We start from the raw sequence: 72,089 nt of genomic DNA, 5'->3' as shown, positions 1-72,089 counted from the left end.
GATCCTACAAGAAAGATTTTCAGTATGATTTTTTTTGTAATAGAGCATAACCATAAGCATAACCAAATCATAAAGGCAACATCATCATCACATATCAACTAATATAATCATTTGAATACAATGCTGAAAGGAAAATACATATATCAAAATCAAAGCTTTAGAAGACAATTGTACGCTCCAAGCTCAACGTTGCTACAACCTAATGCCACTTGCACGCATCTATCATGCATAAGCGTATAGAAAGCTTAGAGGGTAGTGAAAGTGTGTGTAAGGTAAGTGTCAAGTATACAATAAAGCCCATAAATCATACATCATCGAAATAAGCGGAAATACTGACAAGATCATGAATCATCAGAGTAAGTGGAAATATACTGGTAAGTCCATGAGTACTATCAGCCGTACCAAGGCTATGCGATGTAAAACATATTAAGACAATAACAGATGCTGAGGATGCAATGTAATATGCGAATCTTGACGAGCTAAGAATACCATTAACCTCATCTAGGCCATATAAGTGCAAAACATAGTAACCCAAAATGCTAAGTACTGCGGATGCAATGTAATATGCGGTGCGAATGAAATGACCATGCTGGAATGTGAAGTCGGGATGATAGTACGAAGTATCACAGGCTATGAGGTCCATCACAAGGGACTTCTATCCAAACTAGTCCCATACCTAAATTTGGATAGTCAGACACAATGTGGTAAATTCCTGATCTCAGGTTAGTCACGCGCCCAACCGAAATCCTGGCCATACGATGGTACATGTAACAAATAGTTACGTACCACCAGCCCGAGTGGATAGTGAATGAACGAATGAATGGATATACAATTCCTTCTTAATAAGTCCACATCAGTATGGTTGCTCTCTGGAGAAATCACTGGGGTTTATTACACTCGACACCGACTGCCTCCTCCTTAGCTGCACAGCCCAATGAGTGGAATAGACCTCACTATCGGCCTGACTAGTAGTCTGTCAATACCTACCCGACTCGTCAATAGCGGACCCATTTACGAGCTGGTCATACTCAGTCGAGCTTATAGCCCCCTCACTCGGGCGAATAAGGCCACACCCCCTCCCAACCGACCACGACATAGTGGGAGACACGGCCTACTGGTATTCAGCACTCAAGCACTCATGTTCCACTCGGTCTAGACGTTGGGGCACCTCCTGGCCTCAATGATTCTAGGATTTTCACCCAAGGACATCCTAAGTGCCCACAGTGCTAGAACCAAGTATTTTCGGTGTCCCATTTAGCCCTCCACGATGTACCTGTAGAGGCCACAACCCTGATGTCGTTAGGGCATACAATGATCAAGTCACACAATGCGAAATGCATGAGTCACACCGTCAGTCATATAGCAATCTCGCGCGTACCATGCGCTCATGTGGGTAACTCCTATCAATGAGTCTCATAAGTAATCTGCCCAATGGCATATGCCATGATCAGTCACTACTCATATCAAGCATACATATGATGCGTATGGCATGAGGCATGGAGTTATACTAAGCATGCTATAAAGTGATGAACTATCCTCACAACGAAGATAGGCCTAGACAGTCTACACGTAACAAGTATGGGCCTATCAGCGAGCCCTAGGGAGATTATAATGCGGACATTTAACCAACATTATTCTTATAATGTGGACGTCAAACCAACATTACTCCCAAGGCCATAACTGTCATTACATAACCCATGGTGGAATCACACAATGCAATAGACCTTGTATACATCCCATTGGGCCTCGACCCATGGGCCTTAAATACATCAAATGGGCCTCATCATATGGTCCTCATACACATCAAGGTGGGCCTTAATAACGGGCCTTGAATATATCACAATGGGCCTCAACCCACGGGCCTTTATACATCACAATGGGCCTCAACCCATGGGCCCCAAATACATCAAATGGGCCTCATCATATGGTCCTCATACACATCAAGGGGGCCTAAGTAATGGGCCTTGAATACATCAAATGGGCCTCAACCCATGGGCCCCAAATATATCACAATGGGCCTCAACCCACGGGCCCTAATACATCACAATGAGTCATATCAACGGGCCGAATCAAATGACTTCCATGTATATCAATCAGGCCCACCCTTATGTATTTTTGAGATCCAACCTATTCATAAGTTAACATAGAGGTAGATGAAGTGAAAGCAAAACATACGCTTAATTGGAAGCTAATGTGGCTCCTAAGAAGTTTGAACGGTAGATGTCACTGTCTCCACTATTTTCAATGGTGGGGTCCACTTAAACCTTAGAGCTGACTCTATCTCAGTCTCAAGCCCTAAAATGTACTTTCAAAATGGTTGGACGGCTTAGATCCAACACATGCATCATGGTGGGTCCCATAGGGATAGACGGCATGGACAAAGCATACCCCATGGTGGGTCTCCTGCCGTCTAACAGCCCAGCCAAAGTGGCTGGACGGCATAGATAAAACACATACATCATAGGGGGTTCCACTGTCCACCTGGACGATGTGAATAAAACACATACATCAATTTGGGTCCCACATGGGGCCCACCATAACGCTTATTTGACATCCAACCGTTGATAAGGTCACACAGACATGGATGAAAGGGAAAAACAAATTTCATGTTAATCCAAAACTTCTGAGACACCCAAAAGGGTTCCTGTCATGCCTCAAACTCAGAAATCAGGCTCACAAAATTCCCAATCACCGAATCCGGTGCTGACAGCCTTTGTAGAACCCCATTCTCGGCTCCCAGCACCCATTCGTCAGGTTTCGATCCTGGGGTGCTACGAGGAGGATTTTCAATATCAGTTTGATTCGTAATAAGCATAACCAAAGGCATAACCCACAAACAATAACAAAAAACTCCATCACATTTCCACTATGATAAAAAACTTTACAAGTACAATGAGCATAAAGGGAAATACAATGATAATGGACAAAAAGCTCCAAGATGATCTGCTATGCGCTCCTGCCTCAGCGCTGCTGCAGTCCAACGTCACCTGCACGCAACGATCGTACATAAGCTTATGAAAAGCTTAGAGGGTGGTGTAAGTGTGTGCGTAAGGTAGTAATACAATTATGCAGTATCAGAGTAATGCGGAATATGCTGATGAATCCATGAATGCTATTAGCCGTACCAAGGCCATGCGGTATAAGGCATGAATGATGTCGGCCATACAAGGTCATGTGGTGCAAGGCATGAATGATGTTGGTCATACCAAGGCCATGTGGTGCGAAATGCAACTCAAGCATGCGAATCCTCATCTAAGTCTACATATTAATACAGCTCAACTCTGGAATATAACCGGGGTCTAGTACACACCAAACCAGATTATCACCCCATCACGTGCAATAAGGCAAGTGGAAGAGACCTCACTATCCACCTGCCAATATCGGGCTCGGCTCGTCGATAGCAAACCCATTCCTCAAGCTAGTCAAACTTAGCCTAGCTTTGCCCCCTCCTCTCAGGCAGGTAAGGTTGCACCCCCTTCTAACCGACCATAACACAGTGGAAAGCGTGGCCTTTTGGAATCGGCACTCGGCGCTCATGCACCCACTCGGTCTAGATGTTGGAGTAACCTCCTGGTACCATAAGGGTTTAGGGACTTTCACCCAGGGATATTTATAGCACCCCATGAAGAACAAGATTTTCAGTATCCAATCCTACCAACCACGATACGCCTGTGGAGGCTACGACCCTGATGTCGCTAGGGCATACAGTATCCATGTCACACAATGTAAAATGCATGAATCACACTATCCAGTCATGCAACAAATCCTGCGCGTATCGTGCACACATGTAGGGCAACACCGCCTATCCGAGAGCCCATAAACAATCTCCCTGAAGACATATGCTATAATCAGTCACTTCTCATATCAAGCATACATATGATGCGTATGAACATGAATCATGGAACTATTCTAAACATATTATAAGGTGATGAATTCTTGTTCGAAACGAAGATGGGCCTAGACGGCCTACACACTATAAGTATGGGCCTAACAATGGGCCCTCGGGAGAGTTACAATGCAGACATTTAACCATCATTGCTCTACAATGTGGACGTCAAACCATCATTGTTCACAAGGCATGACTGCCAAAAACATCATCACATACATCGTTGTAGGATCTCACATCGAATGGTCCTCATATATATCGCATTCGGCCCACACAAAGGCCTAACATAGATTTCATTGGCCTCATATACATTAAATGGGTTGATCGAATGGGCCGGTCAAATGGGCTGAATCAAATGGGCCGACCAATTGGGCCGATTTAAATGGGCCAAGTCAAATGGAACGATCAAATGGGCCAAGTCAAATGGGCCGATCGATGGGCCTCATGTATATCAAATCGGGCTGCACCAATGGGCCTAACCTTCATTAAGTAGGTCGCGCCATCTACACCATTCATCTATTCCTAGGGATCATTTTAGAGTATTAAAAATATATTTAAATCACATGGACTGCACTCCAATTAACAGTGGTGATAATGATTCCCACCATTAGAATTCTCAAGGCCCACCATATCTTTTATTTTCTGTCTAATCTGTTCATGAGGTCACACAGACCTGAATTAGGATAAAAAAATAAATTTCAAATTGATCCAGAACTGTTGTGACCCCAAGAAGGGTTTCAATGGTGGACGTTCACTCAACATTGTTTTCTGCAGTGTGGTCCACTTGATATTAGATCTATCTCATTTTGGTCTCAAGCCTTAAAGTGACTCGCCCTTTGGATGGATGGTTTGGATGTAACACATACATAAGCATGGGCCCACCGTCAGAATGGATGGACGGCTTGTGTAAACACATACAACATGTGGGACCTGCACTTGCTGACGTTAAGAGAACCATCATGTAGCTGCTTCACGTGCAACTTGCTGCCTCCTTTGTAAAGCAGAGGTGGGTCCCACGTAGGGCCCACCCTTATATACATATATAAAGTATATAATATAATATATTTAATATATTATAATATCTGCTACCAGTGCAGCTTTTTAGCAATTAAAAAGAAGACATGAGTAGGTCCCACGTAGGGCCCACCCTCATCACATATATAAAAATACTATATTATATCATATTATATATATATATATATATATATATATATATTATAATATAATATATTAATATTATATCTAACACAAAATCAATGTCCAGGCCCTGGATGGCCTAGACTTACACGTTCATCATGGTAGCCCACACGTGGGGTGGGCCCCACCATCGAAAGATGGTGGACAGCTGGATAAAAGACATACACTGGTGTGGCCCACCGGAATGGATGGATGACGTGGGTGGGTCCCATGGACCCCACCGTCAGCACACACCCATGTCAGTACACATACTCCGTCTTAGCCACCTCCACAGGAATCGATACCAAGACCTCAAGTGTTGAATGGAGGCATCTTTCACTTGGTCTGCCACCTTAGCTATGGAGCTGGGTGGGTCCCAGCGTTGAAACGAGGTATCTCTCACTTATTCTACCACAAGAGCTATGGATCTGGGTGTGTCAGGGAGGGCCCCACACGGACGTGGGTCCCACCATCCAGGGGTGGTGGACGGCTAGGATATAACACATGCACTATGGTGTGGCCCAACTAAGTGGATGGATGATGTGGGTGGGTCTCATGGACCCCACCGTCCGTTCACACCACTGTTAGCCACCATACCAGGGAACGGTACCAAGACCTCAGCGTTGACAGGAAGTATCTTTCACTCAGTCTGCCAGTTGAGCTAGGGCCTGGACCCCACGTCATATCACACTTCACTGAGAGCCACACCTCACTGCTAGCCACATCAAGGTGGGCCCCCTATGGACGGTTGGGATGGCATATAAACATCATGGTGTGTCCCACATGGTGGGGTCCACCGGTAGATGGCATGGATGATATACACACATTATAGGTGGGCCATAGTCATAGAAAGAGAGAGAGAGAGAGAGAGAGAGACATCGTGAAGATGGAGGGGCCCCGCCACTATGGGCCCCTCTTTGATACAAAGCCTACATCAAGGTGGGTCCCACCATAAGTGGGCCCTTACATCACACAAAGATAAAGAAATGGAGATCCAAGATCACCACCATTCCTTCTTGCTCTCTAGGCTTCCTTTGCTCCTTAGCTTTGATTCCAATGGAGGAGATGGAGTTTGGATGGTTAAGATGAGAGATTAGAGGGTAGGAAGTGGGCCACACACAAAGCTCTCTTAGAGGTTTGGGAACATGCTTGGACGTGGGATTTTTTTTCTTTGGGTTGCTTGGAATGTGGTTTGAGAATGAGAGAGAGAGTGTTGTAAAGAGAGAGAGAGAGAGAGATGTGGTACAGTGATGGATTGGAGAGAGAGGGATGGGTGTGTAAGAGCCTTTTTTACTTTGAGGTTGCTTGGTGTAAGAAAAGTATAGGCTTGTGTAAGAAATTTTTGACTTTGGGGTTGCTTGGGAATGGGCAAAAGGTGATGTGTATTTGACATGTACTTGACATGATGGGATTGATTGATTGATTGATTAATGTGTCAAGCCGTAGAGATTCTCTCGTGATTCGCACGCGTGGCGTTTTCCTTGCACCGAACGTTAGCCCACATCTCCTGGCCAGAGTATCAGATCAGCGCGTGAGATGCAGCATCGAAAGCGCAGCAACGGCGCGATCACAAGGGTACAAGTCTCGGTTTGAGTTGATTCAGATTGACGGCATGTGACGCAGGGTCGCGTGCAAATGTCGGTTAAGGGTCGAAGGTTGCCGAAATTTGACCGGGAAGACCGCATAAGTCTACGGAACGGTACGGTCTAAGATACAGGTCTTACAGCTATCCCCTCTAAATAAAAAATTTATCCTCAAAATTTACATAATCATCGCAGCTAGACATAACTCACGAGGAAGAAAAAATATAACATCATCATATAAAATCAGAGATAACATACAAAATACAATACATAATCAATCATCAAAGAGATGGGGTAGCGCTCTCGAATCTTAGCCTCGCGCTCCCAAGAAGCCTCCTCAACAGAATGGTGACCCCACTGAACCTTCACCAATGGAATGACCTTGGTCCGGAGGACTTGCTCCTTCCAATCAAGGATACGGACTGGCTGCTCAATATAGGAAACATCCTCCCAAACCTCTAATGGCTGCCAATCAATAGCACGAACGATGTCTGACCCACACTTCCTCAACATAGAGACATGAAAAATGTTGTGGACACCAGACAACTGAGATGGCAAGGCAAGCCGACAGGCCACGGCGCCAATGCGCCCAGTGATCTCAAAAGGTCCTATGAATCCCGGGGCAAACTTGCCCTTCGCTCCAAATCGGACTATACCCTTCATGGGCGAGACCTTGAGATACACATGATCCCCTACATTAAACTCCAAGGGACGATGCCGATGATTAGCAAAACTCTTCTGCCGGCTCTGAGTAGTGCGCATCCTCTGCTTGATGATATCGATAGCCTCTGACGTCTCCAGCATAAGCTCGGGACCTAGGAGACGGTGTTCTCCAACCTCGATCCAATAACTCGGTGATCTGCATGGTCTACCATATAGTGCCTCAAAAGGAACCATGCCGATGGTCGTCTGATAGCTGTTGTTGTATGCGAACTCAGTTAATCGTAGATGCCCATCCCGGCTACCCTCGAAATCAATCGCGCAAGCCCGAAGCATATCCTCAAGGATCTGATTAACCCTCTCGATCTGGCCATCGGTCTGCGGATGGTACACGGTGCTGAGCTACAAATTAGTCCCCATCGCTCTCTGAAAGCTCCCCCAAAACTGAGACGTGAACCTCGGGTCTCGATCAGAAACGATCGAGACTGGAATGTCATGTAGTCTCACAATCTCCTCGATAAATAACCTCGCAAGCCGGTCCAAAGGCAAAGTTGCACGAATCGGAAGAAAAAGTGTCGACTTCGTCAGACGATCAACGACGACCCAAATGGAATCATGACTGCACTGAGTCCTCGGCAAGCCCATAATGAAATCTGTCGACACGTGCTCCCACTTCCACATCGGGACACTCAACGGCTGCAATAGACCAGAGGGTCTCTGATGATCGGCCTTAACACGCTGGCACGTGTCGCACTTGGCCACAAAAATGGCGATCTGACGCTTCATCCCTGCCCAAAAATACTGTCGCCTCATGTCACGATACATTTTCGTCGAGCCAGGGTAGATAAAAAATCGCGATCGATGTGCCTCGGTCATAAAATCTCTGTGCAACTCAGGAATATCCGGGACACATAACCGGCCTCTAAAGTGAAGTCCAACGTCTAAACCAATCTGCCAATCTGCCTGACTCTCAGATGTCACCTCAGCCATATAAATCTACAACGACTCATCAACTTGCTGAGCCTCGATCACCCTTGCGACAAGAGAGGGTTGAATCGATATGCTTGATAACTGCATGATAGAAGACTGCAGATCGAACTCAAAATCATACTCTGTTATATCCTTAAGCATCCTCCACTCCCAGATCATCATATGCGCCACTAGGCCTCGTGGCTGACGGCTGAAGGCATTTGTCACCACGTTCGCCTTGCCCGGGTGGTACTAAAGATCGAAGTCATAGTCTTTCAGGAGCTTCATCCAGCACCTCTGCCTCATGTTCAACTCAGACTGTGAGAAGAGGTACTTCAAGCTCTTATGGTCAAAGAAGAGCTCGAACCTAACCCCATAGAGATAGTGCCTCCACACCTTCAGTGCGAAGATAACTGCAACCAGCTCCAAATCATGCGTGGGGTAGTTCAGTTCATGGACCTTGAGCTCACGAGACGTGAAGGCTACCGGTCTTCTGTGTTACATCAGGACAGCACCCAAACCAATAAGCGAGGCATCAGTAAATACAATAAATCCATCACTCCCAGAGGGAAAAGTGAGGATAGGAGCGGACGTCAGACGGTCCTTCAACTCCATAAATGCTCACTCGCATGCGTCGCTCCAAATAAACTCTGCGCCCTTCCGAGTCAACCTAGTCAGTGGGGCTGCAATACTAGAGAAGCCCTTAATGAAACGCCGGTAATAACCCGCCAAACCAAGGAAACTACGGATCTCAGACACGTTCGTGGGCTGGCCCCAATGACGCACTGCCTCAACCTTCGAGGGGTCCACTGCAACGCCCTCCCTCGTCATCACGTGACCGAGGAACTTCACCTCCTCTTGCCAAAACTCGCGCTTCTCCAGCTTCACATACAATTGGTGTGCGCGGAGGATCTACAATCTAACCTCCATATGCTGCTCATGCTCCTCATGGGTCCTCGAATAAATCAAAATGTTGTCGATGAAGACTACAACAAATTGATCAAGATAAGGGCGGAAGACCTCGTTCATCAACTGCATGAAGACCGCGGATGTATTGATCAGTCCGAAGTACATGACCTGGAACTCAAAATGACTGTAACGCATCCTGAAAGCCGTCTTCGGAATGTCCTCCTCTCGGACCCGAATCTGATGATAACCGGAACGTAGTTCAATCTTCGAAAAGATCTGTGCACCCTGTAGCTGATCAAACAAATCATCAATCCTCAAGAGCGGGTACTTGTTCTTGATCGTGACCTTGTTGAGCTCGCGGTAGTCTACATAAAGCCTCAACGAGCCATCCTTCTTCTTCACAAAAAGTACCGGCGCTTCCCACGGTGAACTGCTCGGACGGATAAAGCCCAACTCGCGTAACTCATCCAACTACTTCTGTAGTTCCCGCCACTCCAACGGTGTCATACGATACGGGACTTTCGAAATAAGTGCGGTACCGGGCAAGAGATCAATCTGAAACTCGGTGTGTCGGCGAGGCGGTAATCCCAAAATCTCCTGGAACACATCGAAAAAATCACAAACAATCGGCAACTGATCAATACAAGAGACAACAAGCTCCTCAATGGCGTAGGACATCAAGCAAGACAATGGCTCTCCCCTAGGCTCTACAACGAACTGAAACTGCTGCAAGCCTGGTATACAGAATGTGACTATCCTCGCGGAGCAGTTCAAGATGGCATGGTACTCGGCAAGCCAATCCATGCCCAAGATAATGTCGAAATCTGACATCGGTAGCACATACAAGTCGGTGGGCAAGAAAATCTCTCCCACTAGCACGGGGCCAGACAAACAGAAGTGGCCCAATATTGTAATCTTCCCTAAGGGCGTTGATACGGTCAACCCTTCTTGAGCAGACTCTGTCGGCAATCCAGTCGAACGACAGAATGCCTTGGACATGAACAAGTGCGAAGCACCAGAATCAAATAAAACTTGAGCGATGCATGCAGAGACTGGAAGTATACCCTCAACGACTCCTCTAGATGATTACGGATCCTGCTGAGCCATATAAACCTAGCCTGAGCCGGCTAGGGAGGTGTCTGTCCCCTCTGAGCGTGCTGTTGTTGCTTCTGCTGTCGCTGAGGCAGTCGAAACTGCTGCCTCTGCTGCTGCGGCCTCGAAGGCTGGGGCTGATGATGCTACTGAGGGGGCCTCGGTGGTAGGGGTTGTTGTCATTGCTGCTATGGTGGAAGCTGCTATGGTGGAGGCTGTTGTAGACCTCTCTGTTATTGCTGCTGCTGTGGGCGGGGACACTCCTATATATGGTGCCCCGTCGCACCGCACTCAAAACATGTGCCGGTGAACTACCTCGGAGGTGGTACTGGAGGTGCTGCTGGCGCTCGGAAGGCTGGGCTGCCTGTGTACCTCTGCTGCTGTGGTCGACGCTGCTGGGAGTCAACGGAAGGAACCTACCTCTTCCGGTCTCTCCTCTAACCGCGATCAAACTGAGAATTGGCCCACTCAGCCTCATAAATCTGGGCTTTCCGTACCACTTCCTCGAAAGTCGAGAGTTCATGCCCAATAAAACGGCCTCGAAGGCCGTAACGCAAACCATCCTCGAATCGACGGGCTCTTCACTCCTCATCATCTACAAGGTATGGTGCAAATCTGGACAGTGCTACAAAATGAGCCATATACTGAGCTACAGTCATATCACCTTACACCAGTGCCTCGAACTCCAACGCCCGCTATCATCGAAAGTGATTAGGAAAGTACTGTCGGTGAAACCGATCCACAAAATCCTCCCAGGTCCATACAAAATCGACGACTGCTGCTCGAGAGACTGATGTCCACCAATGCTCAGCCTCACCATGGAGGAGAAATACTATTAATCGAACTCGTCGTTCAATCGTACATCCCATCGAATCAAATATCTTCTCCACATCGGAGCGCCATCTCTCAGCTACTGTCGGGTCTCGTTCGCCCTGGAAACATGGGGGATCGAGCAGTCGAAACTCTTGAAGGAGCGCACTCGTGTGCTCCTTCTCTGCCTGGGCTGGCAAAACAATGGGGTGTCTGCCCTGCCCCTAAAGGGCGGCCGTCACAGCTTGCAATATCTGCTGCAATTGGGAGGCACTCACAAATACGGTCGGATCCGCACCAGTCTCTGGTGGAGGAGCAGCCTCCTCAGGATGGGCGGTAGGAACCTTTAGTGGTGGAGTGGGGATCGTAGGTGGTAGGGCGGGAGCCGCAGGTGGTGGAGTGAGAGTCTCAGGTGGTGAAGGGGGAGTCAATCGGATCACTCTCCTGCGTGGCATGTCCTACAAGAAAGAGCGAAGGCGCCTATCAACTTGAAAACTCTCGAAGGCACGCACGTTAAGGGTTTATAATAAAAGATCACTAAGCTATCTGAACTCAAGACTTAATCATTTAGCAGACATGTAATGTTGTTCTTAGTTATTCCCAAGTTATGCTCTGATACCAACTTCTGTTATGCCCTAAACTCGAAAACCGGGCTCACAAAATTCTCGATCGTCGAATCCGGCGCCGACAGCCTCTGTAAAACCCCATTCTCGGCTCCCAGCGCCCATTCGTCAGGTTCCGATCCTAGGATGCTACAAGGAGGATTTTCAACATCAGTTTAATTCGTAATAAGCATAACCAAAGGCATAACCCACAAACAACAACCAAAAACTCTATCACATTTTCACTATGATCAAAAACTTTACAAGTACAATGAGCATAAAAGGAAATACAATGATAATGGACAAAAAGCTCCAAGATGATCTGTTATGCGCTCTTGCCTCAGCGCTGTTGCGGTCCAACGTCACCTGCACGCAACGGTCGTGGATAAGCTTATGGAAAGCTTAGAGGGTGGTGTAAGTATGTGTGTGTAAGGTATTAATACAATTATGCAGTATCAGAGTAATACGGAATATTTCGATGAATCCATGAATGCTATTAGCTGTACTAAGGCCATGCGATGCAAGGCATGAATGATGTCGGCCATACCAAGGCCATGCGGTGTAATACATGAATGATGTCGGCCATACCAAGGCCATGCTGTGCGAAATGTAACTCAAGCATGCGAATCACATATCAATGCAGCTCAACTTTGGAATATAACCGAGGTCTAGTACACTCCAAACCAGATTGCCCCCCCATCGCTCGCATAAGGCAAGTGGAAGAGACCTCATTATCCGCCTGCCAATATCGGGCTCGGCTCGGCGATAACGGACTCATTCCTTGAGCTGGTTAAACTTAGCATAGCTTTGCCCCCTCCTCTTGGGCGGGTAAGGCCGCACCCCCTTCCAACCGACCATGACACAGTGGAAAGTGTAACCTTCTGGAATCGGCACTCGGTGCTCACACACTCACTCGGTCTAGACATTGGAGTAACCTCCTGGTACCATAAGGGTTTAGGAACTTTCACCTAGGGATATCTATAGCACCCCATGTAAAGCAAGATTTTTGGTATCCAATCCTACCAACCACGATATGCCTGTGGAGGCTACGACCCTGATGTCGCTAGGGCATACAGTATTCATGTCACATAATGCGAAATGCATGAATCACACTATCCAGTCATGCAACAAATCCTGCATGTATCGTGCGCACATGTAGGGCAACACCGCCTATCCAGGAACCCATAAACAATCTACTCGAAGACATGCCATGATCAGTCACTTCTCATATCAAGCATACATATGATGCGTATGATCATACACATACTCCGTGTTAGCCACCTCCACAGGAATCGATACCAAGACCTCAAGTGTTGAATGGAGGCATCTTTCACTCGGTCTGCCACCTTAGCTATGGAGCTGGGTGGGTCCCAGCGTTGAAACGAGGTATCTCTCACTCAGTCTACCATGAGAGCTATGGATCTGGGTGTGTCAGGGAGGGCCCCACACGGACGTGGGTCCCACCATCCAGGGGTGGTGGACGGCTAAGATACAGCACATGCACTATGGTGTGGCCCAACTAAGTAGATGGACGATGTGGGTGGGTCCCATGGACCCCACCATCCATTCACACCACTGTTAGCCACTGTAGCAGGGAACGGTACCAAGACCTCAACGTTGATAAGAGGTATCTTTCACTCAGTCTGCCAGTTGAGCTGGGGCCTGGACCCCACGTCAGATCACACTTCACTGAGAGCCACACCCCACTGCTAGGCACGTCAAGGTGGGCACCCTATGGACGGTTGGGATGGCATATAAACATCATGGTGTGTCCCACATGGATGGGGTCCACCGGTAGATGGCATGGATGATATACACACATTATAGGTGGGCCATAGTCATAGAAAGAGAGAGAGAGAGAGAGAGACATCAGCAAAGATAGAGGGGCCCCGCCACTATAGGGCCCTCTTTGATACAAAGCCTACATCAAGGTGGGTCCCACCATAAGTGGGCCCTTACATCACACAAAGACAAAGAAATGGAGATCTAAGATCACCCACCATTCCTTCTTGCTCCTTAGGCTTCCTTTGCTCCTTAACTTCGATTCCAACGGAGGAGATGGAGTTTGGATGGTTGAGATGAGAGATGAGAGGGTAGGAAGTGGGCCACACACACAAAGCTCTCTTGGAGGTTTGGGAACATGCTTGGACATGGGATTTTTTTTCTTTAAGTTGCTTGGAATGTGGTTTGAGAATGAGAGAGAGAGTGTGTTGTAAAGAGAGAAAGATGTGACAGAGTGATGGATGGGAGAGAGAGGGATGGGTGTGTAAGAGCCTTTTTGACTTTGGGGTTGCTTGGTGTAAGAAAAGTATGCGCTTGTGTAAGAACTTTTTGACTTTAGGGTTGCTTAGGAATGGGTGAAAGGTGATGTGTACTTGACATGATAGGATTGATTGATTGATTGATGTGACAAGTTGTAGAGATTCTCTCGGGATTCGCACCCGCGGCATTTTCCTCGCACCAAACGCTGGCCCACATTTTCTAGCCAGAGTATCGGATCGGTGCGTGAGATGCAACATCAGAACCGCGGCAACGGCGCAGTCGCAAGGGTACAAGTCTCGGTTTGAGTTGATTTAGGTTGACGGCATGTGACGTAGGGTCGCATGCAAATGTCGGTTAAGGGTCAAAGGTTGTCAAAATTCGACCGGGAAAACCACGGAAGTCTATGAAACAGTACGGTCTAGGATACGGGTCTTACAGTTCCAACGGTGGATGCTCAATTGACACTGATTCCTGTGATGTTGGCCACCTGAGTTGTATACACGGCTGATTCTTGGGGTGGCCCACTGCCCTGAGGGGGCCTACAAAATGGACGGTGTGGATATACAAGCACATCATGGTGGGGCCCATGTATGGGACCCACATCCCTGGCCCCCACTAGCCACATGCAGCAGCAGGACGCTGCTACGTCCTCTGGTGTCAGCGGCGGCAACAGGCGTTGCTGCCTCTTTTATTTTTTTTTGAAAATAAAGTTTTCTTCGGGTTTTTCCCATGTGGGGCCCGCAATGGGTGGATCTGACCCAACCATTGGATTCCATGGCCCGATACCGTCCAAAAGAGCCCAATATCTAGTATATTTTGGTGTACCGAAACATCAGGGTGAGTTTTAACGGTGAAAACCACCATTTGTTATGCTATGGCCCGCCAGAACCTCGGATTGGCCCCGTTTTTTGGTTCAATGCTAAAAATGAAGTACGAAAGGGGATGGACGGCTTGGATTAAAAATATATATCAAGGTGGTGCCTACATAGGCGGTCCACCCCAAAACCCAAAAATCAAGCTAATATTTTTACTTTCCCAATTCATGTCTAGACGATGGACGGTTCTAGGCAAGGCAAATGCATTTAAGGTGGGCCCTGCTTAGGTGGGCCACCACATGGCTGGGTGGTGTGGAACAACATATATACAAAGTGGGCCCCACCTACAAATGACTTGGCTCAAATACATGCTTGGGGTCCATCCGGGTGGGCCACACGGCCACATCATCACACAAAAGAAAGAAAAAGAGGGAGAGAGGGAAAGAAAGAGACACGTGCGATGGAGGGACCCCAACACTATGGGCCCACCCTTCCATAATTTAAAACATACATCAAGTGGGTCCCAATATATGTGAGCCCATTAAATCAAAATTCAACAGTGGAGATTCCTTCTCCACTCAAATGGATGGTCTAGATGACCTCTATCCATGCAAAGAAAATAAACATCATGATGGGGTCCATGGAGAATGGCCCCACCATGGAATGATCATGAGAATCAAGGTGAGCCATCGGCCACACCTAGGGTCCAAAATGAGATCCATACAATCAATCGGTAGGCCTCACTTGGCCCTTCATTAAAAAAAAGGAAATCTAGGCCTAATAGAGCACCCACCGTTTGATCTTCTTGGTCTAATGGAACACCGAGCTCCTTGTGCTTCACTTTGATGGAAGATGATGAAAAATGAATGGCTAGGATGAAGGATTTTAGGATGGAAAAGTGGGCCACACAAAACCACTTTTCTCTCTTGGGAAAGGCTTGGACGTGAGCTCATTTTGGTGCTTGAAAAATGTGAAGAGAAAGAGAGAGAGAGAGAGAGAGAGAGAGAGGGTGGTTGTAAGAGAAGTGATGGAGTGATGGAGTGATGGATGTGAGGTGATGGTGTACTTGACATGTATGGGTGTGTAAGGGAGACGGTGAGAAAGAGTTGACTTTGGAGTTGCTTGACTTGAGGAGAAAGAAAGCTTTAATTGATTGATTGAGTGATTGATTGATGTGACATGTTGTAGAGATTCTCTTGGGATTGCAAATGCGCGGTGTTTTCCTCGAAATAAACGCGGGCCCATATCTTTTGAACCGGGTATCGGGTCAGTGCGTGAGTCGCAGCATTGGAACCGCGGCAGCGATGCGGTCGCAATGGTACATGTCTTAGATTAAGCTAACTCAAATCTATAGGATACGACTTAGGGTCATGTTGTAGATCATAGGTCACAGGTTGTCGAAATTCGACTAGAAGGATCGCGGGAGTCGACAGAACAGTACGGACTTGGATACGGGTCTTACACCAAAACAGTCCAGTGAGTTATTTCAATTTTTTCAATAAATTTGATGTCATCAAAGAGGCTTTTGATGTCATCGAGCAGGTCTTCGATATCATCGAGGAGTACTTCGAGTAATTGAACATGGTGCCCAATGTGTCCAGCGAGTTTTGCCGAAATTCCATAGAAAATTTGATATCATCGAGCAAGGCTTTGAGTCATCGAACAAGTTCTCGAGTCATCGAAAAACATCTTCAATTTGTCTAGCAACCAACTTGATTTTCCTTCTTAAATTCGATGTCATCGACCTGTGTTCAATGTCATCAAATGTATCTTCAATGTTATCGAATGGTGATTAATGACATAGTCCATTTGACTTCTGCACCTGTTCTGTCGACTTCGTTCCTTCTCCACTTGGTTTTCTTGAATCTTGGGACCTTGAAATCTTCAATCTTTGTCTCCTAAAATCTATTCATTGCCTTGCTGATATTTGAGCGTCAAATCCATGCTTTTAGCACCTTTTCCAATCCAAGCTCTCAAATTCACCTTGCAACACAAACATGAGTGAAACAGGACATTAAGCAGTATCATGTTTATAAAACCAAGATATAAATGGGGTTTAATATGCAATATTTGACCCTCAACAGACCCAACATGATACGTTTACTGGATCCACACCATCTACCTATTTCTTCAGATAATTCTACACCATGGGCCGAAAAATGAGGCATATCTAACTTTTGAGTGGGCCACACTCCTTCCGAGTCCCACCATGGGATCCCTGTTCGTCCAAATCAGTCCCAGTCAGAGCATATTGGACCCTGCTCAAGCTGAAAAATGCGATGAATAGAGTAAATCATCCACTTGGGACCCACCTTGATATTGTGTTCAAACACCAAATATATATATATATAAAATAAAATAAATTAAAAACAGCCACGAGCATTATTGCTGTCAGTGTCTTAGTGGGTGGATGCCTAGCTAAGGGCGTAGAGTGGGGCCCACTCATGGGACCCTATGATGTATGTGACTTATCCACTCTGTTCATTAGTTTTACCAGATCATGTTAGGCCATGAGGCCAAATATCAGGCTGTTCCAAGTCTCGGGCGAACTGCACTAAGGGAAACAAGGGTAGGGGGTAGCTGCTCCTTTTTCAAGGACTAGGGTCCCACTCATGGGACCCACCCTAATGTTTATGTGTCATCTATGTTGTTCATCCTTCTCTTCAGATCATGTTTGTAAGTTTTAGGATGTTGAGCACACATAGGTTGTCAAATTTCGTGAGACGAAACCACTACAAGGTAGATCTTCAAGATCTGTTTATATTCAAGGGAAGATCAAGCTCAAGAGTAGTTTATGTACACCTTGATGTTAATGTGCCATCTATGTCGTTCATCCTTCTCTTCAGATCATGTTTGTAAGTGCTAGGATGTTGAGCACACATAGGTTGTCAAATATTGTGAGACAAAACCACTACAAGGTAGATCTTCAAGATCAGTTTATGTTCAAAAGAAGATCAAGCTTAAGAGCAGTCTATGTTCAAGAGAAGATCAAGCTCAAGATCGGCTTATGTTCAAGAAAAGTTTAAACCCAAATTCATGATGAAGTCCGAGTCAAAGTTCAAGCCAAAATGAATTAGATATTTGATATATCTCTGGTAGTATAAACCCTAGAAAGACCTTAGGACTAGGTGCTTTCAAAAATGTTTAATCATAGGTTTTTACATTTGTTTTTGCTTGGAATTCAGCCAGCCTAAGCTTCCTTAGCAAGCGCAACTTCAAGCTCGAAGCAAATAACAACTTTTGTTGAAAATTCGGCTAGCTCGAGCTTGAAATTTGGCCAGCCCGAGAATGTTCAGGTGAAATTCTAGCAACATTTTCTTTTAGAATTTGTAAGAATTTAATCAGCCGAATTGTGTTGTTCGGCCAGCCGAACTTGACCTTAAGCCAGTCGAATTTTGGATAATTCTTATATCGCGCAATCTGAAATTCATTGAACAGAATCCGTTGAACTTGGGCTAGTCGAAGCCTATCTGGGGCTAGCCGAAGTTCTAACTTATTTGCCTATAAATTGAGGTTTTCTCTCATTCTAAATTACACAATTTAATTATCAGAATTTTTTTGTAAGAGAGAGAGAAGCTCAAGTCATTGGTAAACTATTGGTTGGTATTTATAATTTATTTTAATAGCTTATTCAATTTCCTTTAATCTCAGGTCTTTTAAGTTTAATCTAAGAGAGTAAACTATACTCCTCTTTGAGACCGTAGATAATTGAATTAAGTAGCATTTGGATTTAACAAAATTAAAATCTATAGAACCTTAGACGCTTTTTATCTGACTGAACACGGCGTCATCTACATTCAAGAAAGAGGTCCTTCTGCTACAAGCTTCTGCTACATCTTCTACGATTGAAGAAAAGTATACCTTCTAAAACTCTGTTTAGGTTTTTCTGAGATCTCCTGTGAAAATCTCAATTGAGCTTTTGTCTGAGATGGCTTGTGAAAATCTCAGTTTGGGTTTTTATTGTGATAGCCCATTAAAATCACATGGAACTGTATCAGGTTATTAACGTGACCTTGTGAAAACCTTTTTTATAGTGAAAGCCAAAATTATGACTGTAGTAATTTTGGGAGTGGAGTAGGTATGACTATTTTTAAAGCACCGAACCACTATAATTCCTTGTGTCATGTGGTGGATGCCTTAATTTTACTTTTGGTGGATTGGATGTATTTAATTATTTCAGTTCTGCGATGAATGTTGTAATTCTTTAATTTACTCTTGTTAGTTTGAAGTTTTGATTTTAAAGACATTCGTGAAATAAGGTTGCCCTCCCTAATATTTTAAGTGAAGGTTGTCCTAGGAATTATTTGGAATCAAGGTTTCAATACTAAAGCAATTGAGATTTTGTATTATTTACATATTTCGCATTTATTTTGATTATTTAGCATTATCCTATTCACCCCCCCCCTCTCCTCTAGGACATCCCTAGCTCTCCATTTCAAGTGGTATCAGAGCGGTTTGCTCTTTTTATTTTTTAGATTTACCTCCTAAAGCTAGATCTAGAGCTTTAATATGTTAAATTTCGAAAGCCTATCCATTACCAGGCCACCTCCCTTTGATGGGTCTAATTATTCATACTAAAAAGCTAAGATGAGGATTTTCCTTAAATTCATAGATGAAAGTGTGTGGCAAGCCACTATATCTAAATGGATCCCTCTTATGATGGAAGTAGTAGCCGATAATGGAACCATATCAATGAAAGAAATCGCATTTACTTTTTGGACTATGGTTTAGAAAAGTGAAAGCAATGCAAATGCAAATGCCTTAAATGCAATAACTTGCACTCTATTGCCAGATGAATTCAAAAGAATCATTTCTCGCGATACAGTTAAACAAGCATGGGATATTCTTGAAATGACACATGAAGGAACTATTATAGTCAAAAAATCTAAAATTCAAATTCTCACAACCAAATTTAAGGAGATTCGTATGGAAGAATATGAGTCTTTTATGGACTTCTATACGAAACTAAATCACATAGTAAATTCCATGTGTGGTCTTGGAGATAGAATCCCTGAAAGCAAGGTTTGCGCAAAAATACTGCGATCACTTCCTGATAGGTTTAATTCAAAGGTTACTGCTATACAGGAATTAAGGGATACAAATATTATGAAAGTTGACAAGTTAGCTGGTTCTCTTCAAACTTATGAGCTGAATTTCAAAGCTCCTAAAGTCAAGTCCATTGCTCTTAAATCTTTTAAATCTAATTCAAAGGAAACTAATGCAAATTCTAATTTTGAAGAAAACGAAGATGATATGGCAATGTTAGCAAAGAAATTTTATACAATTTTCAAAAATAAGAAAAGAACAGATTTTCAAAAACCAGTTGATAAATGAAAGTGTTATATTTAAAGCACATTATGGTTTGTTAAATTTCGTAGTCTTATTAAGATCGCAAGCTCCACTAAAGACAAGTTATCAACTCGATCAAGCGTCTAGAAAGAAGACTCATCATCTTAAGGCAAGACCATTCATGGAACGAAGTTCAGAACACTTCGTATAAGTCAACCTTCAGGTGATATAAACCTAGTTTGACTATAGGTTAGGTGTATTTCACACATGGATATCTGTAATCATATTTCATGTTAAATACACTCTAGTTAGCCAGCCCAACGTTTGGTTCAGCCAGCTTAACTGACTGCGGCCAAACTTACAATAATCGGTCAAAAAGACAGATATGAAAAGATCTTTTTGCAGTCAGTTCAGCCAGCCGAACATGACCTTCGGCCAGCCCAAGGTGCATTCAGTCAAGTTTTCAGCAATGGAACAAATTCGAATTTTAGACTAATTGGGCCAGCCGAACCACTTGGTCGGCCACCCGAACTTGGGTTTAGGCCAACCGAATTTTTGAAAGATATTATCCCGTAAAATTTGAGTTCTGTTGGAATGTGATCTTTGGAATTCAGCTAGCCAAACTTCACAGATCCTTGGCTATAAATAGAGACTCTTTCTTACTCTTTAAACCACAAAAATTCATAGATCTATATTGTGTTGCAAAGAGAGAAAGTCCAAGCCTCCTTTAACTGTTTGTGTTATAATTCTTAAATTTGTTTTTAGCTAATTTTGTTCTCCTTCTCAAGTTAGATTAAATGTTTTAATACAGTAATCCATACTCTACTTTTGAGAAAGGGGGAGAATCGAATTTGCAGCAATAGGGCATCACTCATTTTATTGAAAATACATTAGATCCCTCTATTTCATTTTAAGTTGAACTCATACAAAGACTTCATCTACATCCCAAGAAGAAGATTGATGCATTCAAGCTACAACTATGACTTCGACTCGCCAATCGAAGATAAGTACTATTTTTTCATTTATTTCAATTTAGGATTTTCTGAGATAGCCTGGAAATCTCAGCGAGTTTGTTTGTGGTGACCCCGTGAAAATAACAAAATGAGTTTGATTGTGATAGCCCGTAAAAATCACAATAACTGTATCAGGTTGTTAACTTGACCCTAAAAAACCTTGAAATAGTGAAAGCCAAAATTATGAGTGTAGTAATTTTGGGAGTAGAGTAAGTTGCATTGAGGCACCGAACCACTATAATTCTCTTAAGCATTATGGTGATTGGTTATTATTATTTGTACATATTTTGTGCTTCATTTATTCTTGTGATAGTTTGATATTTTGATTTCAAAGATGTCATAAAATAAGGTTGTCCTACCTAAATCTTTTAGGTGAAAGGTTGTCTTATGAATTATTTGATATCAAGAATTCAATACTTTGCACAATTGTATTTATTTGATTTATTATTCTACATTGCATCAAAATATTTGGTATAGTCCTATTCACCCCCCCCCCCCCCCCTAGGACTTCTATAGCTCGTCCTTTCAATAAAAGAAAAGGAAAATCAAAATTTTAAAAATCTAAAACAAAAGACAGCCAATGTTTCAACTGTTCTAAAGATGGGCATTTAGCTTCTAAATGTCCTAAAAATGATAAATCTAAAAGGAAAGGCATGATAGCTACTTGGGATGAATCATCAGAGTCTGAAACTAATTCTGAATCTGATGAATCAAACTAAGAAAATGCAAATGATTTAAAAGCCTTTATGACGATAGCCAAAGTTACTTCTTCAGAAAACTGTGGTATATGATCTGATTGCGAAACTCTAAAAAGTGACCCTAAAAATGAAGATGATCTTTAAGATGCATATAATGCCCTATACAGAAAAAGTTGTAAAATTGTGATCAAATTGAAAATTTAGAAAGAAAATTATGTTAAATTACAATTAGAACTTGAAAAAGTTGTTTTAGAAAAATCTCATTTTTTCGATTGTTTTGAAAAAACAAAATTAGATTTGAATTTTAAGTCTTCTAGATTACAAAAACTTAAAACCGAAAATGAGAAACTAGAACTTGAAGTTTCTTCCCTTCAGAGTTCAAAGAACACTTGGAAATATACACTTGGTGACCAGAAACTTGAAAAATTGTTAAACTCATCGAGGCGATGTGGTGACAAGTCTGGACTGGGTTATATTAAAAATAACTCGTTGAAATGTAAGGATTCTGCTCCTACCTTTGTAAAAGGAGAATCCTCGAACTCTAAAGCAGAGACTCTAAAAGGTTTAAACTATAAAAGGAAAGACTTCAAAAATTCAAAACCTTTTCAAGTCTCTAAAATAAATAATAATGCCAATGTTTATAGACATCAAAGGAATAATAAAAAAAATCCTTTAGCTGAAAAAATTGTGGACTTGCTTAAAGAGCTATCAAAATCCAACTCAGATAAGACTGGAGTATATAGAAAAAGGAGAAATCCTAACTCCCAAATACAACAAAAAGTAAGATATCCTCCTAAACCTAGAACGTAAGGGGGTGTTTGGTGCATGGAATTATATGATATTAAGTGGGATGAAACTTTAAATCCCTTGATTTGAAAAATCATCCCTATTTGGTTCATCATAGGTTGCCAACATTACATCCTGTGCATGGAGTAGGGAGGGCTAGGAAGGGCTAGGGAGGGCTTTCCCCAATTCAACCAGGATTTGCAAATCCATGCAATTTTCTCCTAAAAGCATGAGCTAGGAAGTTCTTACGCTGGTAAGGGAGGTTGGGCCCACCTTAATATTTGTAAGGAATCCACCCCATCCATCTATTTTACAAGATCATTTTAGCGTAAGCGACAAAAAATGAGGTATATTTAAAACTCAAGTAGGCCACATAAGAGAAAACAATGGGGATTGAGTGACCACCATTGAAACATTCATATGGCCACAAAAGCTTTATATCATGATAAAGTTTTCTATGTTGTCAGTTCATCCCGGCAGGAATGAACTTACAAATGGTTGGGATGACATATATATAAACATCAAGGTGAAGCTCAAGAAGGTTTCAACGGTAGGAAATTCTTTCTTCACTCTTTCCTCTCGTATGGTCCACTTAAGTTTTGGATATGCTTAACTTCTGGTAGCATGTCCTAAAATGATCTCACAAAACGGATGGAGAGGGTGGATTACTCACAAACATTAAGGTGGGCCCCACCTTACTTCTCACTGTAGTTTTCAAACACAATTTTCGAAATTGGTAGTTGTTTTCCATGTACATTCAAACACTACATGAATCAAAACATGTATTTAAGTCATACATCATACATGATCCAAACACTAAAGTGAATAGCTCACTCCCATGGCATTAAGAGACAATCTTAAGACAAGTGCATTTATTGCAAAATAGCAATTCCATCCCACTTAATACCATCTAATTCCATGCGCGAAACACCCCCTAATGGAATGGGTTCCAAAGGTTAAGTGTCTTGTTGCCCACACAACTTTCAAAGCTAATAGTCATTTAAGATGGTACCTGTGTCACACCCCAAACTTGGAAATCGGGCTCACAAAGTTCCCGATCGCTGAATTTAGCACCGACAGCCTCCATAGTACCCCATTCTCGGCTCCCGGCACCCATATACCAGGTTCCGATCCTTGGATCCTACAAAGAAGATTTTCAACATTAATTTGTTTCATATTAAGCATAACCATAAGCATAACCGACTACCAATAACAAGAACACCATCACAAAATCCACTATGATCAAAACTTAAGTACAATGCATAAGTGAAATACAATATCAATATCAAAAGCTCCAAAAGATAGCTGCACACTCCAATCTTAATGCTGCCACAGTGTCCTAGCGTCACCTGCACGCAACAATCGTGCATAAGCTTATAGAAAGCTTAAAAGGTGGTGTAAGTGTGTGCATGTCAAGAATGCAATATCAGAGTAATGCGGAAACATGCTGATAAGTCCATGAATACTATCAGCCGTACCAAGGCTATGCGATGTAAGGCATGAATGCTATCGGTCATACCAAGGCCATGCGATGCAAGGCATGAATGCTGTCGGCCATGAAATTATGGTAATGACCGCTTTAGTTGAAGTGAGAATATGCCAAGATGTCCTAGAGGGGGGTGATTAGGACTTTTTAAAATTTTATGATGATTTAAAACCTATCAACCCTATCCTGAACTAATATGCAAATAGCAGGACTTCTTCAATGTAACTGTAATGGCTTCCAAGCTAAATAGAGGATCCAATCATAAGACTATTCAAAACATAAACAAGATTTAGAACTTAGTTCATGATGGATGTGTTTGTGTGTGAGATGTAATTCTAATTAGTTCTAGGTAATCATGTAAACATGCATAATGAGAACATTCAAAGAAATCACATAAACAGTAAATGTAAATAGCAATCCCAAGACATAGTTATTTTTATAATGGTTCGACTACGTGTCTACTCCACTTTCGGCAGACGCACTCAACCCTTGAGTGTACCGGATCTCACTAACAGAGGTTTCAAATCAGGTTCACCTCAAACCAGTATAACCTACACAAGGCTAACTCTAGGACCTACACAAGGTACCTAACATGTCTTCATGAGACACAAGTTTATGCCCCACACAAGAGTAAGGGTCAACACACAACACCCAGATTTTAGGCCACACAGGCCAAGGATCCACATAAGGAACCTAGAGTTTATGCCCTATACAAGAGCAAAGGTTAACACACAGCACTTAAGTTTTAGGCCATACAGGCCAAGGATCCACACAAGGAACCTCGAGTTTATGCTCCCCTGAGCAAGGGTTAACACACAGCACCCACACGTACTCTCCCGTCGGAGGCCTCTTATGAGGCCTTGAAAGGGGTGAGAATCACCTGTGACCCAATCCTACTCAAAGGAATGATCAGTAGGGTCTCTGGACTCTAATGACTTACAGATAAGTAGATGAGCCCCATTAAGCACGTTGATGAAGATCTCCTCCTTTGATGATGAAGAATCTTCAGCTCTCTTGATCTGCAACACTTATAATGCTCCAATGTAAGGTGACGGGTTGGGTCAAGGTTATGTTGGAATCTTACTCTATTAAATATTTTCCTATATTAAAAATAGAGTGATTCGAAGCATCTATACATTCAAGGTATCCCAGCTCAATAATTTTCCATTAAGATAGTAGCTGGAAGATCCTTGAATGTGAAAGTTCATTCAGCAATCCACTCTATTGAATATCAATGATGAGGGTGGATTAAGAAATGAACTCCCATAAGAGAAAAAGGCTTAGGGTAGGTGATCTGAATTAAACACTCAAAAGCTCTATCTATTTTCTCTACAAACAACCTCAGGCAAGCTCTCATTAAATAGGTAAAAAGTTCTAACGAAAATAAAACAGTCATATTCTTGACAGAGTTCGTATCCTTGAGCATGCTTCAATATCATCAAGCATATACTCTCGATAACATCGAATGGCCGCTCGATGACACGAACTCAATCTATCAAATGCTTTTGAACCTTTTTGCCAACTAGTTGAGGATATCGAACATGCTTCGATGTCATCGGATTTTGAACTCTGATTTCATCGACGCATGGTTCGATTCCTTGACATTTGAGAATATGAGAGCAAACTTACTATGAAACTTAACAGGTATTGAGATGATCGAGAATCTCTCGATACCATCTGATTTTGAATGTTGATGATATCGATACCAGTTTTGATTCATCGATATTTTCAAGGAATTTTCTTATAAACTTGTTGGACAGTTTGTGTCCTATTTCGATGACTCAACCTGGTCTCGATATGATCGATATTTGAATATCGATATCATTAAGTGATCCTCGAGATTTAAAAGAATTTACCTGAACGCTTGCTGGTCAGATTTGTGTCCAAATCCGATATCATCGAGATTTGAATTTCAAAGATAACAAGACTCCCTTCGAGACATCGATAATCACATGATTTTCCTTAACTACTTTCTGAACACAAACTGACTAGATGTCGATTTTATCGAGTCATCTTAATGAACTCAAGATTCGAAAGTCGATGATATCGAACATGCCATCGATTCATCGATAATTCAATCCAGGATTCATTGTGGTTGTTGGACGTCTGAAGTCCTCATTTCGATAACATCGAGTGAGTTTCGAGGACATTATAACAGAGTTCGATTTCATTGAAGCACTTATTGATAAATCGACTAAGGCTGAAAACTTAGAGATTTTTCTGATTTTGTAAAATAGTTTTCTCACCTTAAACCCTACGTTGTTCTAACCATTTTTAAGGGTTTTATATACCTGGTGTTTTGAGTCATGGGATGTGAGGCTAAGTTTACCTTTGACGAGTTCGAGCACACATCCTGTTGAGGCAGACGCTTGAATGATCTTCCTATGGGGCTCACTTGTCTGACTGACTCAACACTCACGCTAATTAACAAACCAGGGCACTTTCAGGCCATACCAAGGCTATGCGATGCAAGGCCTATATAGCCAAATGTCAGATGCAACGCAAGCACACCAGTCCTCAGCTAGAATCCACATATCAGTACAACTCATCTCTGGAATATCACCGGGGTCTAGTACACTCCAAACCAGATTGCTACTCCATCGTGCACAACAAGGTGAGTGGAAGAGACCTCACTATCCGCCTCACCAGTAGTCTGTCAATATCTACCCGACACATCGATGGCGGACCCATTCCTCGAGCTGGTCAAACTCACCCTAGCTTTGCCCCCTCATCTTGGGTGGGTAAGGCCGCACCTCCTTCCAACCAACCACGACACAGTGGGAAGCACGGCTTCCTGATATTCGACACTTAGCGCTTATGCATCCACTCAATTTAGTCATTGGAGCAACCTCTTGGTACCATAAGGGCTTAGGGAATTTCATCCAAGGACATCTATCGTGCCCCATGTAGAACCAAAACATTTCTGGTGTCCAATCCTGTCATCCATGATATGCCTGTGGAGGCTACGGCCCTGATGTCACTAGGGCATACAGTAATCATAACACACAATGTAAGATATATGAATCATACCATCCAGTTATGCATCAATCCTGCGCGTACCGCGCGCTCATGTAGGGCCACTTCATCTATCAGGGAGTCCAATAAACAATTTGCCCAATGACATATGCTATGATCAATCACTTCTCATAACAAGCATGCGAATGATGCATATGGGCAGTATCATAATGCTATGCTAACACATACTCAGTGATAATCAGCCTATATATATGACGAGGTCTATAAAAGGATAGCAGATCCATAACATGAAGGTCTGTCCTTAACCGTGGGTATACCAAATCTGACAGTGCAGATCCTACCATCTATGGTAATGATATACTCTCCTCATGAAAAGGATGGGCCTAAGGATAAGGAGTGGGCTTCCTCGCCCGTTCCGACACGTAGCAAACTTGGCTTCCCAATGGGCCCGATATACACAAGGTGGGCTCTATGACCTTAGACAAATCTACAAGCATGATGGAAACACCAGCAATAATGGGGGCCCAACGGTTTGGGGTAAGCCCAATGAGGTGGGTCATGTTAATATCAATGGGGGCCTAATCAATTGGGATAGCCCAATAAGGTGAGATGGATCATACTAATAATAGTGGGGGCCCATTAATTTGGGTTAACCCACTAGGGGAAGATGAGAATGCGCCTAACAATGGGCCTTAAAGAGATTACAATGTGGGTATTTAACCACCATTGCTCTTACAATATGGACATTTAACCATCATTACTCCCAAGGCATGACCCATTTAGAACATATCCTATAATGGGGGCTCATAGTAGCTAGGAGATGGTTGGGCATCATAAACATTATCACATACATCATAGTGGAATCACAAATCACAATTAGGCCTCATCACATAGGCCTCATATGCACCACAATGGGCCTCACACAAGAGCCTCACACACATCATATTAGGCCTCATCACATAGACCTCACATACATCACATTAGGCCTCACATACATCACATTGGGCCTCACATACATCACATTGGGCCTCATACAAGGGCCTCATATATATCACATTGGGCCTCATCATATGGGCTTCATATACATCACATTGGGCCTCACACAAGGGCCTCATATACATTACATTGGGCCCCATGATCTAGGCACAATGGGAGGATAGTGTGTGTGTAACGCATACATCATAGTGGGCATTGTGGGGCAGCCCATGATTTAGTGAAAATGGATGGGCAGTGTGTACAACATATACATCAAGGTGAGCCTCACAGAGCAGCCCTATAGTCCAAAAAAAAACAGATGGACAGTGTGTTTACAACACACATCAAGGTGGGCTTAAATAGTTCAGGTGGGCCCAGATCATACAGCAAGTGGGCCCTGCGTTTACACAGCAGGTGGGCCCACCGTCCATGGCCAGACGGTGAGGATATACAACACATGCATCATTGTGGGTCACACCGTCCAAGGATGAATGGTGCAGATACAACACATATCTCAAGGTAGGCTCCACCCCCACACGTGCAGCACGTGTAAGGTGGGTCCCACGTCCAGAAAATGGACAAACGGGGTGGAGTAAAACACATATATTGTGGTGGAGTCCCACCATTGAGGATGAAACCCATACATCAAGGTGGGTCCACACGTGTGGCCCACCAGCTTTAGGTAAAGCTGATATTTGTTTTCCTTACACCCAGGCCTATCCAGACGGACAGCCAGGTGGGTTGTCTGGACGGTCAGCAAGGTGGGCCCCATTCCCTGGACGGATGGTGTGGATGGCACACATGCATGGTGGGGTCCATGAAAGGGTGGGCCACACGGCCCTGGGATCAAGTCGATATTTTTATTTTCCTCCATCCGGGCTGGCCCGAAAATGGGCAGCAAATGGGCTCCATTAACTCTAGCCCATTTGAAATTTTGTTGGATGTCCAAAAACAATCTAGACAGTCTGAATTTTTGCTAAACACATTCGATGGGCCACACACATCATCATCATCACCATAAAAGAAAAAGAGAGAGAGAGGGAGAGAGAGATAGAGACATGTGATGGAGGGGCCCCGCCACTATGGGCCCCTCTAACACATGCATTAATACATACATCAAGATGGGTCCCAAACATGTGGGCCCATAAACAAAATCAAGGGTGGAGATTTCCTTCCCACCATGAATCAGGGCCTAGATGGCCTTCATGCACTAGGAAATTAAATCAAACATCATGGTGGGGTCTAAGGAGAATGGCCCCACCATGGATTCATGCATGCAAGCTAAGGTGGGCCATTGGCCACACCTAGAGGTCAAGGTAGGATCCTCACCATTGATTGGTGGGTCCTAGTTGCCTCATGCTAAAAAATTAGAAAATTCATGTAAGAAAACACAAATATAATCCTAGAAAAGCACCCACCTCTTTAACTTCTCCGTCTTCTTTCGCCTATAGGTTCTAGAGCTCTAAGAGGGTTGATCTAATAGTTGAGATGAGTTTGGTATGGTTGGATTGGAAGGTGTTGAGCTTGCAAAGGGCTGAAAAATAGAGCTCTCATGGACATCCAAGCCCCTTGCAAAAATGGAGAAATGAAGAAGAAAGAGGGAGGGAGAGAGATGAGAGAGAGAGAGAGCTAGGGGCAATCATGAGGGCATGGCTAGGGTCATCATGAGATGTAAGAGAGGCATGGGGCTAGCAATTATCATTTTGTAAGAAGCATGGGGCTATGGCTAGGGTAAGGTGATGTCATCCTAGCCTAGGTAAGCTAGGGTGATGTCACCACCATGATTGCTTTCTAGGGAAATACACTTAGACACCTCGGGTCCCGCAATCATGTGATCAACGGCCGGGATAAAGCATGGGCTAGATCTCTCAATTTAAGCATCGCATTGATGCACGAGACGCGGCGTTGAAACCACGGTGACGACGCAGTCACAATGGCATATGTATCGGGTCAAGCCGACTCAGGTTGACAGGACGCAACTCAAGGTCGCTCACAAATGCTATCTATAGGTCTCGAGTCGAGGAATTCGACTAGGAGGACTGTGGGATCCTACGGAATGGAATGGTACTAAGACATAGGCCTGACAACCTGGATAGTAGATGTTCAAGACACATGACAGGTGATAAGGCTATATTCTCAAATATCAACAAAGTAAATAGCGGCTCAGTTATATTCGGAGAAGGAAGTAACTGCAAGATAATTGGCCAAGGTAATGTACAACTTCCTAACTTACCTCTCTTCGACAATGTTCTATATGTTGAATGATTAAAACATAATTTTTTGAGCATATCTCAGATCTATGATAATAAACATAGTGTAAAATTTTCAGATTACGGATGTGAGATTATAAATAAGAAAGGAAATATAATATTAAATGGTCGTAGAACGTCTAAAAATTGCTATATAATTGATAATTCTTGCTCAACAAACCATTCATGTTACATGGTCCAAACAGATGAGACTGAACTATGGCATAAACATCTTGGACATGTAAACTATAGAGATTTATATAAATTGAGCAAAAGAGATCACTTACGTGGCCTACCCAAACTAAAAAAGATAGAAAAAGTTTGTGGTGCTTGTCAAATAGGCACGCAAATTAGGAGTAGTCATAAGAAAGTGAACTCCTTAGCCACGGCTAGACCTCTTGAACTTCTCCATATGGATTTAGTTAGACCAACTAGAACGGAGAGTAGAGGTGGAAAGAAATATTTTCTAGTTGTAGTTTATGACTACACTAGATATACTTAAGTAGCCTTTCTAAAAGAAAAATCAAATACTCTTGATGAAGTCAGAATTTTTTTAAAATGTATCCAGACTGAAAAAGAGTTATCTGTGGTCAAAATTGGAAGTGATCATGGTACCGAATTCGAAAATAGTAATTTTGAGAAATACTGCAATGATCATGGTATGTTGCGTGAATTTTATGCTCCAAAAACACCTCAATAAAATGGAGTTGTTGAAAGAAAAAAATAGAATTCTTCAAGAGATGTCTAGTGTAATGCTAAATAGTATGAACCTACCAAAACATTCATGAGCTGAAGCTGCTAGTACTGCATAATATATAATTAATCATGTTTATATTAGAAAAGGTAAAAACAAAACAGCTTATGAATTGAGTCTAATAAAAAGCCCACAGCTAAATATTTTCAAACTTTTAGAAGCAAATGCTTTAGTTTACATGATCGAGAAAATTTGAGAAAATTTGAAGCCAAGAGCGATGAGGGAATATTTCTAGGTCATGCTCTAAATAGTTGGGCATACCGTGTTCTTAACAAAAGAACTGGGGTGATACAAGAATCTATAAACGTTGTGATAGATGATCGACAGATCACACCAAGTCGTGATCAAGATGATGATGATGTCAATTTAATTAATATACCTGATACTTCATCTAAATCAGACAATACTGAGTTAAGGTTAATCATAGACCATCCGACTAATCAAATACTTGGTAACCCTCACACTGACATTTAGACAAAAAGTAAATTAGAAAATATATGTAATCATGTTTGCTTTACTTCCCAAATTAAACCGGTTAATGTAAATGAAGCAATCGCTGATAAAAGTTGGATTAACGTCATGCAAGAAGAATTAAATCAATTCATTAGAAATGATGTGTCACGCCCCAAACTCGGAAACCGGGCTCAAAAAATTCCCGATCGCCAAATCCGACGCCGACAGCCTTCTTAGAACCCCATTCTCGGCTCCCAGTGCCCATTCGCCAGGTTCCGATCTTGGGATGCTATGAGGAGGATTTTCAACATCAGTTTGATTCGTAATAAGCATAACCAAAGGCATAACCCACAAACAACAACCAAAAACTCCATCACATTTCCACTATGATCAAAAACTTTAAAAGTACAATGAGCATAAAAGGAAATACAATGATAATAAACAAAAAACTCCAAGATGATCTGCAAAGCGCTCCTGCCTCAGCGTTGTTGTGCTCCAACGTCACCTGCACGCAACGGTCGTGTATAAGCTTATGAAAAGCTTAGAGGGTGGTGTAAGTATGTGCACAAAGTAGTAGTTATGCAGTATCAGAGTAATGCAAAATATGCTGATGAATCCATGAATGCCATGAGCCGTACCAAGGCTATGCAATGCGAGGCATGGATGATGTCGGCCATACCAAGGCCATGCGGTGTGGAATGCAACTCAAGCATGCGAATCCTCATCTAAGTCCACATATCAATACAGCTCAACTCTGGAATATCACCGGGGTCTAGTACACTCCAACCAAATTGCCTCCCCATCGCGCGTAATAAGGTGAGTGGAAGAGACCTCACTATCCGCCTACCAATATCGGGCTCGGCTCGTCGATAGCGGACCCATTCCTCGAGCTAGTCAGACTCAGCCTAGCTTTGCCCCCTCCTCTCGGGTGGGTAAGGCCGCACCCCTTCCAACCGACCACGACACAGTGGAAAGCGCAACCGTCTGGTAATCGGCACTCGGCGCTCATGCACTCACTCGGTCTAGACGTTGGAGCAACCTCTTGATACCATAAGGGTTTAAGGACTTTCACCCAGGGATATCTATAGCACCCCATGTAGAATAAGATTTTCGGTATCCAATCCTGTCAACCACGATATACCTGTGGAGGCTACGGCCCTGATGTTGCTAGGGCGTATAATACCATATCACACAATGCGAATGCATGAATCACACTATCCAGTCATGCAGTAATCCTGCGCGTATCGTGCGCTCATGTAGGGCAACACCGCTCATTCGAGAGCCCCTAAATAATCTACCCGAAGGCATATGCTATGATCAGTCACTTCTCATATCAAGCATACATATGATGCGTATGATCATGAATTATGGAACTATACTAAACATGCTATAAAGTATTGCACTATCCTTACAACGCAGATGGACTAGACGGCCTATACACAACAAGTACGAGCCTATCAATGGGCCCTAGAGAGAGTTGTAATGTGGACATTTAACCAACATTATGCTTGCAATGTGGACGTCAAACCATCATTGCTCCCAAGGCATAGTCCGTCGTAAACCTCATCACATGAACCATGTAGAGATCACACATTGCAATGGACCTTAGGTACATCTCATTAGGCCTTAAATACATCAAATGGGCCATATTATATGGGCCTAATATTCATCAAGTTGGCCACATCAATGGGCAACACCAATGGGCCTTATGTACATTGCAATGGGTCATAACCCATGGGCCTTAGAATACATCAAAATGGGCCTCGTGACATGGGCCTTCTATATATATCAGATGGGCCACACCAACGGCCACAATTACATCAATATGAGCCCCATCTCATGGGTCTTATAAATGCTAAGGTGGGCCTCAATGGATGGTCACAATTAAATCAAGATGGGCCTCAATCCATGGGCCCTAATACATCACAATGGGCCTTTTAAATGGGCCATAAATATGCAACAGGTGGGCTTTACACATAGGCCTTATATATATATCACAGGTAGCCCTTAAAAGTTTTAAATGGTGGATGTCACTGTCCACGTAGATGGTGGGGTCCACTTGAACCTTGGATCTGACTCATTCTTAGTTTCGAACCAAGAAATGAGCTTCTAAAATGGATGGACGGTTTGGATGCAGCACCCGCGTCCCGGTGGGTCCCATTGTCGATGGACAGTGTGAATAAAACACATGCATCACCGTGGGCTCCACCGTCCGCTGGACGGTGTGAATAAAATGGAGCATCATGGTGGGTTCCACCGTCCACAGCCGTGTACGGTGTGGCAACACATACAACAATGGTGGGTTCCACGTGTGTGGCCCACCATAAAGTTTTCCCGCCATCCAACTTGTTGACAAGGTCACACGGACCTGAGTGAAAGGAAAAACACAAATTTCATCTTGATCCAAAACTTCTGTGGCCCATAAAACGGTTTTAATGGCGGAATTTCAATCTCACTGTTTCCTGCAGCGTGGGCCACCTGAGCTGTGGATGGAGCTGAAATTTTGAGGGGTCCCACTGCTGGGAGTGGCCCACCCAATAACGGGTTAAATGATAGATATACATCATGGTGGGGCCCACGGCTGGGCCCGTGGGCTGCTGCCCGTCTGCCCGTCCGCTGGGCGCAAGCAGCGCTTGCTGCCTTCTGACAGCAGCAGCGCAGCTGCGGCTGCATCTATTTCATCTTTATTTTTTTTATTTTTCCACGGTATTTCATAGGTGGGGCCTGCATTAAGTAAATCCACCCCAGCCATTAGTCTCTACAGACTATGACAAGTCCATCGAGCCCAATATTGGACATGTCTTGGCGCGTAAGAAATTTTAAGCAAATTTGAAAGGTAAAAATCACCGTTTTTAATGTTATGGCCCACCAGATACTCGGATCAATCTCATTTTCCGGCTCAATGCCTAAAATAGTCTGAGGAAGAGGATGGACGGCGTGGATTGAACACATGCATCAAGGTGGGGCCTACATGAGTGGGCCACCCATAAGCTTGGAAACAAGCTAATATTTGTGTTTTCCAAACCACGTCTAACGTCCCTGGACCCTGGACGTTGCACGTAACAAATACAATAGAGGTGGGCCCTGCTTAGGTGGGCCACCTCATTGAGGATGGTGTGGATACAACACACACAAAGTGGGCCCCACTTTTAGATAGTTTGGATAGAATACATGCCTCATGGTGGGGTCCATTCAAGTGGGCCACACAACCATATCATGATCCCATAAAAGAAAATGAAATAGAGAGGGAGAGAGAGGGACAGAGAGTGAAACACGCGTGATGGAGGGACCCCGACACTATGGGCCCTCCCTTGCAACCAATCATACATCAAGTGGGTCCCATTACACATGGGCCCATTAAATCAAAATCCAATGGTGGAGATCCCTTCTCCACTAAAATAGACGGTCTAGATGACCCTAGGTATACAAGAAACATAAACATCATAATGGGGTCCATGGAGAATGGCCCCATCATGGAATGATCATGATGATCAAAGTGGGCCATCGGCCACATCTTAGGGTCCCAAGTGAGATCCAAACCATTGGTCGGTTGGCCTCACTTGGCCCATCTTAAAAACATTAAAACTACTCTATTAAAGCACCCACCGCTTGATCTTCTTGCTCCCTTGGCTTCCTTAGCTCCTTAGCTTCAATTCCAACGGAGGAGATAAGGTTTGGGTGGTTGAGATGGGAGATGAAGGGGTAGGAAAGTGGGCCACCTTTGTTGCTTGGGAAAGCTTGAAGAGGCTCATACGTATGGTGCTCTCTTGCTTGGGAAAGTGAATTGAAAAATGAAGGGGAGAGAAAATTGTAAAGGGAGAGAGAGAGTGATGGGTGATGGAGTGATGGATGTGGTGCGTGATGGCTGTAAGGGACTTTTTGACTTTTGTGGTAAATGGTGTAAGAAAAGTATAGGCTTTGTAAGAACTTTTTGACTTTTGTGATTGCTTGGGAATGGGTGAAAGGTGATGTGTACTTGACATATTGAGATTGATGGATTGATGGATTGATGTGACATCTCGTAGAGATTCTCTCGAAATTCGCACGCGCGACTTTTTTCTCACACCGAACGCTGGCCTACACTCCTGGCCAGAGTATTACATCGGCGCGAGAGTCACGGCATCGGAACCACGGCGACGACGCGGTCGCTAAGGTATCAGTCTCGGGTTGAGTCGACTTGGATTGATGGCTTATGAATCAGGGTCACGCGCAAATACCGGTTAAGGGTCGAAGGTTACCGAAATTCGATCAGGAAGACCGCGGAAGTTGACGGAACAGTACGGTCTAGGATACGGGGCTTACATGATGTATGGTATTTGGTTTCCAGACCTACTGTGATAAATATATGATTGGAACCAAGTGGATTTTTAAGAATAAAACTGATGAATAGGAAATATTATTATAAATAAGCCACGACTGGTTGTACAAGGGTATACTCAAATAGAAGGTATTGATTACGATGAAACCTTTGCACCAGTTGTGCGCCTTGAATCAATCAGATTGTTTATTTCTATTACACGCCATAAAAAATTTAAATTTTATCAAATGGATGTAAAAAGTGCATTTTTAAATGGTGATTTGAATGAGAAAGTATATGTTAAACAACCAAAGGGTTTTGAAGATCCTAAACTTCCAAATCATGTTTATCGTCTTAAAAAGGCTCTTTACGGTTTGAAACAAGCTCTCAGAGCATGGTATGAAAAGTTGACTAAATTCCTACTTAGTCATAATTTTGTTATGAGCAGTGTTGACAAAACCTTATTCGTCAAAAAATATAATGATCATATCCTGATAGATCAAATTTATGTTGACGATATTATTTATGAATCTACGTATGCTAACCTATATACTGAGTTTACAAATCTAATGAAATCCAAGTTTAAAATGAGTATTGTAACACCCTTAATTTCGAGGGTTGAGCAAAGCTCTACTCCCGATATTCCGAACATCACTTATGTCTTATAGATGATGATATTCATATTTCTTTCATATTCACGAATTAAGCATGCATGGGATTATACTAAACAACACATCATACTCCAGATTTAATGAAATTAAGCTAGTGCAGAATTCTAAAACATGTCTATGTAAGTATGCAGATGTTTCATAAAATTTCTTCCAAAGTATGAGTACGTAACCGTGTTCAATATATACATGTATAATTTTAAAATGTATAAAAAGTGGTGGTGTAAATGTGTTCAACTAAGCCCTGATGCCTAGTGTCCGCTGCGCAATGGCACGTGGTCTACATCGACCCGCCCGAGAGTTAGAAGTAGGAGAATTCCTCCTCATCCAAGAAGTCCTACTCTAGAGCATAGACGTCGTCTGTACCTGCATCTAAATCAGTGTCTGGTTGGTGTTTTAAAACACCGTCCTAGAGTGGGAGTGAGTGATCAACTCAGTGGTTCTATAAGACAAAATTTACACATGTTATCAAGTCAATCAAGCAGTAATAATAAAGTAATCATAAACAATCACTTCCTAACTATTCTCTTTAATGTAAAAATGGAGTGCAAGTAATGATGCATTGTAAGCCCCATATCCTAGACCGTACCGTTTCTTAGGCTTTCGCGGTCTTTCCAGTCGAATTTTGGCAACATTCGACCCTTAACTGGTATTTGCGCGCGACCCTGATTCTCATGCCGTCAACCCGAGTCGACTTAACCTAGGACTTGTACCTTAATGACCGCGTCATCTCCGCAGTTCCGATGCCGTGACTCGCGCGCCAAGGCGATACCCTGGTTGGGAGATGTGGGCCAGCGTTCGGTGTGAGGAAAACGCCGCGCGTTGCAAAACCTGAGAAAATCTCTACGAGATATCACATCAATCAATCAATCAATCCATCCCATCATGTCAAGTACACATCACCTTTCACCCATTCTCAAGCAAGCCCCAAAAGTTAAAAAGATCTTACAAGCCCATACCTTCTCTTACAACTTTTGCCACAAAAGTCAAAAAAGGGGCTCTTACACCTATCACCACCACATCCATCACTCCATCACCCATCACTCCCTCTCTCTCTCCCTTTACAAGTCTCTCCCTCATTTTCAAACTCTCCCTAAGCAAGAAAAAAATTCCATACATATGAGCTCTCCAACTCTTCCAAGCTACAAGTGTGGCCCACCTTTCCATCCCTAGATCTCTCATCCAACCATCCATTTCTCATCTTCCTTCATCAAAGAGAAGCACAAGGAGCTAAGGAAGCCAAGGGAACAAGAAGATCAAGCGGTGGGTGCTTTGATAGGGTAGTTTTTAATGTTTTTAAGATGGGCTAAGTGAGGCCAACCGATCAATGGTTTGGATCTCACTTTGGACTCTAAGATGTGGCCGATGGCCCACTTGGATCATCATGATCATTCCATGATGGGGCCATTCTCCATGGACCCCATCATGATGTTTATTTTCCTTGCATATTTAAGGTCATCTAGACCGTCTAATTTAGTGGAGAAGGGATCTCCACCGTTGGATTTTAATTTAATGGGCTTATGTGTAATGGCACCCACTTGATGTATGATTTAGTGCAAGGGAGGGCCCATAGTGCCGGGGTCCCTCCATCACGCGAGTCCCACTCTCTATCCCTCTCTCTCCCTCTCTTTTTCTTTTTTTTATGTATGATGATAATGAGGTTGTGTGGCCCACTTGAATGGATCCCACCACAAGGTATGTATTCCATCCAAACCATCTACAAGTGGGGCCCACTTTGTGTGTATTGTATCCACACCATACCCCATTTGGTGGCCCACCTAAGTAGGGCCCACTTCACTGTTTGTGCCAGACCAAACCGTCCAGCGTCTCTGGACGCTGGACAAAAAGGAAAAAATGCAAATATCATCTTGTTCCCAAGCTTTAGGGTGGCCCACTCATGTAGGCCCCACCTTGATGCATATATTCAATCCACGCCGTCCATTCCCCTCTCAACCTCATTTCAGGCGTTGAACCGAAAAATGGTGTCAACCCGAGGTCTTGGCGGGCCATACCATAGCAAATGGTGGTTTTCACCATTGAAACCTTCCCTAATACTTTTATACAACGAAATATGCCCAATATTGGGCTTGTTTTGCTTGTCTGGGGCCATGGAGGGCCATTGGACGGAGTGGATTGTCTAGATGTGGACCCAAGAAAAAACTAAAAATCAAAAAAAAAATTTATAACATCACAGCAGCTGCCACTGCTGTGTCAGAGAGCAGTAGGCGCTGCCTGCGCACCAGCGCCCGGGCGGGCTAGGTAGACGTACAGCCACCCACGGCTGTAGCCGTGGGCCCCACCTTGATGTTTATTTGTCATCTGACCCGTTCATCGGGTGGGCCACCCCCTGACGTGGGCCCACTCCAAAAATTATCCTGATCTAAGGCTCAGGTGGCCCACACCATAGGAAACAGTGGGATTGAACCTCTACCATTGAAACCCCTTTTGGGCCCACAGAAGTTTAGGATCAACATGAAATTTGTTTTTACCCTTCACCTAGGTCCATGCGACCTTATCAACGGTCTGGATGGAAAATAAATGTTATGGTGGGCCCCACGTGGAGCCCACAGTGATATGTGTTTTATTGCCACCATCCAGGTGACGGTGGAGGACACTGTGATGTTTGTGTTCTATCCCTACCATCCAGGACGGTGGGTGTGCATGTGTGATCATGTGCGCGCGTGTGTGGGTGTGTACGCGCGCGCGCGCGTGTGTGTGTGTATATATATATATACATAAAATATTATATTATATATAATATTGTATGTATTGTATATATATATATTATATATAATATTATATACAATTTACTGCTGGTGGGAGGCCCATCTCAGCTTACTTGTGGCCCATGGTTGAGGCCCACTTTAATATATATATATATATATAAGGCCCATGGGTCGAGGCCCATTTGATGTATTAGGGGCCCATGGGTTAAGGCCCATTAAGATATATTGGGGCCTATAGGTTGAGGCCCATTTGATGTACATATGGGGCCCAATTGGTGTGGTCCATTTGATACACATAAGGCCCATGTGAGTAGGCCCATTTGATGCACTCTAAGGCCCACGGGTTATAGCCCATTGCAATGTACATAAGGCCCATTGGTGCGGCCCATTGATGTGGCCCACTTAATGAATATAAGGCCCATGTGATATGGCCCATTTGATGTATTTAAGGCCCAATGGGATGTACCTAAGGTCCATTGTAATGTACGATCCCAACATGGGTTATATAATGATGTTTACGTCGGGCTATGCCTTGGGAGCAATGGTGGTTTGACGTCCACATTGCAAGTATAGTGTTGGTTAAATGTCCGCATTATGACTTTCCCTAGGGCCCATTGTTAGGCTCGTACGTGTTATGTGTAGGCCTTCTAAGCCCATCTTCGTTATGAACATCATCCATCCCATATATCATGTTTAGTTCTATGATTCATGATCATATGCATCATACATATGCTTGATATGAGAAATGACTGATCATCGCATATGCCTTCGGGCAGATTGTTTAGGGACTCTCGGATAGGGGGTGTTGCCCTACATGAGCGCACAATACGCGCAGGACTGCTGCATGACTGGATAGTGTGATTCATGCATTCGCATTGTGTGATATGGTACTGTACGCCCTAGCGACATCAGGGCCGTAGCCTCCACAGGCGTATCGTGGTTGACAGGATTGGATACCAAAAATCTTATTCTACATGGGGTGCTATAGATATCCTTGGGTGAAAGTCCCTAAACCCTTATGGTACTAAGAAGTTGCTCCAACGTCTAGACTGAGTGGGTGCATGAGCGCCGAGTGCCGATTACTAGACGGTTGCGCTTTCCACTATGTCGTGGTCTGTTGGAAGGGGATGCGGCCTTACCTGCCTGAGAGGAGGGGGCAAAGCAAGGCTGAGTCTGACCAGCTCGAGGAATGGGTCCGCTATTGACGAGCCGAGCCCGATATTGGTAGGCGGATAGTGAGGTCTTTTCCACTCACCTTATTTCGCGAGATGGGGCGGCAATCTGCTTGGAGTGTACTAGACCCTGATGATATTTCAGATTTTGAGCTGTATTGACATGTGGACTTAGATGAGGATTTGTGTGCTTGAGTTGCATTTCGCATTGCATGGCCTTGGTATGGCCGACATCATTCTTTGCACCGTCTGGCCTTGATACGGCTAATGGTATTCTTGGCATTCATCAGCATGTTCTGCATTACTCTGATACTGCATAACTGCATTACCACCTTGAGCATACACTTTCACCACCCTCTAAGCTTTCTATAAGCTTATGCACGACCGTTGCGTGCAGGTGACGTTGGATCGCAGCAGCGCTGAGGCTTGGGCGCGTGGCAGATCATTTTGGAGTTTTTGTTCATCTTCATTGTATTTCCCTTTATGCTCATTGTACTTGTAAAGTTTTTGATCACAGTGAAAATGTAATGGAGTTTTTGGTTGTTGTTTGTGGGTTATGCCTTTGGTTATGCTTATTACGAATCAAACTGGTGTTAAAAAAAATCCTCCTCGTAGCATCCCAGGATCGGAACCTGGCGAATGGGCACTGGGAGCCGAGAATGGGGTTCTACGGAAGCTGTCGGCACCGGATTCGGCGATCGAAAATTTTGTGAGCTCGGTTTCCCAGTTTGGGGCGTGACATGCATGCCCTCACCCATCAATACTCCCTCACACGCAATTCCGACAGCCTATTTCGCATATTACAATACTTCCTCAAACGGTGCAACTCCAACGCCTTTTTGGCACATCCTAACTAATGTAGTGTGATGCATGGTCATGTTAGCTAAGTGATTAATTATACTCATTCACATGGTAAGTTTGGGAAGCTAGGGTACCTCCCTTTTTTACATTGACCCAAATCAAACATTAGGCATCAGACAATCGCAGTGGTCCTACTCATAGGTTCTGGATCCATCTAGGTTCATCACTCCTAGTTAAACACATATGAAAGGCAAGTTGCAAGAAGTTGTGCTCACGGTCACTACGGGAAGGCTTGTCACCCCAGTGTAGGCTGACAGCACTAACACGGTATCCCATACCATTATGCCCGGCTCATGAGTCTTAGTTGCTCATTGGTCACTATGGGGAGACTCGTCACCCCAGTGTAGGTCAATAGCTCGGACACGATGTTCCATACCACCATGCCCGACTCATGAGTCTTAGTGGATCATGGTACCATGTTAAAGTGGATCTTTACATTGGTGAGGGGTACCTTAGATTCAAGCAGTCACGTCCATACATGGTAAACACACAATAGGTCATCGGTTCATTAGGCAAGCTCGATTGGTATGGGCGCACGCTGACTTAATCGACATAGAGCGCATAAGTGCCCCTCGTGGCTTAGCCACTGTCAACCATCGTCGTGGGACTCGTATTTATCGAGTTTACCCAAGGTGGCAAGACTAATTTGGCCACCCAAACAAGGACTTTTACTGATTGCCTAAACTACGTTTATAGCCTCAATCCTACTTAAATGCGGCTAACAATCACGTGTAATATTTATCTAGCATTCAACAAACAATCCATGTGGATTTCACATGTGGACATTTCATCAAACACATAGACCATGCTAATACAACATGCATTTATCAATTGATTTCATAGAGGAAAATATACATACGCATAAAACAATGAAGAATCCTACCTTAATACTTGTAGTAAATACAATTCATCAACAATTTCTCATTTAAACAATTTATTAAACACATAGACTACATTAGTTACAACATATGTTTTATCAATTCTTTATACAGAGAGATCTACATGCATATGACAATGATGAATCCAAGATTAGTAATCATGGCAAGCATTAATCATTTTCTATTGCTCATTTAAACATTTCAACAAACACATAGGGTGCATCATTTATTTATCACAGTTCATAGGTGTATCTCATACAGAAATTAATGTATTTAAGACCAAACGGTAGCAATTAAGACAGACATAAATCATTAGCTGTCATAAAAGCATTGATAAACCACAACCTAAGCGTTTATAGTCCGCACCTTTCGTTAGTATGCTCGACTCGGATTCGGTCCAAATTCTACGTTTCTAAAAATGAAACGTTGGGCACCTAAATGATGAAACTGATTAGCTAGGTTGACGAAAAACTATCCTAGAGCTCTACCTCGATATTAGGGTTGGTATTTTTTACCCGAAAATCATAGCCGAAAGAGGTTTGGTAGTGCAATGGGGCAGTGATTAAGCACGTGGATTCGTGGGAGAAGGTTTCTGCAATGATCTCCCAAAGTTATCCTTCTCTCTTCCCTCTTTTCTCCTCTCTCTCCCTCTAAGGTTTGTGAAATTCGTATATGGGAGAGAGAGGGTGAAATGTGGGCTATTTATAGCCCTAGATTTCATGCAAATGGCCCCGGGGCCACTTTATACATTGTTTATACCCCGTGGGCGGTTGTTTCTGATGAACAGGGCTCATAGGGAGGCCCATGACCCATCTATGTCATAGGGTACGTTCTTTGACAATGGATCCATGTTAGGACACGATTTTTGTGCGATCAAATAAGCTGATCGACCGTGAAGAGCCCGTGTCAGATCAACGGTCATACGTGTCTAATCGGGGCCACGGTTATACGGATGTGTGCAGGAAAAATTTCTTTCTCCATGTGTGAAGTTTGATCACAAACCAACGGTTAGAAATCCTCAACTTTGCGTAAAAGCAAACGACCCAATTCACTTAAGTTTCAGTTCATTTTCTAAGGATATTCGCGTTTCCATGCACTTCACTCATGGCTCAAGTTGGGCGTTTCTGGACACTATCTGGGCTTGATTCCCACAATGGTTCTCAAGCCCAACAGGACGGACATCTTCCTATAATTTCGTGGTCATTGGACCCTCGACGTGCAGTTTAGGTTTGTTACCGAGTTTCAATGTACTCCCGAGGGCGACAGGCCCTTAGGATTTCTTCTAGGTCTTAAGATGACATTTTGCCAATGGTATTCATGGTTATAAACCTTCCCATTTGTGAAAATGGTGACCCAAGCTTAATCCACCAATTATTTAGTACTTAACTAAATTCTATCTAAATTATGCGGCAGGATGCGATCCTTGGGTTGTTTTGCCTGAGGTTATACTCGGGTCTTTGTACGGATTTTTCTGGGACGTTACAAGTATGATCGATGAACTATTTTATCCAAGTTTTATGACCTTTGTGTAACGTCTTGAAAAAATCTATACAAAAACCCGAGTACCACCTTAGACAGAAATCACTTAGGACTAAATCCTTTAGAAATTAGACGAAATTAACTAAGTGCTAAACAAGATTAGCTGTGAAATTAGCTTGAACTACTTTAAATATGAACTGCAAGACCCAAAACTTATAGAATCATTAACACTACATTACCCTGAAATCTAGGATCAATCTCTAAACTGGTTGCTCTCGGGAGCGCATCGAAACTTCGTATCAGACTTGGACCGCGCGTCAAAAGTCCGATTTCTCCAAAATTTATACGGTTATGACCGCCTTGTTGGACTTGACAACCATCTCAGAAATTAAGTCCTAAAGGTATCCAGAAGCGCATAACATGAATCTAGAGCAAAGTGTGTGAGAAACGCGAATATCTTAAGGAAATAAACTGAAACTTAAGTGAATTGAGTCATTCACTTGCAGGCTGAATCTAAGGATTTAGACAGTCAGATTTTGACCCAAATACACCCTCGGATCAGGGAAATTTCCCACCACAGGTCCATGTACTCATGGCCCTGATCGAGCGACGATGGCTGTTAACTAAAACTGGTCCGCCACGGTCGATCCATAAATTCGATCAGACTGAAAACTTAGCCTGACCTAGATCCAATGTTAAGGAGCTTAAGTCCGACCGCATGTGGAAAAGGGGCCTCCAAAATAGCTCCGTTGGACCGAAATGGCCACTATTTGGCTATAACCTAAGTATACCATGGCCCTGGGGCCATTGAGTTCGGTTTTGGGCCTATATAAGCCCCTTAAACCCTCTCTCTCTCTCTCATTCCATACGAATTTGAAAAACCCTAAGAGAGAAAAGAGAAGGAAAGAGAGAAAGTCAAAGAGTGAGTTGGCATTTGTTCCTGGGATTCAATCCCGCCACTCCTCGTGCTTAGCTACCACTTCTCTATCGCTATTCTGGCGATTCTGATTCCGTTCTTGGGTAAGAAAACCTAACTCTAATTTGTTTTAGGGTTTCAAATAGTGTAAGTGATGAAATAGCTAACTTATTTCATGCTATAGGTGGTCGTCGTGTCGTAGACAAAGACTTGACATACAAACTGAGTTTGATGCTCGTTTATCAGCGAAAGGTGGGGATTATAAATGTTTAGGTTATGGTTTTCAAGGTTTTCAATGTCAGTAATGTTTTATGACTAGCTTGATTGCTATCACATGTGCTTGGATAAGAGGTTTTCCGTACATATGCTTATATATAGACTATGTTAATTTATAACGCATTCCATGTGTTTGTTGAAATGTTTGAATGAGTATGGAATTTGGACTTGTGCTTGCCATGATTGTTCGTCATGGATATATGATTGTTGTATAGGTGACAACTCCTTGGTGAAAGGATTTGCCCTAATATATGTTATGACCAACATACGTCATGTATGTTGTAGTATGTAGTCTAAGTGTTTGTAAAAATGTCTAAATGAGTAAATATTTAGTAAATTGTGTTTTATATGGGTATTGAGATAAGATTCTCAACTACCTTAGCTATGCGTATAAATTCATTCATGTAACTTAGATTATTTGATGTGATTTACGTATAAAATGTATAGGTGTGAAAGCATGTTTATTTGTACTTCATAAAGATGCTCAAGTGTTTCCCTTATTTGAATTAATTGTTTAATTGCTGATATGCCTATCACATATGCTTTCCTATTATGTTTAAGTATGTTTGGGACTGCTACATAGTCCAGGCGATCGGTAAAGATTCTCAAGTTAGTGGCCGAGGTCGTTCCGCTACATCAGATGTGTTCGGGGAATTCGAGTTGTACACAGATTTGCCGACAGTGGTTAGGCCACACGGAGTGCTTACGCACTCTATGTTGAGCAAGTCAACGTACGCTCGTACTAACCGAGCTTGTCAAGTAACCCGATTGACTCATTATATGTTCACCATGTATGGACGCTACTGCTTGAATCTAAGGTACCAACTTACCAGTGAAAATCTCAGTTAACCTTAGTACCTCAATCCGATAAGACTCATGAGCCGGACATGGTGGTGTATGAGACACCATGGTCGAGCTGTCGGCCTATGCTGGGGTGACAAGTCTCCTCGTAGTGACCAATGAGCAACCCAAACTCGTGAGCTGAATATGGTGATGTATAGGACACTGTATTCGAGCTGTCAGCCTATGATCAGGTGACGAGCCCGCAGTGATCTCGAGTATACACTAGGACTACGTTAAGGTGACGAGTCTTTCTGTAGTTACCTCAAGTATAAACCAGGCCTGTGTTGAGGTGACGAGCTGCTCCGTAGCAACCTGGAAACTGCTTATCGTATGTGACTACTAGGATTGACGACCCTAGATGGATCAATGTTTAGATATATGATATAAAGGGAGGTGCCTTAGCTTCCTAATCTTTCTGTATGAATATGCTTAATTAAGAACTTAGCTAATCACGCACATGCACCGTATTGCATGTGCCTTTGGCGTTGGAGTTAAGCACATCAGGAGTGTTGCATGCCGCGATCGTGAGATGTTGTCGCAAGAGGGAGTATAGGCGAGGGCATACATCATTAACACATATCATCCTTGCATTAACCAGAGTAGTTAGGAATGCTTGTTGTATTGTTTTATCATTACTGCTTAACTGAATTGATAACATGTTAACCTTTGCTTTATAGTTCCATTGAGTTGATCACTCACTCCCACGTTTTGGGACGGTGTTTGAACACCAACCAGACCCTGTTGTAGATGCAAATGATGGCGATGCTTTCGAGGCAGAGCCGAACTTTTACGATGATGAGAAAGAGTTCTCCTATATGCATCTATCGGGCGGGTCTATGTAGACCGTGTTCTGATCGACGGGGTTGCAGGTATGCTGTCTAGATGCCATTACACTTATCATTTTACATTTTGGAGCACCCATGTATATTCATTTTGTCCATTTTGGGAGTATACATGTATATATTTAACCTGGTAACATGTTCATACTTTAGAGACTTACAACAGTTTATACATTTTATATAATTATCACAGTCTTCCGGTTACGTAATTTAACTATCTCTGAAGTATGATATCTTGTTTGGTATAATCTCACTCATGTTTAAGGTACTAATACAAACAACATTTAATCATCATTTTCTATGTTGTATAAGTGATGTGTTGAAACTCAGGAGTTGGGCTCCTGCTCGACCCTTGATTTTCAGGGCATTACACTTTGTATGACAAATGAACATTACACCGAGAAGTTTTTAACAATCACCACCATTCCTCAACCACCCGAGATCTGGATGTATACTGGGGTCATTTGGCACCATGGATTTGGGGGGATTTGAGGGGATTTCAAATCCCCTTGGATGTTTGGCAGCATGTAGTAACTGAGGGTTTCAAATCCCCTTAAAGAGGGGGTTTGAAATCCACGCGAGAGCTTGGATTACACCTAAAATCCTTTTAATAGTTGCATGTGTAACATATGTGTCACCGTATTATTATTGTATTGGGCACATGGCCCACTAATGATATCCAAAAACAATTAGTTTATCAATTGTATCATTATAATTACTTTAATATGATAATCAACATTGTCCATGTAAATCAACAGCTAAAAATTGTTGGTTAGTCACTTGGACATGATTTTGTGCTTGTGGCCCATCCAAGATTTAAAATTTCATCATTTTCGAGCGAAGCATATATTTCAACAGGCTTATTACAATCATTGTGTCAATAATTACATAGGCCACTAATTAAATATATTAAAGTTAATTTAGTAATTAAATTCAAACCACTATAAATATACTATGTGTGACTAATTTTGGATCAAAGTTATTCTCAATTCAGGGTGCCAAACACAATGGGCGGATTTCAAATTCGGGGTTTCGAATCCACGCTTCGAAACATGCCTATATTGCCGTAAAACAAGGTGTAAAACAGATGCGCGGATACAATACATACGCAGTCGGAGGCCCATCCAATCCGCTGCCAACGCTGCTCATCTAATTAATGCTCTAGGATATGCCTATTCATCAAGATCTTCACCGTTCATCTATAAGGTCCGGATTAGATGGGCAACATGTTAAAAATCAGTGATATCCTCGCCATCTACCCCACTTACGGTGAGGGTTTTCTTGTCTAGATGATGGATCATTGCGAGGTGGGCCCCAAGCGTCGCCCACTCGCGAATTTCTTCGTAGGATGACCTGAGGCGCGGGTACGAGAACGGACAAAACTCAGTCAGATCGTGACCGTGGAGCTCACCTTGATGTATTACTGAATATCCACCCCGTCAATCCATTTTTCCAGCTCATTTTAGGATTGGGGTCCAAAACCGAAGCGGATCCAAATCTCAGGTAGACCACACCACAGGAAACAGTGGTGATCGACAATTAAAAATTTCTTAGGAGCTACAAAAGTTTTAGATTAAGCTGATATTTGTATTTAACCTTTATGTAAGTCTGTTTTACCTTATCAACAGGTTGGATGGCAAATAAACATTATGGTGGGCCATGGAAAGTTTTTAATGGTAGGCCTTCGATCACCACTATTTCCTAGGGTGTGGTAGTCCTTAGATTTGGATCTTCTTCATTTTTTTTACCCGCTGATTAAAATTATCTGGAAAAACCGATGGACAGCATGGATATACAAAAAATACATTAATGTGGGCCACGATCCCAACCTGACCAAACTCGGTCCGATCGACCAGACGCAATCCACGCCCAACCAAGACGTCACCTGTCGCTAGAAGCTTCGCCACTAGGGTTCTGCTTCGGAACAGCTCCTTCGAAGAATCCCGACCGTTGATATCCAAAGTCCCATGAGAACCGTTCCTTGGTATCCCGCTCGCCTATAAAACTCAGCCCTAAGACCGAACCCTCATAAGACGCCTCCAAAACCAGGCTAGGGTTTTTTCAGGTATTCATCACTTCCTCCAGTCCTCCCATTTTTCCTTTCTTCTCATAAAGCAAGGAGCGATAATCATATTCCTTTTTCCCCCTCTCTCAATCAAGATTTTCTTCCAAAAGTGTATTTGATCTCTTCTCTCTATCAAGGTTTTCTTCCAAACGTGTCTTTGATTTCCTCTCTCAATCAAGGTTTTCTTCCAAATGTCTCTTTGATCGATTTCCTGATCTTGGTATTTCACTTTGTTTGACATCTGAATCGAGAGTTTCTACCAAATATGCCTTTTCTATTTTTTTCGATCTCGGTGATATTAGATTACCATGTTCGTATCTTTTGTTAATCATGATTTGTTTTGAAATGCTTATTTCATTGATTTTATGATCTGGTATTTATATATTTCGCTACTAGATAGCGATTTTCTGGCCAAACTACCTTTTGATTGATTTTCTGATCTGGAAAATGTTAGATTCTGCAAAATAAAGTTGAGGAGAATCACATGCCATGGCTGGGGGGAATTTCATGAACAGAGTTCTTTCTTATCTCGTCAATGAAATTGTTGTCAATGGTCTTGCTAACAGGTATATGGTTTGTAACAATCTCTGCGATCTCGATCATTATTTTTCTTGATTATTTGAATCTTGGGTTGATTTATTTATTTATTTTTCCTTCGGGATTCGATTTATTATTAGCTTCTTAATCTGGTCGGCGGGATTTTTTAAGTTCCTGATCGACTCGTTCCCTTGAAGCAATACTAAGATCTCGGTTTTTCCCAATTTTTATTCTGTTATGATTTTTATCGTTGCGGATCTTGGGAATGTTGAGTATATATACTTTATTTGTACTTTGATCTGTAATCCGAATGTGGATGCTTCTGTAGTTAATGTCCCTTCTTGTCAATCTATTGGGTCCCAATGTGGAGGAAATATGGATGTATGATGTGGGTCCATCTAATGGATGGTTTGGATTGCTTAATGGTGGGTGCCTTAAAACTTAGGTTAACTTCCATGTTATATGCTACATGGGGTGGCGTTGTCCATTTTGTATTTGATAAAATGCTTCATTATCTGGTCATTGTGGATATGTAAATTCCCATTGGACTCGTTCCCTTGAAGCAATATTGATTGTGCGTCTTCTCCTCTCTGTTAATAGCCTTCGTTTCGTACTCGTTGAAACATTGGGGGAGATTACCTACACTTTTCCACGTTTGATGTTGTATTCTCACTAAAGCTTTAAAACTCGCTAAGGTGTTGTTTGGACGTCTGTACTTTTTTTTAGTTGTAAACACATTACACCTGAAAAGAGTTTAGGTGTAATCGGTTAACATGTTATTCCGTTTGGCTTTTAAGTGGTAATCTGTTGGCAGGTAAACAGATTGTGTGTTTGGCTAGCTTGTAAAGTCTTTACAATGAATAAAGAAGGTATTCATACCGTAGAGCTTGGGCGTAAAACCTTCCAAAATCTGCAAATCATACAAGAAAGATTTGATTTTTTATGGACCTAAGAGAGTAAAGCATGCACACATTGAACGGATTGGATGTCTTCCACCCATCACAGTGGGCCCCAAATGCAATCTATAAGTTTTAAATGGTGGATGTCCCATCTTTCCCTCCTGTGGTCCATTTGATAATGGGTGAGCTGTTTTTTTAGTGCCACAGGGGAGCATCAAGGTAAGTACATGATGGATAGATTGGATGTGCCATACACGTTATGGTGGGCCCCATATATCATGAGTGGATATTAACCATTGTATTCCAACAAGTTTAATCCCTTTTAGCTGTAAAGACTTTACCTAAAATATGAAACAGGGTTTTTACCAGGTTTTAGATTACAGTTAAAAGCTGTAAAGTGTTTACAGCAGCCTGTAAAGCCTTTACAGTCGAATACATGCATCCTAACAGCCCCAGTAATCAGATAACCTGTAATCCCTTGCCATTTAAGGACTTTACATGCATCCAAATGACCCCTAAAGCTTTAAAGTGTTCTAGATTTATACAACAGTGATGAGTCTACAGATCTGTAATGACTTGCGAAAATGATCGCAGTTTAAGAACATCTAAGGGACTGAGTTGTCATGGGCCAATTTCAATTGAATTCATTTTCTCTTGGATCTTAAATCATTGTTTTTCTTTTTTTAAAAAATCTGTTTTCTTCAATCATGTGATGAGGTAGGATCTGTTATTCTCAGTATGGTCATCTGAGATTTAAGTGTTGGAGCTGATTCAATATTCCATCTTTGATGGTTCTTTTATCCCCCTAAAAAAGAAAACTGTAGTCTTCAATTAACATCTTTTTACTTGACAAGTTGTTTTGCATTCTCAAAGGATTTTGCATTTGGTGGGACACTGGGGGTTTATGTTTGTTATTTTGCTATTTCCCTACTCATTAATTGGTGTTAGGATCTATCATCCATATATTGGGTTACTGTTTGTCAAGTATAACTATCAGTGTGAGTGTTTTTTTTGTGGGCCATACTTTGCTGGCTCACCACTCAAAAATGGATGATTTGGATCATGGTGACATTTGTATGTGTTTGAACTTGGTGCAACACTGTAATTAAACCTGTGCATGCATTGTAGGTCAGATGAAATCCCTGTAATATATTTCATGACCCTTAGTTTTGCTTTTTTATTTTTTAGTGGGCATTAATTTTCCATTTGCCATATGTCGATGATGACTCCATAGACCTGTACCGAATGCGGAGATGATCGCAACAAAGAACATCTAAGGGGCTGAGACTTAAAAAAAAATAAAAATTTCCCATGTGAATGAATTGGAGATCTGCACTATCTATACTCTCCTCTTTTTTTTATGAAAGCACCCCTTTTTTTTTTTTTTTTTGTTTTGAGATTAGCTATCATGGTTTGGCTTATTGTATCAGCCTGGTACAGCCGTTTTTGACTGGTCTGGTGCTGCGAAACAGATTTCCAAATCTTGTCAGCTATTGTGAATTGCAGTTGCAATCTGGTGCCGCGAAACAGATTTGCGAATCTTGTCAGCTATTGTGTATTGCAGTTGCAACAGTTTTTGTCAATATCACAGCTTCTTTTGTGTATTCTTTTGGCTGCTTGAATGGTTCCACTCTTGCAGCTATTCATTGAAGTGAAGCAAAAAGGAAAGCTCCCCTCGCTATCCAATGCAGTGTTTTATGTTGTATTTGGACGTTGGGAAGCAACACATAAAAATCATTATATTTTAAAACCTGAATTTTCTTTATTCAGCTGATAATAGGATCTTCTATTTGCTTTTTCAGTCCATCCTTCCAGAGGTTTGCAGTGAGGACTTCCAAAACAATAGAAGACATTTCTAACCAGGGTAATGCAGAATGCTATTTTCACCATCTCCAATGTGTTTGTGTAGTGATCCATTCTCATCTAGAGTCTTAACAAGAGTTCTTGCTGGCTGCAGCTCTAAAGAAAAGACAAGAATTAACTGAGCAGTTGAAGGATTTGTCTAGGAACATTGAGGTAAATAAGAACTGTCCCTTCCCATTTTTGCCCTGAAGAATGATATGTTACTTCCAAGACTAAGTTAATGGTATACAATATTTTTCAATTTGTACAAATGGGAGCTGTGCTTTAGTTTCATTTGGATTGATGGATCTTGGGACACAGATGCAACAACCAAGTGGCTGTCCACCCTCCTGATTGGGCAAACTGAGAAACTCTTACGCCCTTAGGAAATTAAGGGCCTATTTGATAGATGCCTGAAAGTGACTCCATCTCATTTAAAGCTAAATCCTAATTATTTATTAGAGATCATAATTGTTGGTTAATCCAGATTATTTTTAATTCTAATCAAAGATTCAAAAAACAAGATAATTTATTAGAGATCATAATTGTTGGTTATCCTAATTATTTATTAGAGATCATAATTGTTGGTCTCTAATACATTCTGAAAATGAGATGCACTTCATTTTTAGGCAACTGCCAGACAAGCTCCAATGTTCTGTCCTTGTTGTTTTGTATTATTTGCAGTTGTCCTGACTATGGTTGGTTTGTCCTTGCAGTCTGGGAAGGGCCGATGAAGCAGAAAGTGGCGTTTGTGCATATCATTTTTGTTTTCCTGAACAGATCTTATACACCGGTTACATAAATGTTGATATATTTTTGTAGTGGTATTTGCCACCATACTGAATCATGCAGGCTCATCCTTGTGCTTTGTTGTATAAATTTTGAGACATTACGGTTCCTTAGCAGTGTTGAATAATTCCTTTGTTTTAGGGATTGTAGGTATCCATTTTTATTAATTTGAACCAAGTTGGGTGGGTGGGATGGTGTTTTAAAGCTTAGGGGGGGACCTAAGGAGCATTTAACTTTTATGTAGCAGATTTTACTCGGGTAATCAATGGTGATGATTTTACTCCATTCCCTCACCCAATAATTGGACTATACTGGTAATGACGGGCTAGGATTTACTCCGCCTGCAACATCACACAAATATATATATATATATATATATATATATATATATATATCTGTGTGTGTGTGTGTGTGGAAAAGGTACTATATGCTCGGCCTTATTATACCTTCCATGAGGTCGAGTGTTGGCAGCATGTTATTGGTTCGGATGGTGAAAATTTTAAACAAATGAGGAGATTTTATAGGGAAATTGGAGAAACAAAACTGGTAAAACAGGTTATTAAATATATCCATCTACCTCTCTCATGCATATTTTCTGCGAAAGCCTTGCCCCCGTCATTTAAACCTTCTTAAGGCCCACTATGATGTTTATCTGATATCTAACTTATTTATAAGTTAAGACACGCATGAAAGAATGGAAAACACAAATTTCAGCTTAATTGAAAACTTTTGTGCCCCTTCGAAAATTTTAATGGTGGGTATCACTTCATCCACTGTTTTTTGTGGTGGGTATATTTCAGCTTTGGATATGACTCATTCTTTTTATGCCTTAAATTGATATCTCCGAATGAGTGGACATTATGGATATAACACATTCATTATGGTAGGTCTGGTGATGTAACCTGTTGTAGCTAATTTGCGTCTAGCTAGCATTGGAGTCCATCGCAACTTTTAATAGGATGTTAATTGTGTCGTCCAAACGGGTAGGGCTTTGTGGGGCCCATTGTGATATAACTGTTTTATCCTCACCATTCAAAGATTTTCTCATATCGTTTCAAGTTATAATCATAAAAATGAGGCAGGTCTGTAGCTCCCGTGGACCATAATGAAGGAGGTTGGACTGATAATGTGGCACTCACCATTGAAACCTTTCTAAGTGCTAACATTATGTTATTTTACCATCCAACCTATTCATAAGGTCATGTAGACGTGGATGAATTGAAAACACAAATACCAACATGATTTGAAACTTCTCTAACTCACAAGAAGTTTTTAATGATGGACGTTCAATCCCCACCTTGTAGTCCACTCGAGCCTTGGACCTGCTTCATTTTTTGGTTCATATATTAAAATGATTTGAGAAAATCTTTGAACAGAGTAGATAAAACACTCACATCACGTTGGGCTCCACAGAGCCCTTCCCGGACGGAGTAGGACGCGCGTTCCTAAAGGAAGTGGATGCAGGCGGATGAGATATTGAGAAGTGGACGCAGACTGCGTCCTACCTCCACTTGTCTCTAGCCCCGAATAGGCAGTCCTGTAGGTGGGCCTACCATAATGTATCCGTTTATCCAAACTGTTTATCCCTTTTCTAAGATTATATTAACGCATTAACTCAAAAATGAGGCAGATCCAACGCTCAAGTGGACCATACCAAATAATCAGCTTGGTCGCATTAAATGCACAAAACATTAAAGGATAGTTGCATTAAATGCAAGAGTCTTATATGGTGTGGTCCATTTGAGCGTTTGATTTGCCTCATTTTTGTGTTAATGCGTTAGAATGATCTTAGAAAGGGTTGAATGGCTTAGATAAACGGATACATCATGGTGGGCCCGCCTATAGAACTACCTGTTAGGGGCCAGAGACGGGCGGGGGTAGGATGCAATCCGCGTCCCTAACAAGTTGAGTAGCAAGTCGGCTACTGAAGTTACGTCACTGTGGGCCCCACTATGATGTATGTGTTGTATCCACACTGTCCATCCATTTTAAGATATAATTTTAGGGCATGAGACAAAGAATGAGGAAGATAAAAATCTGTAGTGGACCCACTACAGAGAGTGATTCCCACCCTTGGAATTGTCCCAAGGCCACTGTAATGTTTATTTGAAATCCAACCTCTTCAAAAGTTAAAAAAGACATGAAATAAGAGAAAACACAAATATCAGTTTGATCTAAAACTTTCATGGCCTTTAGAAGTTTTTAATGGTGGGCGTCGCTGTCCCCACTCTTTTCTGTGCTGGGGTCCACTGGAGCTTTGGATTTAACTCATTCTTTTGGATATTGCCCTAAAACGATCTCTCCAAATGGATGGAAGCTGTGGATGCAAAATATACACCATGGTGGGGCCTACAGTAACATCAACAGCGGATTGTGTACTGAGTTACTCAGGTACGCTTTTATCGTACTGAGTAAACTCAGTTGAGCCAACTGTGAATGTATGTGGTTTATCAGCACCGCCCATCCATTTTTCCTGCTAATTTTAGGGGTTGATCGCAAAATTACAGTAAATCCAAAGCTCAAGTGGACCATGCCACAGGAAACAGTGTGGAATAATGATTTCCATTGTTAAACCTTCCTAGGGCCCACATTAATGTTTATTTGCCATCCAACCTCTTAATAATATCAAAAAGACATGGATGAAGATAAAACACAAGCATCAGCTTGATCCAAAACTTCTATGGCCTCCAAGAATTTTTCAATGGTAGAGGTTTAATTGCACTATTTACTATGGTGTGGTCCACTTGAGCTTTGTATATGCTTTCTTTTTGTTCTCAAGACCTAAACTTATCTGCTAACATAGATGAATGGAGTGGATAAACTAAATAAATAACGGTTGGCCCACAGAGTTTATGTACTAAGTTATTTAGTACGCAATCCGCTTCGAATATGTGATTGCACTTGAAGCGGATAGAATTAGTGGGAATTGAACTTCTATCATTGTGAAATTCTTGGCGTTTCAGGGTTGCACTGTTTTCCGTCACGGACAACCATAGTGTTTGTGAGAAATCCATCCCATCCATCAATTTTTCAAGATCATTTTAGGGCACGGGGACAAAAATGAGCTAGATCCAAGACTCAAGTGGGCCGCACTAAAGGAAAAGGTCGGTAGGGAAATTTCTACCGTTGAAATCTCCCTAGGTCAAAAGTGATGTTTCAATTGCATCCATACCGTTCATAACAATATTCCTACTGAGATGAACTGAAAACAAAAATATTATCCTAATTAAAAACTTCTGTGGCCCCACGAATATTTCAAATGTGGAGGTTCAATCCTTACGTTTTCGGCCCACTTGAGTCTTGGATCCAACTCATTTTTGGCCTCTTGTCCTAAAATGATATGGAAAAATGGATGGACGGGGTAGATTTCTCAAAAAAAAAAAAAAAAAAAAAAAAAAAAAAAACAAAGACCACGGTAGGTCCCACATAAGTTTTTAGCACAAGGTTTTTGGCATAAAATAAGCGTGAGGGAGATAGAGGTGGAGGGATATTTTAATAACCGGTTATGCCAGTTTTATTGTCTGATGAATAACGTAGCATTTGACCTTATGGAAGGTAAATTATGGTCGAGCGTATATAACCTTTTCCTATATATATATATATATATATATATATATATATATAAATCTATCTGCCCTGGAAGACCAAACGACCAAACTTGCCGGTTTTGGTCGTCCATGTGATTATGAAACTACCATCAGGTCTTATCACAGAAGTGCCTTGTGATATCCAGAAAAGAGAGAGAGTGGAACAACTGGTGTTTTATGCCCGCTCTCGTTTCAGTACATTCTGAAGTAGCTAAAATTTGCACTCGATCTAAATCGTTTTACAAGATGAGGAAGAGGATTACTAACTATCAAACTCTTTACAGTTTGAGAAAGCTGATTTCTATGAGATATTTTTCAGTAAACCACTTTTGTCTCTTTTTAGATAATTGGATTTGAATTTCCAAATGGCCGTAGATCTCAACATATACATCCTCGTAGCAATTATGGAGGGATGTTATCCAGCAGACCTCCAGGCATGTTGTTGTTAATGGTAATAACAGACGTAGCAATCTTTCCATGGTGCATGAGGCACGAAGATGTATTGATTAGGTTCCACATCTTGCAGGACCCTCTATTGTCGCCGTTAAAAAACGTGACGGACGGACGGTTTTATGTTTTCAAAATTAATCCATCTGTCCCCGAGGCCTTGGGGAGCGGATTGGATACTTAACACTTCAGTAGCCAATACGCTCCTGTGAAGTGACGTGGTGAATTACAATTGGTTAAATACTAATAGCATGTTCCCTTACAATTAATGCTCTTTTCCTTAGAGTTCTGTTACACGTCTCTCCGTCTACCGTTGTACGCACTTGACCACATAATGGTAAACTTTATTTTCAAGTCATTTTTTTCTTGGCTCTTCTGCTAGAGTGATGTAACCACTTTTCATGGGCGCCACCGTAATGTATGTATTGTATCCATACCATCCATCCATTTCGTGATATCATTTTAGGGCATAATCTAAAGAGTGAGAAATGTTCAAATTTCAAGTGCACCCCGTTGTAGAAAATAATGGAATTGAATGCCTACCATTAAAACCTTTCTAGGCCACTGTAGCTTTCGATCAAGTTAATATTTATGCTTTACCTTATTCCATGTCTTTTTTAACTTATAAAAAGGTTGGATCTCAAATAAATATCATGGTCGGCTCCAGAAAGGTTTCAACGGTGGCCATCACCTCCCACTATTTTCTGTGGTGGGGTCCACTTAAACTTTGGATCTGCCTAATTCTTTTGCTTACTTCCTAAAATGATCTTTCCAAATGGATGGATGGTGTGGATACAACAGATATATCATGGTGGGCCCAAAAAACTTGGTGACGTAAAATTCATCTAGTTCAGAAGCCAACCTCCTTCCGTTTCCGATTCGTTTCCAATTGCGGCCAAAGCCATCCTCATGAACTTCTTTGGACGGCAAGCCTGGTGGGGCACACAATGATATTTGTGAGAAATCCACTCGGTCCATCATTTTTTCCATATATAAAAAATGAGGCAGATCTAAAACTCATGTGGGCGTACGGCTAGGAAACAGTAAGTGGGGGAAATTCCTGCAGTTGAAAAATTCCTGGGTCCACCATAATATATATATGTCACCCTTATGGTTTGTGAGATCATTCCTACTGGGATGAAATGAAATTATAAAAACATTAACATAATTCAAAACTTTTGTGGCCACTTAAATATTTCAATGGCGGAAGCTTAATCCTCACCTTTTCCTATCGTGGCCCACTAGAAGTTTGGATCAATATCATTGCTAGGTCCATGTTGTAACATAATCTAGAAAAACTGATGGCCGGGATAGATTTATCAAAAACATTACGGTGGGTGCCACTTAAACATGTTACTACTTGTAATACTCATGTGACGGCATTTTTGTAATTTGTAGAGGATGAGACTTTTAATTCTTTAGATTAAATAGAGTTGGGACGCTGGTTGGCTGCTAGTCTTGCTACCGATGTCACGTCATCACGTTCTTTGGGCCCACCATGATGTATGTGTTGTATCCACACCATCCATCCATTTGGAGAGATCGATTAAGCGAGTGAGAAAAAGAATTACGCAGATCTAAAGTTCAAGTGGACCCTCACCACAAAAAACAGTAGAAGGTGACGGCTACCGTTGAAACCTTCCTAGGGCTGACCATGATGTTTATTTGAGATCCAACCTTTTTATAAGTTAAAAAAGACATGGAATAAGGTAAAGCATAAATATTAGCTTGATCGAAAGCTTCTGTGACCCAAAGAGGTTCTAATGGCAGGCATTTAATTTCTATTGTTTTCTATGGTGGGGTGCACTTGAAATTTGTATCTTTCTCACTTTTTGCATTATGCCCTAAAATGATATCACGAAATGATGGACGGTGTGGATACAATACATACACCGTGGTAGTGCCCATGGAAAGTGATACTGTCACTTCATTAGGGGAGAGAAAAGAAATGAGTAGAAAATATCGTTTACCCCTTATTTGGTCGGAGTGCATGTACTGGCAAACGGAGAGAGACGTCTAACCGAAACTCCAAAGAAAAAGCATTAATTATGAAGGAAACATGCTCATGGCATTTAACCAATTGGATTTCACCACGTCACCTCAGTAGCATTTTAGCTACTGAAGCGTTCAGTATCTAATCCACTCCCGAGGTTTTGCAGCTGATTAATGGGTGCGGATTGGATACTGAACACTTCAGTGGCCAAAACGCTACTAAAGTGACATGGTGAAAAACAATTGGTTGAATATTACTAGCATGTTCCCTTGTAATTAATGCTCTTTTCCTAGGAGTTCCATTCTACGTCTCTCTCCATTTGCCGGTGCACGCACTCAACCACATAATGGTAAACTTTATTTTCAAGTCATTTGTTTTTGCTGTGGTCGCTATTGGAGTGACTGAAGTGACGTCACCACTTTTCATAGGCATTACTATAATGTATGTATTGTATCCACACTGTTCATCCATTTCTTGATATCATTTTAGGGCATAATCCAAAAAGCGAGAAAGATCCAAATTTCAAGTGCACCCGGCTGTAGAAAACAACGGAAATTGAACACCTATCATTAAAACCTCTTTGGGCCACAAAAGCTTTTGATCAAGTTAAGAGTTAAGCTTTACCTTATTCCATGTTTTTGCTACTTACAAAAAGGTTGGATCTCGGATAAACATCATGGTCGGCTCCAGGAAGGTTTCAACGGTGGCCGTCACCTCCCCTATTTTATGTGATGGGGTCCATTTAAACTTTGGATCTGCTTAATTCTTTTGCTTACTCCCTAAAATGATCTCTCCAAATGGATGGGTGGTGTGGATACAACACATACATCATGGTGGGTACAAAGAACTTCGTGACGTAACATCCGTCCAGTGCAGAAGCCAACCAGCTTCCGTTTCCAATCTGTTTTCAATTGCGGCCAAAGCTATCCGCGTGAACTTCCTTCCACGGCAAGCTAGTTGGGGGCACACAATGATATTTATAAGAAATCTACTCTGTCCATCATTTTTTCCCTGTCATCTGATAATATAGGCTCAAAAATGAGGCAGATCTAAAACTCATGTGGGCCGTACGGCTTAGAAACAGTAAGTGGGGGAATTACTGTGGTTGAAAATTTCCTGGGTCCAACATGATGTATATATGTCATCCATATGGTTCACGAGGTCATTCCTAGTAGGATGAACTGAAATTATAAAAACATTAACATAAGCCAAAGCTTTTGTGGCCACTTGAATATTTCAATGGCGGATGCTTAATCCTCACCTTTTCGTATCGTGTGGCCCACTAGAAGTTTGGGTCAATATTATTGCTAGGTTTACCTTGTAACATAAGTAACATAATCTAGAAAAATTGATGGCCGGGATAGATTTATCAAAAACATTACGGTGGGTGCCACTTAGACACGTTACTACTTTTAATACTCCTGTGACTGTAATTTTGTAATGTTACTGCATTTTTGTAATTTGCATAGGATGGGGCTTTTCTTTAAATTAAATAGAGTTGGGACGCCGGTTGACTACTGAACCATACGGTAACTATTCTTGCTACCGAAGTCACATCACCGCATTCTTTGGGCCCACCATGATGTATGTGTTGTATCCACACCATCCATCCATTTGGAGAGATCATTTTAGGGAGTGAGCAAAAGAATTAGGCAGATCCAAAGTTCAAGTGGACCCCACCATAGAAAACAGTAGGAGGTGACGGCTACCATTGAAACCTTCTTAGGGCCGACCATGATGTTTATTTGAGATCCAACCTTTTTATAAGCTAAAAAAGAAATGGAATAAGATAAAGCATAAATATTAGATTGATCAAAAGCTTCCGTGACCCAAAGAGGTTTTAATGGTAGGCATTCAATTTCTATTGTTTTCTATGGTGGGGTGCACTTGAAATTTGAATCTTTCTCACTCTTTGCATTATGCCTTAAAATGATATCACGGAATGGATAAACAGTGTGGATACAATACATACATCATGGTGGCGCCCATGGAAAGCAGTGATATCTAGGGAAGCGATGAAAAGAAATGAGTTTAAAATAACGTTTACGTCGAGTGCGTACACCCGCAAACGGAGAGATCCGCCTAACGGAACTCCAAATAAAAGTGCATTAATTGTGAGGGAACACGTCCATGGCATTTAACCCATTGAATTTCACCACTTCACTTCAGTAGCGTTTGGGCTACTGAAGCGTTCAGTATCCAATCCGCTCCCCTGATTGATGCATCGCTTGCCATTTGTCCTGTGGAGGGTGCTCTACCTTGCCAAGACCTGCTCCACCGTTTCATCTCTCCAAGCTAATTCTCTTGTAATTTACCTGCGATGTCTAATACTCAAAATGAGCAATGCTGTGTGGGGCCCCACCGTTGATGCGTTTGTGAAATCTACTTGGTTCGTTATGTATGGTCCTCTATTCTCTTTGGATCCCAAAAATAGTGATGATCCAAAATTCAAGTGGGCCGCACCACATGATTTTGTAGGTCGTACTATGTAAAATCAGGGCTAAATCCTAAAAGAAGTGTGTTGCCCACCTGAGGTTTTTGGAATTGGAGGAGGGATTATTTGGGTTCCTAGTAATATACCAGGGGTCAATATTATCAATGGATTAGATAGCATATTGATGGGCCTCACAATGTTATAGAATGTACTCATTCGACAAATGCTGCAGTGGTTATCAGCCCCCTTTTGTTTGTTTTACATTTCCCAACCGATTGTCATTAAGGCTGTTCATGAGTCGAGCTAGCTCGAAAAACTCACTCGACTCGGCTCAAGTCAGCTCGGATTGATTCGGCTTGAATAGCCGATTCAAGCCGAGCCAAGCTAATTATTCGAAGCTCGAGTTGAGTTCAAGCTAAGTTTGACCGGAGGCATTTCAACTCGACTCGACTCGAAGCTCGAACTCGAGCTCAACTCGGCTCGATTAATAAATATTATATATATATATATATATATATATATATATATATATATATATATATATATAAAGTTTTAAGTTTAAACTTTAAAAAAAAAAAAAAAAAAAAACCTAGAGTCTCTTCTTGACCATATGCACCCCCTTTCCCTTTCCATTTCTTCTCTTTCTCTACCCACTGCCAGCCGCACGCCTGCCCAAACCACCACCACCAGTTTTCATTTTAGCTCCACAATAGTATGATTTCAATCTCTTGAGATCTACTTCTTGGGCGAGAAACCCAAGAAATCCGAGATGGGTTCTTCTCAGATTTGTTAGAGCTTCAAGGAAATCCAATAATCTGATTGGCTAGAGCTCTTTACTTGGATTTCTTATCTGTGTTCTGCTCTGTTTCTTTTCTAGTACTTGGATTTCTGCTGGTGGAAGAAGATCAAGAACAGATTAGTTCTTACAGGTTCCTCATCCGATTCGAAGCTTTGTTTGGTTTTTTCATGGGGGTTTGCTTTGATTCTCTTAAGATTTTTGAATTTTTCATCAATGGAGGAGGATCAAGAACATAATCCATTACACTCTCACCCAACAAGCTCGAGCTCGACTCAAGGTAAACTCGACTCGACTTGAACCACTAGCTTGACTCGAACTCAACTCGACAGCTTTGGCAAACAAGCCAAGCTTCAATGTTGAGCTCGAGCTCTTACTCGAGTACATCATGGACAAGCCGAGCCGAGCTTGGCCCACATTAACTCGGCTTGGCTCGATGCCCACCTCTAATTGTCATCAGTCTAGTTTAGTTTCACTTAATAACGGTAGAAATAAAAACCAGTACTCATTCTATTTCTTAACTTAAATGAAAACTAGGATTAATGACCTTTCATTCCATTTCTTAACCTAAATATAAGGGTTTTACCTGTATGTAAGTGTTTGAAGCATAGGAATGTGCTGCAGGGATCTAAGTGGCTTCTTTGTTTATGTTTTTTCTTCTTCGTTTTTTTTTCCTATAAGAAATAGAGACGTGCAACAAATTGCCCACTCTTACATACTGCCCTAACATTGGCCTCATTTGGCACCATGGATTCGGAAAATGCGGATTTAGAAATCCCTTTGATTTGAAACACCCTGAATTCGGCATCCTCTTATTGTGTTTGGCACCCTGGATTCAGAATTTGTGTGATACAGGAATTGTTGGAAAATATATTGAAAACATTGAAAATAAAAATAAAATAAAATAAATTATTTTTTGAAAAATATGTTGAAAACACTGAAAATAAAAATAAAATAAAATCAATTATTTTTTGTTTCACCAATGTAAAAATTATGCTGTCCTTAAAGTGTGATTCGTCTCCTTATTAAAGCATGATTCGTCCCCTTAGCAATTGTTGATGGGTTACACCTTCGCTGGTAGTATAGGTTGCACTTTTTCATTTGAAATTTTTTAAAATCATTTTGACGGCAAAATGAAAATTTTGAATTTTTTAAAAATATTTTTTATTTTCAAAAACTAAATTTCAACCGAAATAACTATGCACTTAAATGATATGGATTCATAATCTGGTGGTCCAAAAGTAGCTATGTACTTAAATTATGTAATATATATACAGGAGCTTGAATTCAATTACTAAATTAACTGCAAGAGTGATGTACAGGTACATGCACGCACATGCCTCTGCATATTAACTAGCTTGTAAAGTAGCTTGCACGCACATGCCTCTGCATATTAACTAGCTTGTAAAGTAGTGCATGCTTCAAACTTCAGATATCCGTTCTGTTTGTTTTGAGCCTTTCTAAGCACACATATCTGTAGTAGAGCACATGTTGGCGCCACATGTGCCGGAATGACATGATAGGTTTGTGAGATCTAATCAAAATGATACTGCGATATAAAATGACGGTTCATAATAAAACATTTAGTGCTCGTTTCAATACTGAGGTCCTGGTATCGATTCCCTAGTGGGGGTGGCTAACAGTGATGGGTGATCTAACAGTGGATTGTACTAACAAGCTAACAAAAAAATAAAAAAACAAAACAAAAAAAAACCTTTAGTGATCGATATGATTTGATATTAGATTAATATTAATTTCAACATCACATGTTCTTAAATATTTGAAAGCATTTTTTACATAAATGCACCTAAAGTTCTGTGAAAGTATGAAACTAACATCCCTTTAAAAAAATTTATTTCGACAAAAGTGCCTTGCATTAAGCCTTGTGTCACTAAAGCCCCTATACTCTTTTTTTTTTTTTTTCCTACACTTCAATTTTCTTTCATGCAATCTTTTGTTGTTTTTTATTGATCTCCGGTAATCTTCTTGTAATCTTTTGTGCTTTTCAAGTATTTGATATGTAATAAAGGAGTTATAGCTAGTATGTGAAATCACATTATGCTAGAAATGAATGCGAATGCTAGCATAGCCTTTGTACCCAATTTTGAAAAGTCAAGTAGTATCCAAATAAGAAGATTCTAGTCTCATTTGAAAGCTCATTGAATTATCTTTCCAACAAGTCAAAGATTGCCACGATCCTACCTACAATGAGGGAGTTATGATCATTTTCGTGGGATCACATGATGCAGGAAACAAGATCCAACATTTTGTGATGCCACTATGAACTTTGGGCCCACTTTTAAATGGTCAAATGATGTCCAAATGAGATGATTTCAGTCTCATTTAAAAGATTGTCGAATTATCTTTCTAACAACCCCAAGATCATCTTGATCTGACTTGTAGTGAGGGAGTTATGATGTTATTGTGGGATCGTGTGATATTAAAAATGGATGCGAAAGTAAGGCTGTACTACATCGTGTTTGCATTGGAATGCGAGTGTACTCGTGTGATCCTGCAAAAACGGTCATAACTCCCTCGTTATGACCTTTTTGGTGAGATCAAACAATGTGGGAAACATGAATGACCACGTTCGCTTTCAGTACACTGTCACGTTCCCTTTCAATACACGTTCGCATTCGCAATCATTTCCAACATCACACAATCATACGAAAACAATAATATTTTCCTCATCATAGGATGGATCAGGGGGATCTTGGGCTTGTTGCAAAGATAATTTGACTGCCTCTCAAATGGGGCTGGAATCATCTCATTTATACACCATTTGACCTTTCAAAACTTGACCCAAATTCACAAGTGAATGTAAAGTGTTCAACATAGACTTTAGACCTAGTTTTGAAACGTCAAGGGTATCCAAATGAGATGATTGCAGTCCTATTTGAAAGCTCATCGAATTATCTTTCCAACAAACCCAAGATCACCCTGATATGACCTATAACGAGGGAGTTATGACCGATTTAATAGGATTAGGCGATACTCAAAACGGGATAGAATGGTTCACGACTACCATCATGGACTTTGCACTTACTTTTGAAAGGACAAATGGTGTCTGAAAGAGCTTATTCCAGTCCCATTTAAAATATTATCGAATTATCTTTCCAACAAGCTGAAGATCACCTTGATCCAACCTGTAACAAGGCTATTATGATTGTTTTTGTGTGATTGCGATGTTAAAGTCGAATACGAATGCAAGTACACTCACATCCCAAACATGAACACGAGCACATACCTTGTGTTTGTGTAATGACCCTGAAAATTTTGTGCTAATCTTTCCTTAGTAGCTTTTTGGGGTAATTAGCGCTTAACTCGATTGCTTATGAAATTTACATCAATCACTTTAAATTGTATCTGCATGACTCAAAACCTGTAGATTAGTTAGCCCTATGTTACTCTGAAACCTGGGATCCATCGCTAAAGCCAGTTGCTCTTGGGATTTTTTGGAAGTTCTGGATCGGACCTGGACCGCGCGTCGAAAGTCCGATAGCGATGATCTTAGGCTGTTGCGGTCACCATGTTGGGCTTGACCATCACCTCAAAAATCAAGTCCAGAGGATGTCCTGGGTCGATTTGTTTGAGTTCGGAGTGAAGAGTGTGAGAATGGTTGGAAATTTAATGAGATTTTATGAAATCTGAGTCGTGTCGCTTGCGCGACGATTTTAAGCAATCTGACCGTTAGATTCTTACCCAATTTCACCCTCTAATCAGGGAAGATGCCCCAGGCATGTCCTTGTGCTTGTGGACCTGATCGAGATTCGGTGACTGTTGAATTGAGTGTGGTTCGCCACGACTGATTTGAAGATCCGGTCGGTACGAAAACTCAGCTTGACCTAGATCCATGGTCAGTGAGCTTAAGTCCGACCTTTCATGGTAATAGGCCCACCGGAAGTGCTTCGTTGGATCGTGAGAGGCCGGTTTTGGTTATACCCTAAGTATACCTTGGCCCTGGGGTTATTTTCATCAATATTAGGCCTATTTATAGACCTTAAAACCCTAACTCTCTTTTCCATACGAATTTCCTAACCCTAGCTAAGAAAGAGAAAGGAAAAGAGAGAGAAAGTGAGAGAAAGTTGGTGAATCATCTTAGATTCTTTCCTGTTCTTCTTCATCCTTAAACCTTCACTTTAGAATCGTTATTTCAATGATTCTGAGTTCATCTTTGGGTAAGTTAACCTAACCCTAATCTGTGTTAGAGCTTAGAATAGTCTTTGTATGTTGTGGCTCATTTCTATTCTTGCTTTAGGTTATCTTGTCGCCGTTGACGAAGACATATCGTCTGAAATCAGTTCGGTGTTCTTTTCTGGCTTAAGGTGCGGACTTTAAGTGTATAGGTTATGGTTTTCAAGGCTTTCAATGCCAGTTAATGGTTTATTCTTGCTATGGATGAGATTTCATATGCCAAATTTATGTTTATTTTGCGTTCCTGATATGCATGTGTTATATTGAGATTTGTGTATTCTATGTGTATGTATAAAGTACCGTATGCGTATAAAATATGAACCTGTGTTTGCCATGATTATTTGTCGTGTACTTATGCTAATTGTATGTGCGATAACTCCTTGGTAAAAGGAATTGTCCAAATGTGTGTATTTCAACATACGTCATGTATGTTGAACTATGTACTCTAAGTGTTTGTAGAAATGCCTGAATGATCTAAAGTGTAATATATTATACTATTTGCGGGCGTTGAGAAGTGATTCTCAACACTCCTATTGATGTGTATGATTTCCTTCATGCTAGTTACATTCCTTGTTGTTTAATTTCAAGTCTTACTTATGCTTAAATCCAAGTTAAGTTGATATTCTTCAAATGCTTACGTACTACATGATTTGAGTTGTTGTTCCATTACTATTCTAAATTGTAGATATGAATATCTGTTGTAGTGGAATGTGTGTGGGACTATGCATTAGTCCAGGAAATCGGTAATCGACCTTAAGATCGTGGCTGAGGTTGCTTTCGCCACGTAGGACGTATTAGACGAACCCGAGTCATATTAGAGTTGTCGGTAGTGGTTTGGCCATGCGGAGTGTTTACGCACTCTATGTCGTTCAACCCAACGTGCGCTCGTGCTAGTCGAGTTCGTCAAGTAACCCGATTGTCCGATGTATGTTCACCATGTATGGACGTTACTGCTTGAATCTAGGGTACCGAACTTACCAATGAAATCCTATTAACTATGGTACCTTGATCCGCTAAAACTCATGAGCCGGACATGGTGGTATGGGACACCGTGGTCGAGCTGTCGGCCTACGCTGGGGTGATGAGCCTCCCCGTAGTGACTAGTGAGCAACCAAACTCGTGAGCCGATTATGGTAGTATGGGACACTATATTCGCGCTGTTAGCCTACATTGATTGGTGACAAGCCCTTTGTAGTGACCTCGAGCATACTTAGATATCGCATTGAGGTGACGAGCCTTATTGTAGTAACGATGGTATGATGGGTGTGCATTGATTGGTGACGAGCCCTTTGCAACAACCTGAAAACATATGATCATATGAGATATCTAAGACTGACGACCCTAGAATGGATCACTATTTGGATGGTGATATGAGGAAGATACCTTAGCTTCCCAATCCTGCGTTATGAATAGGACTAATAACAACTTGGTAATCATGATCATGCACCGCATTTGCATGTGCTTTGTAGACGTGGTGCACTTTGAGGCGATGTCATGCGTAACGTAAGATGAAGACGCTGAGGGTGTACGTGCGAGGGCACACATCATTCTGCATGCATCCTTACATTAACAAGAGTACTTAGGACATGTTCAATTGTTCTGCTTTATTATTACTGCTTGATTGAACTGATAACATATTAACCTGTGCTTTATTGTTCCACTGAGTTGATCACTCACTCCCACATTCTGGGGCGGTGTTAAACACCCACCAGACTCTGTCTTAGTTACTGATGTTGCAGATGTTGATGTGACTTCTAAGGCAGAGCGGGAGATTGATGATGATGAGGCTGCTTTCTCTTTTATGCAGTTTTCAGACGGGTTTTAGTGAGCCTTGTTCTGATGTGCGGGATGCTGGGATTTCTTTTGGGAATTAAATGATGTAATTTGACACTTGTAATTTTGATAGCAACACTTACTTTATGACCTGGTATGTGTATGTATTTCAGGGATTCGCACATGTACACACATATATTTTTTTAAGTCTTCCGCTTGCTTTCTTCACTTATCCCTGAATTATATCTGCACTTTGGCTTAATCTATTCCATGTTTTATGCACTAATACAGTCAACATACATCCATCATTAAATATGTTACATAAGTGATGTTTTGGAACTCGAGAGCTGAGTTATGCTCGACCCCCGAATTTCAGGGCGTTACAAGTTGGTATCAGAGCATGTTTTGGATTAAACCAGACCTGGGTTATGGTCACACACCGCACGCCGTTGCCACTTTAGTGTATTTGGGTGCTGGTCTATCGTAGATTGTGTGTTTGTGTTCTGTTGCTTCTATCGGCGAAAGTTTACTGAAAACGATCTCCGAGATCGAGTCTGTGCTCTCTCATGATCACACACTGCGACCCGAAACCTTTCCTAGACCATCTATTAATGAGTCTAGATGGTCTATCATCCCATTTCAACCCTTCAATCTTCAAGAAATCTCTATTTGTATCAGATTTCTGCCCGAATGGCCCGATAGGCGTCGAATCATGCAAAGGGGCCGATCGGGGCATTTTCAGTGGGGCCCAGGGGGGACCCACATCATTTTGAGCATGAGGGACCAGGAGGACCTCACCCAAACGGCGAGGCATCGCCGGATGGTCCAGAGACCGGTGATGCCATCGCTGGCTCGGCGAGGCCTCGCCGATCAGCGGGCCAGGCCGGGCGGGCCGACGTATGTTTGGCCTAGTATGGCCCACCCTTCTATGGTTCGGTGATTAAAGCCTCTTCTATACCCTACTTCCTTCACAACTCACCCTCCCTAGCTCTCTTTTCTTTCAAGTTCTTCTCCAAACTCTTTCAAATCTCTTCCAAATCTTCTTCTTCTTCCATTTTCGTGCAAACCCTATCCACCCATCTCAAAACCCTCACCCCCATTGCTGTTTATCCTCTCTTTTCTTCTCATTTGGGCTCTCAAATCCATCTTTGGGATCTCAAGTATGTGAAAGTTTCCCATCCTTCCTATTTCTCTCTTTCTCTCATTTCTCATGGCCCTCTTTGAGTTTATCATGGCCATCTTTTCCGTTTCTACCATTCTTTCTTTGATGAGGAAGAAGAGAGCGCCCGTGGATGAAGCCGGGCCTAATCGCCCAACTCGTGTACGGAGGCCGAGAGGTGCCGCCGCGAGCATGTCCGCCACTCATGAATTTCAGACCAAGCAGGACCTCGATCCTCGAGCTTCCATTGGTAGAACCTTGTTGGCGGAGCTATCGCATGGAGTCTATGAAGGCCGTAGAGTCCTTTTTGAGGCTCATGTTGATCCGCGACTGTATGACGAGTTTCTGTTGTTGGAGCGCCTGGAAGGGGCTGGTTGGTGTCCCTTGTTTGAGGGCGAGTATCGCGCGAATGCAAGTACTGTTCGAGCTTTTTATGCCAATATTCGTGATCCTTCGCTAGAGCCTTTGCAGTTCAAGATTCCTTGTGGTAGTGGTCGGGAAGCTACGGTCAACGTCGCTTTGATATCCCGACTCCTGAATGTGCCACTTGGTGAGGTGCATGCCAGCGAGAAGAATTTGAACAGTATGCGCGAGAGGGATCGTTGCACCCGATCCTTGTATGGTCGTCTGGTCGAATGACAGTCTAATAGGAGTCTTTTGGCTACCAACATGACGGACGACTTCCGTTTGCTTCACCACATGTGTACGTTCAATGTATACCCAAGGTGGAGCAACCGCAGAGAGTGTACGCGCCTGATGGTAGATTTTCTGTATCAGGTGGGGCAAGAAGCGAAGTTGTGTGTGCCGACGTACATCCTACGCCAGATTATTCTCATCGCTCATTTGACTAGGAGGGCCGAATCGCTTCCTTTTGGCCGCCTCATTTGTAAGCTTGCTCATGAGTTTGGCTATAGGCTTGGAGCAGAGAGGCCGGTTCTTGTTCGTCATATTAATCTGACGACCCTTAAGCAGATGGAGATTGGTTCTGTCGACAAGCCTCAGAGAGTGAGGATGAGTCAGAGAGCGATGATGAAGAGAGTTATGTTGAAGGTGGTGCTGAGATTGAGGAAGAAACAGAGCAGGACGAGGAAGAGGTAGAGGCACAGGATACGAGTGAGAGCTCTCCTCCTATGGCACCAGAGCAGAGCGTAGATCAGGCTGCCAGAGATGCCCGTATTGTTCGGCTTGAAGAAGGGCAGGCTGTTCTACGCCAGGATATTATGGATTTTCGAGGCCTTGTGAAGCATAAGTTCAAGAAGGTGACTCGAACTCTGAAGTCTATCCTGTGTTGCTTGCTGGATAAGGGTGCCCCGCCTCCATCTCCTGATTCTGACGAGTAGTTGTGGTTGTGGTCGTCCTTTGCTTTGTTTGTTGTTTCTTTCTGTGTGTAGCCGTTGTTGGCTTTGTAGTTGGAGATTGTTTGTAATTGTTTGTGGTTGTTTGAAGTGTTAGATGTTGTAGTTCATATGCTTTCCTAGTCGTGATTCATGTAATGCTGCACTACTTGTATTGCGACAATTTTGTTTAATGGAATATATGTTGTTTATCTTTGAGGTTGTACTGTGAATGCTGTATGGATGGATTATGTGGACGTAGAATCTTACAGGTTGCATCCTTTGTTGAATGTAGGGATGCCTCCCAAGGGTTCGAAGACTTCGACCTGTCTCTCCTTGGTTGAGTCGCTTGCTGGGGTTCCTCCCTTGAGCGATAGCCAGACGGATCCACAGGCGGGCCCCTCTTATGCCGGTGTTGGGCCGACACCTATGGCTCCTCCAATCACGCCCTCAGTTCCTGAGCTGAGCCGTGCATCTTCGTCTGCTCCGCCTACTGATAGGTTTGAGCAGATGATGCTGTTGATGCAGCAACAGCGGATTCAGCAGCAGCAGCAGGAGTTCCTATCTTCCATGGCTGACATCTTTGCTCAGTCAGTGGGGGCGACTCCTCCTGCTTCACCTATGCCTCCATCTGGGAGCGCCAGTGCGAGCGGCACTTTTGAGCGATTCCAGCGCTTACGACCTCCTACATTTGCGGGTTCTCATAGACCCGAGGAGGCCGAGTATTGGATCGATCGCATCTCTAAGATGCTGAGACCGCTGCATTGTTCAGAGGTTGAGCAGGTTGAGCTTTCCTCCTTCGTGTTTGAGAATTAGGCCAGTCTATGGTGGGACAGTGTTCTTCGCACTGTCGAGGAAGGTTTTGAGTGGTCGTGGCAGGCGTTTGAGGCATGCTTCCACGAGAAGTATTTCCCGGTTACGTACCGACATGAGAAGGAGAGTGAGTTCCTTCACCTCCGCCAGGGAGGGCTGTCGGTGACGGAGTATGAGAACCGGTTCACTGAGCTGGGTCGGTATGTGCCTTTGATTCTGGGTGATCAGCCGATGAGGATGCGGCGTTTCTCTGAGGGATTGAGGCCTGAGATCCGATCGAAGATTTGCTATGCTAGCATTTCTTCTTATGCGGAGTTAGTGAGCATGTCCTTGAGAGTAGAGCAGGACGGGGACAGGTCGTCCCGTATGCGAGCACCGATGGTTTTTAGGCCGCGATCGAATTTTTAGGGTGCACCTTTTCTCGACAAGAGGCCGCGAGCAGATTCTCCTCCTAGGCGTTCAACGCCGCCTGCTCAGCAGATGCGAGCTGATCTTCGCTGTTCGTATTGTGGGAAGATGGGGCATTTGGACCGTTTTTGCTTTTCGCGTATGCGGGCCAGTGGTTTTATTCCACCGCAGAGGATTAGCCGTCCGATACCTCAGGTTATTTCTCCTCCACCTCTTCGTTCAGCTCCAGCTCATCCATCCTTTAAACTTGCAGTACCTAGCTTCAGGCCACCTCAACTTCCCATGGTTCCTCCGCCGAATCGTCAGCAGCAGGCTCGAGTTCATGCGCTCTCAGCTGAAACGCCTATGTCTGACTTGGTGCCGAGATCCTTCGAGGTGACAATGCACATTGAAGGTATTCCCGTTTCTATGTTAGTGGATACAGGGTCCACAATTTCTCTTATATCTTATGCGGCAGTTAGGCGTTTGGGTTTGACCACTGTTTCTATGCAAGGAGCGACGCTTACTACCGCTACGGGGATTTCCTCTGCTATGAGCAAGCGTTGTATGGCTTGTGTGGTCGATATAGGAAGTGGATCGATCCGGGTTGATTTCTTTATCGCACCCCTTTATCATTACGAT

The 72,089-nt window shown here is 42.4% G+C and overlaps 2 protein-coding genes and 3 non-coding genes across 5 annotated transcripts in view; all 5 read left to right on the top strand.

The window, feature by feature from the left end:
* Window positions 1-10,585, top strand: part of LOC131254262 (uncharacterized) — a 26,752-nt gene extending 16,167 nt beyond the window's left edge. Inside the window, exon 2 of the mRNA XM_058255252.1 lies at window positions 10,371-10,585. Within this exon, the coding sequence (XP_058111235.1) occupies window positions 10,371-10,585 (215 nt within the window). The remainder of the gene's footprint in view (window positions 1-10,370) is intronic.
* A 37,731-nt stretch (window positions 10,586-48,316) lies between these two features.
* On the top strand, window positions 48,317-52,639 carry LOC131253330 (uncharacterized). Its single transcript, XM_058254291.1, has 5 exons — window positions 48,317-48,463; window positions 48,918-49,029; window positions 51,702-51,763; window positions 51,857-51,915; window positions 52,458-52,639. The coding sequence occupies exons 2-5, from the start codon at window positions 48,953-48,955 to the stop codon at window positions 52,473-52,475; spliced, it is 216 nt and encodes a 71-aa protein (XP_058110274.1). The 5' UTR covers window positions 48,317-48,463; window positions 48,918-48,952; the 3' UTR covers window positions 52,476-52,639.
* On the top strand, window positions 50,442-50,522 carry LOC131254455 (small nucleolar RNA SNORD25). Its single transcript, XR_009175568.1, has one exon. It is a non-coding gene; the product is annotated as a small nucleolar RNA SNORD25 (small nucleolar RNA).
* Window positions 51,112-51,190, top strand: LOC131254466 (small nucleolar RNA SNORD25). Its single transcript, XR_009175581.1, has one exon. It is a non-coding gene; the product is annotated as a small nucleolar RNA SNORD25 (small nucleolar RNA).
* LOC131254658 (small nucleolar RNA snoR136) lies at window positions 51,487-51,628 on the top strand. The gene has a single exon (XR_009175780.1). It is a non-coding gene; the product is annotated as a small nucleolar RNA snoR136 (small nucleolar RNA).
* Window positions 52,640-72,089: the final 19,450 nt, after the last annotated feature.

The sequence above is a fragment of the Magnolia sinica genome, chromosome 8, assembly GCF_029962835.1.
Source record: "Magnolia sinica isolate HGM2019 chromosome 8, MsV1, whole genome shotgun sequence".
Lineage (NCBI taxonomy): Eukaryota > Viridiplantae > Streptophyta > Magnoliopsida > Magnoliales > Magnoliaceae > Magnolia > Magnolia sinica.
This window is presented reverse-complemented; position numbering and strand designations above follow the sequence as displayed.

Excerpts from the sequence above, each read along its gene's own strand:
- LOC131253330 (XM_058254291.1), top strand. The coding sequence starts at position 48,953 with ATGGCTGGGGGGAATTTCATGAACAGAGTTCTTTCTTATCTCGTCAAT. Across the intron at positions 49,030-51,701 it reads GTCAATGGTCTTGCTAACAG|TCCATCCTTCCAGAGGTTTG; the intron begins GTATATGGTTTG and ends TTGCTTTTTCAG. Across the intron at positions 51,764-51,856 it reads AGAAGACATTTCTAACCAGG|CTCTAAAGAAAAGACAAGAA; the intron begins GTAATGCAGAAT and ends TGCTGGCTGCAG.